The sequence below is a fragment of the Nerophis lumbriciformis genome, linkage group LG29 (assembly GCF_033978685.3).
Source record: "Nerophis lumbriciformis linkage group LG29, RoL_Nlum_v2.1, whole genome shotgun sequence".
NCBI classification, from domain to species: Eukaryota; Metazoa; Chordata; class Actinopteri; order Syngnathiformes; family Syngnathidae; genus Nerophis; species Nerophis lumbriciformis.
The window spans coordinates 26,442,115-26,514,203 of record NC_084576.2 but is presented as its reverse complement, the minus strand read 5'-3'; the positions used below and the strand labels follow the sequence as shown (position 1 = coordinate 26,514,203).

The 72,089-nt window shown below is 37.4% G+C and overlaps 3 protein-coding genes and 1 non-coding gene across 7 annotated transcripts in view; 2 read left to right on the top strand and 2 right to left on the bottom strand.

The window, feature by feature from the left end:
• Nucleotides 1–16,195, bottom strand: part of LOC133571810 (uncharacterized protein C3orf20-like) — a 67,249-nt gene extending 51,054 nt beyond the window's left edge. Inside the window, exons 1-3 of one of the 2 annotated variants that reach the window (XM_061924298.1) lie at nt 15,863–16,195; nt 1,341–1,368; nt 1,132–1,243 (exon numbers count right to left, since the gene is read on the bottom strand). In XM_061924298.1, coding sequence (XP_061780282.1) covers nt 1,132–1,243; nt 1,341–1,366 — 138 coding nt within the window. In that variant the 5' untranslated portion in view covers nt 1,367–1,368; nt 15,863–16,195. Of the gene's footprint in view, nt 1–1,131; nt 1,244–1,340; nt 1,446–15,862 lie in introns of those variants that run through there. The other variant, XM_061924299.1, reaches the window with a different exon arrangement.
• LOC133572374 (methionine aminopeptidase 2-like) lies at nt 3,031–20,007 on the top strand. Its single transcript, XM_072911873.1, has 8 exons — nt 3,031–3,176; nt 7,565–7,726; nt 7,808–7,989; nt 11,074–11,168; nt 15,718–15,814; nt 15,878–15,981; nt 19,399–19,514; nt 19,588–20,007. The coding sequence occupies exons 1-8, from the start codon at nt 3,031–3,033 to the stop codon at nt 19,838–19,840; spliced, it is 1,155 nt and encodes a 384-aa protein (XP_072767974.1). The 3' UTR covers nt 19,841–20,007.
• A 14,143-nt stretch (nt 20,008–34,150) lies between these two features.
• Nucleotides 34,151–34,238, top strand: trnay-gua (transfer RNA tyrosine (anticodon GUA)). The gene is given in 2 exon segments: nt 34,151–34,187; nt 34,203–34,238. It is a non-coding gene; the product is annotated as a tRNA-Tyr (tRNA).
• Nucleotides 34,239–36,223: 1,985 nt separating this feature from the next.
• On the bottom strand, nt 36,224–68,176 carry hal (histidine ammonia-lyase). 3 transcript variants are annotated; one of them, XM_061924613.2, is made up of 20 exons: nt 67,635–68,176; nt 67,507–67,567; nt 61,136–61,163; nt 59,244–59,318; nt 59,107–59,179; nt 58,979–59,045; nt 58,873–58,910; nt 57,092–57,217; nt 56,889–57,028; nt 56,744–56,791; nt 52,706–52,853; nt 52,537–52,632; nt 47,952–48,010; nt 44,004–44,084; nt 43,831–43,896; nt 41,783–41,948; nt 41,579–41,713; nt 37,031–37,139; nt 36,871–36,940; nt 36,224–36,783 (listed from the first exon to the last, which is right to left on the bottom strand). In XM_061924613.2, the coding sequence occupies exons 1-20, from the start codon at nt 67,879–67,881 to the stop codon at nt 36,652–36,654; spliced, it is 1,965 nt and encodes a 654-aa protein (XP_061780597.1). In that variant the 5' UTR covers nt 67,882–68,176; the 3' UTR covers nt 36,224–36,651. The 3 variants fall into 3 exon arrangements, with proteins under 3 accessions (XP_061780597.1, XP_061780596.1, XP_061780595.1); XM_061924612.2 differs by lacking the exon at nt 61,136–61,163 and adding an exon at nt 59,396–59,423; XM_061924611.2 differs by lacking the exon at nt 61,136–61,163 and adding an exon at nt 60,246–60,273 and having other exon boundaries at nt 67,635–68,175.
• Between the last annotated feature and the right edge of the window lie 3,913 nt (nt 68,177–72,089).

The following is a 72,089-nucleotide window of genomic DNA, read 5'->3' as shown; positions in this document are numbered from 1 at the left end:
TTGAACAGTTGAAGTGGTTTGAAAAATGTGGTAGGAGTAGTCGCCAGAACAAAGGGTGGAAATAGGGCTTTAGAAAACCAGGATTCTGGAAAATCCTGGAATTTTTTGGGACTTGGAAAAATGATAGCTTGAATTTCCAGAATGGTGGAATGTGTTGAAGGTGGAATGGTTTGAATCGGTTGAAAAATGTGGGAGTTGTGGAACTTTGAAGAATGTCCAATAAATTTCAGAAAAAATTGGGAATTTTGGGAAAAGCGGGAATTTTTGGTAAAATGCTAAAAAAAAATAAAAAAATTGAATGTTCTGAATGAGTTGGTGTTGGAATGTTTCTAATCGGTCGAGAAATGTTGAAGTAGTAACCGGGAATTTTTCCAAACAACTCAGTTTTTTGTCCTAATTAAGAGGAATGTTTTGACGGTGGAACGGTTGAAATGCGTTGAAAAATGTGGAAGGAGTAGTCGCCAGAAAAAAGGGTTAAAATAGGGCTTTGGAAAACCAGGAATTCTGGAAAATCCTGGAATTTTTTTGGAACTTGGAAAAATGATCATTTGAATTTCCAGGATGCTGGAATGTATTGAAGGTAGAATGGTTTGAATAAGTTTAAACATGTTGAAATGGTGCAAGTTTGAAAAATGGCCAATTCATTTTGAATGGGGAAAAAATGTCCCGGAAAACCTGGAATCCTGGGAAATCTGGGAATTTTTTTGGGAATTTGTCAAGGGAAAGTCCCGCGATTCCCGAATAGGCTGAACAGTTTGAAGTTGGAACGGTTTGAATCGGGTGAAAAATGTGGAAAATAGAGCGCGTTAAAATCTGCAGAAGAAGTTGAATAATAAATGGGTGAATTTTAGTGTAGGAAAGCATATGTGAGAATGTGTTGGAGCATTCACACAATGAAGTAGTTGGCCAGCTGTGTGTGATACTGCTGCAGGACACTCTACACTACACTGTACGTACAGTATGCCCTTGAGGATATTGAGCTCCAGATATTATTTATGCACAACACCTGCCAAGTTCAAGTGGACGCAGGTTCTCCAAAGCACAAACTGCATGTGTGTGTGTGTGTGTGTGTGTGTGTGTGTGTGTGTGTGTGTGTGTGTACATGTGTGTGTGTGTTTGAGTTTTGTTTACCTGTGACATGCACGTGGCGGCGTGACTTGACATTGCAGCAGCGGGGTCACAGGAGGCCGAGGGGGAGGTTGGAGAAGTCGGTGAAGTGACAGAACAGCTGGAGAGGCAAACACTGGAGGACAAAGAGAGGGAGGAGGAGGAGGAGGATGATGAGGATGGCGAAGAAGGTAAAAAAAAAAAAAAGATGTCATGGTCTTTGGTGTGCTTACGAGAAAGATGTCCTGAAGCCAGCCATGCCTTCCAGGGGAAGGCGATGAGGGCGAGAGTTCAGCAGCCAGGAGGAGGAAGAAGAAGAAAAAGAAGAAAGGATGTGAGTCCGTTTGTACAACTTTCTGATATTTATCACACGTTTATCTCTTTGCTTCTACAAAACCCCAAAACCAGTGAAGTTGTCACGTTGTGTAAATGGTAAATAAAAACAATGATGACAACTTATATTCAATTGAATAGACTGCAAAGACAAGATATGTAATGTTCACACTGAGAAACATACTTTTTTTTTTGCAAATAATCATTAACTCATTGCAAAAAAGTTGTCAGAGGGGCATTTTTTACCACTGTGTTACATGGCCTTTCCTTTTAACAACACTCAGTAAACGTTTGGGAACTGAGGAGACACATTTTTGAAGCTTCTCAGGTGGAATTCTTTCCCATTCTTGCTTGATGTACAGCTTAAGTTGTTCAACAGTCCGAGGGTCTCCATTAGGCTTCATAATGCGCCACACATTTTCAATGGGAGACAGGTCTGGACTACAGGCAGGCCAGTCTAGTACCCGCACTCTTTTACTATGAAGCCATGCTGTCGTAACACGTGGCTTGGCATCGTCTTGCTGAAATAAGCAGGGGCGTCCATGATGGCAACATATGTGGCTCCAAAACCTGTATGTGCCTTTCAGCATTAACGGTGCCTTCACAGATGTGTAAGTTACCCATGCCTTGGGCACTAATACACCCCCATACCATCACACATGCTGGCTTTTGCACTTTGAGCCTAGAACAATCCCGATGGTTCTTTTCCTCTTTAGTCCGGAGGACACGACGTCCACAGTTTCCAAAAACAATTTTAAATGTGGACTCGTCAGACCACAGAACACTTTTCCACTTTGCATCAGTCCATCTTAGATGAGCTCGGGCCCAGCGAAGCCGGTGGCGTTTCTGGGTGTTGTTGATAAATGGCTTTGGCTTTGCTTAGTAGAGTTTTAACTTGCACTTACAAATGTAGCGAAGAACATTAGTTATTGACAGTGGTTTTCTGAAGTGTTCCTGAGCCCATGTGGTGATATCCTTTACACACTGATGTCGCTTTTTGATGCAGCACCGCCTGAGGGACCGAAGGTCCGTATTATCATCGCTTACATGCAGTGATTTCTCCAGATTCTCTGAACATTTTGATGATATTACGGACCGTAGATGGTGAAATCCCTAAATTCCTTGCAATAGCTGGTTGAGAAATGTTGTTCTTAAACAATTTTCTCACGCATTTGTTGACAAAGTGGTGACCCTCGCCCCGTCCTTGTTTGTGAACGACTGAGCATTTCACGGAAGCTGCTTTTATACCCAATCATGGCACCCACCTGTTCCCAATTAGCCTGTTCACCTGTGGGATGTTCCAAATAAGTGTTTGATGAGCATTCCTCAAGTTTCTCAGTCTTTTTTGCCACTTGTGCCAGCTTTTTTTGCATCAAATTCCAAATGAGCTAATATTTGCAAAAAAAATAACAAAGTTTTCCAGTGTGAACATGAAATATCTTGTCTTTGCAGTCTATTCAATTGAATATAAGTTGAAAAGGATTTGCAAATCATTGTATTCTGTTTTTATTTACGAATTTATTCCTCAGCTAAACGTGTCACATGACTAATATGTCACATGACTAATGTGTCACATGACTAATGTGTCACATGACTAATGTGTCTTGTCCTCTCCTGTCTATGTGGGCCACAGTGAGGGGACAGACTGACCCGCCTTCAGTCCCCATTTGCCAGCTTTATCCCAGCGGAGACTTCCCCAGAGGAGAGGAGTGTGACTACCCGCCCTCCAAAGACGGGTGGGTGACCTCTATACGCCCTCCCTTTTTTCCTGCTAGCCAGGTTTGAATCAAGACAAATGTGGTGTTTTGTGTTATGTTGTGTGTATGGCTAGACATGGTGTACATCTAATGATGGGCAGTAACAAGCTACGTAGCTTAGCTACTTTTTTAACGAGTAGCTTTTTTGTAGCTTAGCTACTATTTCTTAACAAGTAGCTTTTTTGTAGCTTAGATACTATTTCTTAACAAGTAGCTTTTCTTGTCGCTTAGCTTATTTTTTAGCAAGTAGATTTTCTTGTAGTTTAGCTACTTTTTTAAGAAGTAGATTTTCTTGTAGTTTAGCTACTTTTTTTACGAGTAGATTTTCTTGCAGCTAAGCTGCTATTTTAACAAGTAGCTTTTCTTCTAGCTTAGCTACTTTTTCAGCAACTAGCTTTTCTTGTAGCTTAGCTACTTTTTTAACAAGTAGCTTTTCTTGTAGTTTAGCTACTTTTTTTACGAGTAGCTTTTCTTGCAGCTAAGCTGCTATTTTAACAACTAGCTTTTCTTGTAGCTTAGCTACTTTTTTAACGAGTAGCTTTTCTTGTCGCTTAGCTACTTTTTTAACGAGTAGCTTTTCTTCTAGCTTAGCTACTATTTTAACAAGTAGCTTTTGTTGTAGCTTAGCTACTTTTTTAGCAAGTAGCTTTTCTTGTAGCTTAGCTAGTTTTTTAACGAGTAGCTTTTCTTGTAGCTAAGCTACTATTTAACGAGTCGCTTTTCTTGTAGGTTAATTACTTTTTTAACGAGTAGCTTTTCTTGTAGCTTAGCTACTTTCTTAACGAGTACCCTTTCTTGTAGATTAGCTACTTTTTTAACAAGTAGCTTTTTTGTCGCTTAGCTACTATTTTGTAACAAGTAGCTTTTCTTGTCGCTTAGCTACTTTTTTAACGAGTAGCTTTCCTTGTAGCTTAGCTACCTTTTTAACAAGTAACTTTTCTTGTATCTTAGTTACTTTTTGTACGAGTAGCTTTTCTTGTAGCTAAGCTACTATTTAACAAGTAGCTTTTCTTGTAGCTTAGTTACTTTTTTAACGAGTAGCTTTTCTTGTAACTTAGCTACTTTTTTAACGAGTAGCTTTTCTTGTAGCTTAGCTCCGTTTTTAACGAGTAGCTCTTCTTGTAGCTTAGCTACTTTTTTAATGAGTAGCTTTTCTTATAGCTTAGTTACTTTTTTAACGAGTAGCTTTTCTTGTAGCTTAGCTACTTTCTTAACGTGTACCTTTTCTTGTAGATTAGCTACCTTTTTAACAAGTAGCTTTTTTGTAGCTTAGCTACTATTTTTTAACAAGTAGCTTTTCTTGTCGCTTAGCTACTTTTTTAACGAGTAGCTTTCCTTGTAGCTTAGCTACTTTTTTAACAAGTAACTTTTCTTGTAGCTTAGTTACTTTTTTTACGAGTAGCTTTTCTTGTAGCTAAGCTACTATTTAACAAGTAGCTTTTCTTGAAGCTTAGTTACTTTTTTAACGAGTAGCTTTTCTTGTAGCTTAGCTACTTTTTTAACGAGTAGCTTTCCTTGTAGCTTAGCTACTTTTTTAACAAGTAACTTTTCTTGTAGCTTAGTTACTTTTTTTACGAGTAGCTTTTCTTGTAGCTAAGCTACTATTTAACAAGTAGCTTTTCTTGTAGCGTAGTTATTTTTTAACGAGTAGCTTTTCTTGTAGCTTTGCTACTTTTTTAACGAGTAGCTTTTCTTGTAGCTTAGCTACTTTTTTAACAAGAAGCTTTTCGTGTAGCTTAGTTACTTTTTAACAAGTAGCTTTTCTTGTAGCTTAGTTACTTTTTTTAAGAGTAGCTTTTCTTGTAGCTAAGCTACTATTTAACAAGTAGCTTTTCTTGTAGCTTAGCTACTTTCTTAACAAGTAGCTTTTCTTGTAGCTTAGCTACTTTTTTAACAAGTAGCTTTTCTTGTCGCTTAGCTACTTTTTTAACGAGTAGCTTTCCTTGTAGCTTAGCTACTTTTTTAACAAGTAGCTTTTCTTGTAGCTTAGCTACTTTTTTAACAAGTAGCTTTTCTTGTAGCTTAGCTACTTTTTTAACAAGAAGCTTTTCTTGTAGTTTAGCTACTTTTTTAACAAGTAGCTTTTCTTGTAGCTTAGCTACTTTTTTAACAAGTAGCTTTTCTTGTAGCTTAGCTACTTTTTTGACAAGAAGCTTTTCTTGTAGTTTAGTTACTTTTTTAACAAGTAGCTTTTCTTGTAGCTTAGTTACTTTCTTAACAAGTAGCTTTTTTTGTCGCTTAGGAACTTTTTTAACAAGTAGCTTTTCTTGTAGTTTAAAGTCATTTTGATAGTAGGCTAATATAGACACTTGCATCATGTGTTGCCTTCATTACAACACTTATATCAGACTTTTAAAGTAATTTTGATAGTAGGCTTATATAGCTAATATAGACACTTACATCATGTGTTGCCTTCATTATAACACTTATATAAGACTTTTAAAGTCATTTTGATAGTAGGCCAATATAGCTAATATAGACACTTACATCATGCGTTGCCTTCATTATAACACTTATATAAGACTTTAAAAGTCATTTTGATAGTAGGCTAATATAGACACTTACATCATGTGTTGCCTTCATTATAACACTTATATAAGACTTTTAAAGTAATTCTGATAGTAGGCTAATATAGCTAATATAGAGACTTACATCATGTGTTGTCTTCATTACAACACTTATACAAGACTTTTAAAGTCATTTTGCTAGTAGGCTAATATAGCTAATATAGACACTTACATCATGTGTTGTCTTCATTATCACACTTATATAAGACTTTTAAAGTCATTTTGATAGTAGGCTAATATAGACACTTACATCATGCGTTGTCTTCATTATAACACTTATATAAGACTTTTAAAGTCATTTTGCTAGTAGGCTTATATAGCTAATATAGACACTTACATCATGTGTTGCCTTCATTATAACACTTATATAAGACGTTTAAAGTCATTTTGATAGTAGGCTAATATAGCTAATATAGACACTTACATCATGTGTTGCCTTCATTACAACACTTATATAAGACTTTTAAAGTCATTTTGATAGTAGGCCAACATAGCTAATATAGACACTTACATCATGCGTTGCCTTCATTATAACACTTATATAAGACTTTAAAAGTCATTTTGATAGTAGGCTAATATAACTAATATAGACCCTTACATCATGTGTTGTCTTCATTATAACACTTATATCAGACTTTTAAAGTAATTTTGATAGTAGGCTTATATAGCTAATATAGACACTTACATCATGTGTTGCCTTCATTATAACACTTATATAAGACTTTAAAAGTCATTTTGATAGTAGGCTAATATAGACACTTACATCATGTGTTGCCTTCATTATAACACTTATATAAGACTTTTAAAGTAATTCTGATAGTAGGCTAATATAGCTAATATAGAGACTTACATCATGTGTTGTCTTCATTACAACACTTATACAAGACTTTTAAAGTCATTTTGCTAGTAGGCTAATATAGCTAATATAGACACTTACATCATGTGTTGTCTTCATTATCACACTTATATAAGACTTTTAAAGTCATTTTGATAGTAGGCTAATATAGACACTTACATCATGCGTTGTCTTCATTATAACACTTATATAAGACTTTTAAAGTCATTTTGCTAGTAGGCTTATATAGCTAATATAGACACTTACATCATGTGTTGCCTTCATTATAACACTTATATAAGACGTTTAAAGTCATTTTGATAGTAGGCTAATATAGCTAATATAGACACTTACATCATGTGTTGCCTTCATTACAACACTTATATAAGACTTTTAAAGTCATTTTGATAGTAGGCCAACATAGCTAATATAGACACTTACATCATGCGTTGCCTTCATTATAACACTTATATAAGACTTTAAAAGTCATTTTGATAGTAGGCTAATATAACTAATATAGACCCTTACATCATGTGTTGTCTTCATTATAACACTTATATAAGACTTTTAAAGTAATTTTGATAGTAGGCTAATACATCTAATATAGACACTTACATCATGTGTTGCCTTCATTATAACACTTATATAAGACTTTTAAAGTCATTTTGATAGTAGGCTAATATAACTAATATAGACACTTACATCATGTGTTGTCTTCATTATAACACTTATATAAGACTTTTAATTTTTTTGCAGACAGATTAGTTTTTGGTATTTTGCTCCAATATGGCTCTTCCAACGTTTTGGGTTGCCGACCCCTGACTCAGGTTTATTAATTTGCATTTTATCAACAAATGATGAATCCCAGCAACATAATATGAATGGAATTATTTTGTTTCTAATGGAAAGAATGGATGTATTGTTGTTGTGTAATATCTTTCTGTGGCCACCATGTCCTCCACCAGGCGCAGTGCAGCCTGGAGGACGTCCAGCGAGGAGAAGCGAGCTCTGGACTCGGCCAATGAGGAGATGTGGAGCGACTTCAGGCAGGCGGCGGAGGCCCACCGCCAGGTGCGCTCCTACGTGAGGAGCTGGATCCAACCGGGCATGACTATGATTGACATCTGGTGAGCGTCTGCCCAATGTACTAACCGCTTTCAGGACCGTTGACATGTGTGTGTGTGTGTGTCGCTCGCCGCTCCCGCCAGTGAGAAACTTGAGGCCTGCTCCAGGAGGCTCATTCAGGACAACGGACTGAAGGCGGGCTTGGCCTTCCCCACCGGCTGCTCCATCAACCACTGCGCCGCCCACTACACCCCCAACGCCGGGGACCCCACGGTGCTACGCTACGACGACGTCTGCAAAATAGACTTTGGAACGCACGTGAACGGTGAGGAGTTTTTGTGTGGGATTGATGGGTTTACGAATAGAGTGCAGTACTGGGTTGCAACCAGCAGGGGTGCTGTTGATTCAGTCTTAACTAGTTTGCAGCCTGAAGAAGAAGAATACGTTATTCTCTTGAATATGACACTAACATTACAAATGTTAAAATAAAATAAAAATAATAATTGTTATGTTCGCCATTGTACATTCATAACAATTTGTCAAATGTTCATGCCTGTAATTTATTAGGATGAAAACTTATCATCCTTATAGTGCTGTGTTTTCAAAAATTTGCGGGACAGTGAATTCTGCCTAGCAACAAGTGGCCCTCCAAAAAGAATGCCAGGAACTCTGTTAAATTGCAGCACCTGCTACAATAGATTTTTTTATTTTTTTTATTAATGTTTGTACATTTTAGAGTACCGGTACAAGTTAGATGACAAATGTGTTACCCTGTAGCAGTGATTCTCAAACTGTGGTACGCGGACTCTATCTAGAGCCATTTTGGACCAACAATACAAAAAACAAATCTGTCTGGAGCCACAAAAAATGAAAAGTCTTATATAAGTGCTGTAATGAAGACAACACATGATGTAAGTGTCTATATTAGTTATGTTAGCCTATTATCAAAATTACTTTAAAAGTCTTATAATGAAGGCAACACATGATGTAGGTGTCTATATTAGCTATATTAGCCTACTATGAAAATTACTTTAAAAGCCTTATATAAGTGTTACAATGAAGGCAACACATGAAGTAAGTATCTATATTAACTATATTAGCCTACTATCAAAATGACTTTAAAAGTCTTATATAAGTGTTATAATGAAGGCCACACATGATGTAAGTGTCTATAATAGCCTACTATCAACATGACTTTAAAAGTCTTATATAAGTGTTATAATGAAGACAACACATGAAGTAAGTGTCTATATTAGATGTATTAGCCTACTATCAAAATGACTTTAAAAGTCTTATATAAGTGTTATAATGAAGGCCACACATGATGTAAGTGTCTATAATAGCCTACTATCAAAATGACTTTAAAAGTCTTATATAAGTGTTATAATGAAGACAACACATGAAGTAAGTGTCTATATTAGATATATTAGCCTACTATCAAAATGACTTTAAAAGTCTTATATAAGTGTTATAATGAAGGCCACACATGATGTAAGTGTCTATATTAGCCTACTGTCAAAATTACTTTAAAAGTCTTATATAAGTGTTATAATGAAGGCAACACATGAAGTAAGTGTCTATATTAGCTATATTAGCCTACTATCAAAATTACTTTAAAAGCCTTATATAAGTGTTACAATGAAGGCAACACATGAAGTAAGTGTCTATATCAGCTATATTAGCCTACTATCAAAATGAGTTTAAAAGTCTTATATAAGTGTTATAATGAAGGCAACACATGATGTAAATGTCTATAATAGCCTACTATCAACATGACTTTAAAAGTCTTATATAAGTGTTATAATGAAGGCAACACATGAAGTAAGTGTCTATATTAGCTATATTAGCCTACTATCAAAATTACTTTAAAAGTCTTATATAAGTGTTATAATGAAGGCAACACATGATGTAAGTGTCTATATTAGTTATATTAGCCTACTATCAAAATTACTTTAAAAGTCTTATATAAGTGTTATAATGAAGGCAACACATGATGTAAGTGTCTATATTAGCCTACTGTCAAAATTACTTTAAAAGTCTTATATAAGTGTTATAATGAAGACAACACATGATGTAGGTGTCTATATTAGCTATATTGGCCTACTATCAAAATGACTTTAAAAGCCTTATATAAGTGTTATAATGAAGGCAACACATGATGTAAGTGTCTATATTAGCCTACTATCAAAATGACTTTAAAAGTCTTACATAAGTGTTACAATGAAGACAACACATGATGTAAGTGTCTATATTAGTTGTATTAGCCTACTATCAAAATTACTTTAAAAGTCTTACATAAGTGTTATAATGAAGCCAACACATGATGTAAGTGTCTATATTAGTTATATTAGACTACTATCAAAATGACTTTAAAAGCCTTATATAAGTGTTATAATGAAGGCAACACATGATGTAAGTGTCTATATTAGTTGTATTAGCCTACTATCAAAATTACTTTAAAAGTCTTACATAAGTGTTATAATGAAGACAACACATGATGTAAGTGTCTATATGAGCTATATTAGCCTACTATCAAAATGACTTTAAAAGTCTTATATAAGTGTGATAATGAAGACAACACATGATGTAAGTGTCTATATTAGCCTACTGTCAAAATTACTTTAAAAGTCTTACATAAGTGTTATAATGAAGGCAACACATGAAGTAAGTGTCTATATTAGCTATATTAGCCTACTATCAAAATTACTTTAAAAGCCTTATATAAGTGTTATAAGGAAGGCAACACATGATGTAAGTGTCTATATTAGTTATATTAGCCTACTATCAAAATTACTTTAAAAGTATTCTATAAGTGTTGTAATGAAGGCAACACATGATGTAAGTGTCTATATTAGAGTTCAAGGACCACCAAAATTAGTAGGACAAAACGATGCTCAACAAATAGTGTCATCAGTGAAGCATAAACACTTACATATTAAACAGTAATGGTAGTTCTAACAATTATCAAAGTTTGTGTCATGTTTGTCATCAAACAGAAACCATACTAAAACAAAAATATATTTTTTCCCATCTTTTTTCATTTTCATAATTTTTTGGGAAAAGTTCCAAGGAGCCACTAGGACGGCGCTAAAGAGCCCGCGGGTTGCCGACCACCGATCTAGCGGTATGCCCAAAAAAAATCACTTAAAGAAAAAAAAAAAATTCCCATACTCAAACCCAGTGTGACTGTTCAAACTGTGTAATGTTATATATCAAATATACTTTTTAAACACAATAGGCCAACTACAGTACGCTACTGTATTTTAACCTCAGTCATTATGTAAGTTTTTTCTGAGGTGGTACTTAGTGAAGAAAGTTTGAGATCCACTGCTCTATTATAGGTTTTTCCTTCTCCAATACAAACTGAGAAAACATGATTGTATACCAACATGTTGTTTGCTTCACCCAGGTCGAATAATAGATTGTGCCTTCACCGTCACATTCAACCCCAAATATGACAGACTGCTGGAGGCTGTCAGGGATGCAACGGACTCTGGGATTAAGGTCATTCCTATTCTCTCTGGAAAAATATTTTAACAAGTACATTTTCTTTTGTAGCTTAGCTACTTTTTTAGCAAGTAGATTTTCTTGTAGCTTAGCTACGTTTTAACAAGAAGTTTTTCTTGTCGCTTAGCTAGTTTTTTATCGAGTAGCTTTTCTTGTAGCTTAGCTACTATTTGAACAAGTAGCTTTTCTTGTAGCTTAGCTACTTTTTTACGAGTAGCTTTTCTTGTAGCTTAGCTACTTTTTAACAAGAAGCTTTTCTTGTCGCTTAGCTATTTTTTTAACGAGTAGCTTTTCTTGTAGCTTAGCTACTTTTTTAACAAGTAGCTTTTCTTGTAGCTTAGCTACTTCTTTAACAAGTAGCTTTTCTTGTAGCTTAGCTACTTTTTTAACAAGTAGTATTTCTTGTCGCTTAGCTCATTTTTAACAAGAAGCTTTTCTTGTCGCTTAGCTAGTTTTTTAACGAGTATCTTTTCTTGTAGCTTAGCTACTTTTTTTAAGAGTAGCTTTTCTTGTAGCTTAGCTAGTTTTTTAACGAGTAGCTTTTCTTGTACCTTAGCTACTTTTTTAACAAGTAGCTTTTCTTGTAGTAGCTACTATTTTAACAAGTAGCTTTTCTTGTAGCTTAGCTACTTTTTTTACGAGTAGCTTTCTTGTAGCTTAGATACTTTTTTAACGAGTAGCTTTTCTTGTAGCTTAGCTACTTTTTTTACGAGTAGCTTTCTTGTAGCTTAGATACTTTTTTAACAAGTAGCTTTTCTTGTCGCTTAGCTAATTTTTAACAAGAAGCTTTTCTTGTAGCTTAGCTACTTTTTTTTACGAGTAGCCTTCTTGTAGCTTAGATACTTTTTTAACAAGTAGATTTTCTTGTCGCTTAGCTAATTTTTAACAAGAAGCTTATCTTGTTGCTTAGCTTGTTTTTTAACGAGTAGCTTTTCTTGTAGCTTAGCTACTTTTTTTACGAGTAGCTTTTCTTGTCGCTTAGCTACTTTTTTATGAGTAGCTTTTCTTGTATCTTAGCTACTTTTTTAACAGGTAGCTTTTCTTGTAGGTTAGCTACTTTTTTAACGAGTAGCTTTTCTTGTAGCTTAGCTATTTTTTTACGAGTAGCTTTTCTTGTAGCTTAGCTACTTTTTTAACAAGTAGCTTTTCTTGTAGCTTAGCTACTTTTTTAACAAGTAGCTTTTCTTGTAGTTTAGCTAATTTTTAAAAAGAAGCTTTTCTTGTCGCTTAGCTAGTTTTTTAACGAGTAGCTTTTCTTGTAGCTTAGCTGCTTTTTTAACAACTAGCTTTTCTTGTAGCTTAGGAACTTTTTTAACAAGTAGCTTTTCTTGTAGCTTAGCTATTTTTTTTACGAGTAGCTTTTCTTGTAGCTAAGCTACTTTTTAACAAGAAGCTTTTCTTGTCCCCTAGCTACTTTTTTTACGAGTAGCTTTTCTTGTAGCTTAGCTACTTTTTTTACGAGTAGCTTTTCTTGTAGCTAAGCTACTTTTTAACAAGAAGCTTTTCTTGTCCCTTAGCTAGTTTTTTAACGAGTAGCTTTTCTTGTAGCTTAGCTACTTATTTTACGAGTAGCTTTTCTTGTAGCTTAGCTACTTTTTTTACAAGTAGCTTTTCTTGTAGCTTAGCTACTTTTTTTACGAGTAGATTTTCTTGTAGCTTAGCTGCTTTTTTAACAACTAGCTTTTCTTGTAGCTTAGGAACTTTTTTAACAAGTAGATTTTCTTGTAGCTTAACTACTTTATTAACAACTAGCTTTTCTTGTAGCTTAGCTATTTTTTTTACGAGTAGCTTTTCTTGTAGCTAAGCTACTTTTTTAACAAGAAGCTTTTCTTGTCCCCTAGCTACTTTTTTTATGAGTAGTTTTTCTTGTAGCTTAGCTACTTTTTTTACGAGTAGCTTTTCTTGTAGCTAAGCTACTTTTTAACAAGAAGCTTTTCTTGTCCCTTAGCTACTTTTTTTACGAGTAGCTTTTCTTGTAGCTTAGCTACTTTTTTTACGAGTAGCTTTTCTTGTAGCTAAGCTACTTTTTAACAAGAAGCTTTTCTTGTCCCTTAGCTAGTTTTTTAACGAGTAGCTTTTCTTGTAGCTTAGCTACTTATTTTATGAGTAGCTTTTCTTGTAGCTTAGCTACTTTTTTTACAAGTAGCTTTTCTTGTAGCTTAGCTACTTTTTTTACGAGTAGATTTTCTTGTAGCTTAGCTGCTTTTTTAACAACTAGCTTTTCTTGTAGCTTAGGAACTTTTTTAACAAGTAGCTTTTCTTGTAGCTTAACTACTTTTTTAACAACTAGCTTTTCTTGTAGCTTAGCTATTTTTTTTAACGAGTGGCTTTTCTTGTAGCTTAGCTACTTTTTTAACATCTAGCTTTTCTTGTAGCTTAGCTACTTTTTTAACAAGTAGCTTTTCTTGTCGCTTAGCTCATTTTTAACAAGAAGCTTTTCTTGTCGCTTAGCTAGTTTTTTAACGAGTAGCTTTTCTTGTAGCTTAGCTACTTTTTTTAAGAGTAGCTTTTCTTGTAGCTTAGCTAGTTTTTTAACGAGTAGCTTTTCTTGTAGCTTAGCTACTTTTTTTACGAGTAGATTTTCTTGTAGCTTAGCTACTTTTTTAACAACTGGCTTTTCTTGTAGCTTAGCTGCTTTTTTAACATCTAGCTTTTCTTGTAGCTTAGCTACTTTTTTAACATCTAGCTTTTCTTGTTGCTTAGCTACTTTTTTAACAAATAGGTTTTCGTGTAGCTTAGCTACTTTTTTAACAACTAGCTTTTCTTGTAGCTTAGGAACTTTTTTAACCGGTAGCTTTTCATGTAGCTTAGCTATGTTTTTAACAACTAGCTTTTCTTGTAGCTTAGCTACTTTTTAACATCTAGCTTATCTTGTAGCTTAGCTACTTTTTGAACTTCTAGCTTTTCTTGTAGCTTAGCTACTTTTTTAACAAAGAGTTTTTCGTGTAGCTTAGCTACTTTTTTAAAAGTAGCTTTTCTTGTAGCTTAGCTACTTTTTTTACGAGTAGATTTTCTTGTAGCTTAGCTACTTTTTTAACAACTGGCTTTTCTTGTAGCTTAGCTACTTTTTTAACAAATAGTTTTTCGTGTAGCTTAGCTACTTTTTTAACAAATAGTTTTTCGTGTAGCTTAGCTACTTTTTTAACTTCTAGCTTTTCTTGTAGCTTAGCTACTTTTTTAACAAATAGTTTTTCGTGTAGCATAGCTACTTTTTTTAAAAGTAGCTTTTCTTGTAGCTTAGCTACTTTTTTAACAACTAGCTTTTCTTGTAGCTTAGGAACTTTTTTTAACCGGTAGCTTTTCATGTAGCTTAGCTACTTATTTAACTTCTAGCTTTTCTTGTCGCTTAGCTACTTTTTTAACAAATAGTTTTTCGTGTAGCTTAGCTACTTTTTTAACAAATATTTTTTCGTGTAGCTTAGCTACTTTTTTAACTTCTAGCTTTTCTTGTCGCTTAGCTACTTTTTTAACAAATAGTTTTTCGTGTAGCTTAGCTACTTTTTTAACAAATAGTTTTTCGTGTAGCTTAGCTACTTTTTTAACTTCTAGCTTTTCTTGTAGCTTAGCTACTTTTTTAACAAATAGTTTTTCGTGTAGCTTAGCTACTTTTTTACAAGTAGCTTTTCTTGTAGCTTAGCTACTTTTTTCACGAGTAGATTTTCTTGTAGCTTAGCTACTTTTTTAACAACTAGCTTTTCTTGTAGCTTAGGAACTTTTTTAACCGGTAGCTTTTCTTGTAGCTTAGCTACGTTTTTAACATCTAGCTTTTCTTGTAGCTTAGCTACTTTTTTAACATCTAGCTTTTCTTGTAGCTTAGCTACTTTTTTTACGAGTAGCTTTTCTTGTAGCTTAGCTACTTTTTTTACGAGTAGCTTTTCTTGTAGCTTAGCTACTTTTTTAACAACTAGCTTTTCTTGTAGTTTAGGATGTTTTTTAACCAGTAGCTTTTCTTGTAGCTTAACTACTTTTTTACAAGTAGCTTTTCTTGTAGCTTAGCTACTTTTTTAACATCTAGCTTTTCTTGTAGCTTAGATACTTTTTTAACAAATAGTTTTTCGTGTAGCTTAGCTACTTTTTTAACAAATTTGGACACACCTTCTCATTCAATGCATTTTCTTTATTTTCATGACTATTTACATAGTAGATTGTCACTGAAGGCTGGAAAAAAAAAAAAATTCCTTTCTGTTTTTTTCTGAGGTGGTCTGTCATAACGTTTTTAGAACGGACATTTTGACTTTTGGTATCAGTGTTCCTGGAAAAAAAGGGACCCAAACACACATACACCTTGGCCCCGCAGACACATATTTTTCCTCTCAATGTGGCCCAGCTCTGGTCTACAGTCCCTTAGCCAATCAGAACACAATGTGTATTCATATGCTGTAAAAAAAAAAAAAAAGAAGCATGCGACACAAAAAAATCTGTGTAAAATAAGTGAACCGTGTTGTAGCGAGGGAACACTGTATTACATTTTTTCCTCCAAATATGTAACAAAACGGAGACGATTGATGTCGTTTTATTTACAACGCATGCATCATGTGTGCTCCAGTTTGCAGGCATCGACGTGCGCCTGTGTGACGTTGGCGAGACCATCCAAGAGGTCATGGAGTCTTACGAGGTGGAGATAAATGGCAAGACGTATCAAGGTAATCCGTGCACGTACGTGACGGTGTGCGGTATTTGGGCTTACCCACTTTGTTTTGTTGCAGTGAAGCCAATCAGGAACCTCAATGGCCACTCTATTGGACAATACAGGATACACTCAGGGAAGACGGTGCCTATCGTGAAAGGAGGAGAGGCTACACGGATGGAGGTTTGCTGCTTAATGCTCCCCTAAAAGAAAAGGGCACGACCTCATGTCTTAATTTATCCTTAATGCAATTACAAAATCCAAAACCAATGAAGTTGGCACGTTGTGTAAATGGTAAATAAAAACAGAATACAATGATTTGCAAATCCTTTTCAACTTATATTCAATTGAATAGACTGCAAAGACAAGATATGTAATGTTCCAACTGACTGTAGCACATGGCTTGGCATTGTCTCGCTGAAATAAGCAGGGGCGTCCATGATAACGTTGCTTAGATGGCAACATATGTGGCTCCAAAACCTGTATGTGCCTTTCAGCATTAATGGTGCCTTCACAGATGTGTAAGTTACCCATGCCTTTGGCACTAATACACCCCCATACCATCACAGATGCTGGCTTTTCAACTTAGCGCCTAGAACAATCCGGAAGGTTCTTTTCCTCTTAGGTCCGGGGGACGCAACGTCCACAGCTTCTAAAAACAATTTGATACGTGGACTCGTCAGACCACAGAACACTTTTACACTTTGCATCAGTCCATCTTAGATGAGCTCGGGCCCAGCGAAGCATTCTGGGTGTTGTTGATAAATGGCTTTGGCTTTGTATAGTAGAGTTTTAACTTGCACTTACAGATGTAGCGACCAACTGTAGTTACTGACAGTGGGTTTCTGAAGTGTTCCTGAGCCCATGTGGTGATATCCTTTACACACTGATGTCGCTTTTTGATGCAGTACCGCCTGAGGGATCCAAGGTCCTTAATATCATCGCTTGCGTGTAGTGATTTCTCCAGATTCTCTGAACCTTTTGATGATATTACGGACCGTAGATGGGGAAATCCCTAAATTCCTTGCAATAGCTGGTTGAGAAATGTCGTTCTCAAACTGTTGGACAATTTGCTCACACATTTGTTCACAAAGTGGTGATCCTTGTTTGCAAATGACTGAGCATTTCATAGAAGCTGCTTTTACACCCAATCATGGCACCCACCTGTTCCCAATTAGCCTGTTCACCTGTGGGATGTTCCAAATAAGTGTTTGATGAGCATTTCCTCAACTTTCTCAGTCTTTTTTGCCACTTGTGCCAGCTTTTTTGAAACATGTTGCAGGCATCAAATTCCAAATGAGCTAATATTTGCAAAAAATAACAAAGTTTTCCAGTTCGAACGTTAAGTATCTTGTCTTTGCAGTCTATTGAATATAATTTGATAAGGATTTGCAAATCATTGTATTCTGTTTTTATTTACCATTTACACAACGTGACAACTTCACTAGTTTTGGGGTTTGTAGAAGAAAATGCGTCTCGTAAGGGTTACAGAAGGGTGCAGGGAAGCGTTCCATTTCACTGCACTTCAATGACATCTTTAACGACATCAGCAACTGCGTGGGGGAGCAACACGGGTTCGAACCCTTCGGTTGCTGCGTTCACTGACAAGGAGGGCCGACGTCCTTGCTGCAGACTGTAGGTCACTCTATCTGGACACAAATGAGCATTTTAATTGGCAAGCTGCAGCGTCAAGCTTTTCACCTAAAGTGCGTCCACCAGGGATGCTGATGTGGCAGCTCTGCATCTTGGCCTATTTAGTTGAGTGTGTCTTTGTGAGCGGTTGACTTTGGCGGATGGGCGTGCCACGGGGCCGCGAGCACTTTGATTATCAGTTGTCGCCGCGTTATCAGCGCACGCCAACACGAGCCACACTCTGATAGAGGCCAACCGCTTGACACCACGCTGTCTATGCTGCTGCTTTGAGGGTTTTTCATTCACTCGGGAGGGTTAATCTGAGCGACTAGCCTCCCATGTTGTTGTTGTTGTTAAATTAAGTTACATTTATACAAACTAATTAAATTTTTTATTAAATACAATTTAATTTAAATAAAATAAAAATAAAAATAAAAATAAAAATAAAAATAAAAATAAAAATAAAAATAAAAATAAAAATAAAAATAAAAATGAAAAAATTTATTTTTATTTTTATTTATTTAAAGTTAAAGTTCAAAGTTTATTATTAAAGTTAAAGTTAAAATTGAAATTGAAATTTAATTAAATTAAATTTAAATAAACTAACTATTTTTTTATTAAATACAATTTGATTTAAATAAAATTAAAATTAAAATTAAAATTAAAATTAAAGTTCAAGTTAAAATTGAAATTGAAATTAAACCTAAATAAACTAATTAATGTGTTTATTAAATACAATTTAATTTAAATAAAATTAAAGTTAAAGTTAAAGTTAAAGTTAAAGTTAAAGTTGAAATTAAAATTGAAATTAAAATTGAAATTGAAATTAAATTAAATTTCAATAAACACATTTTTTTATTAAATACAATGTAATTTAGATAAAATACAAATAAAAAATAAAATTAAAGTTAAAGTTAGAATTAAAGTTAAAGTTAAAGTTGAAATTGAAATTGAAATTAAATTAAATCTAAATAAACTGATTAATGTTTTTATTAAATACAATTTAATTTAAATAAAATTAAAATTAAAGTTAAAATTGAAATTGAAATTGAAATTAAAATTGAAATTAAATTAAATTAAAGTTAAAGTTAAAGTTAAAGTTGAAATTGAAATTGAAATTAAAATTGAAATTAAATTAAATTTCAATAAACACATTTTTTTATTAAATACAATTTAATTTAGATAAAATACAAATAAAAAATAAAATTAAAGTTAAAGTTAAAATTAAAGTTATAGTTGAAATTGAAATTGAAATTAAATTAAATCTAAATAAACTAATTAATGTTTTTATTAAATACAATTTAATTTAAATAAAATTTAAATTTAAGTTAAAGTTAAAATTGAAATTGAAATTTAAATTAAAATTTAAATTAAAATTAAATTAAATTTAAATAGACTCATTATTCTTTTTATTAAATACAATTAATTTAATTAAAATTAAAGTTAAAGTTAAAGTTAAAGTTGAAATTGAAATTAAAATTAAATTAAATTAACTAAAAAATGTTTGTATTAAATACAATTTAATTTAAATTAAATTAATTTAAATGAAATGAAATGAAATGAAATTATGTTTAAGAGTTCTTTCTTTACTCATAGTCATGTTTAAATCAGCTAGTGTTTTTCCATTTGTACTCTTTCTATTTTTCCATTTTATGTCCGCAAGTAAACCTTGAAGGCTTGCAATGTAGGAGTTGGAGTACTCCCTTATATCTTATCTGTAGTAGAACAATGAGCCTGTATTCATTTCTGGGGCGGGTGGGGGCTGTTTGCGTATTCAAGAAGTTGTCTCTTCCTGTTTGAATGTTAGACCATATGACTGTATTGATGTGGGCTGGTCTCCTAAGGCTTTAGTAAAACTTGATAATATTCCTATTCTGTCTTGATGGTCCTTCTTACTCAGCATATATGTCATCTGAAAGAACTTGGGATTGACCAGTGACTTTAAGTCTGTTTTGTGCCGTTTCTCAGGAAGGCGAAACCTACGCCATCGAGACTTTCGGCAGCACAGGACGCGGCGCCGTCCACGACGACATGGAGTGCTCGCACTACATGAAAAACTTCAACGTCGGACACGTGCCAATAAGGTCCTGACCCGGCATTAAAGCCCATTTTAACTGTTGGCTCACGTTTCACGTTGCCGTATTCTAAACCCTGCAGACTTCCGAGGGCCAAGCACCTTCTGAACGTGATCAACGAGAACTTCGGCACCTTGGCGTTCTGCCGCCGCTGGCTGGACCGGCTGGGCGAGAGCAAGTACCTGTTGGCGCTGAAGAACCTGTGCGACCTGGGTATCGTGGACCCCTACCCGCCGCTGTGTGACATCAAGGGCAGCTACACGGCCCAGTACGAACACACCATCCTCCTCAGGCCCACCTGCAAGGAGGTGGTCAGTCGGGGAGACGACTATTAGCTCACACGTGTCCACGGGGCTTAAAGACTACAGTCTAACAGGACTTCTTGGAATACAGTGTGCAAAATGTCAGGAATTCCTACAGAGGGACCTAAATGTTCCTAAAAATGTTAATATGTTGCAGAACACATATAGAGCATGTATTTCATCTATCAAATTTAACTTAACACATATAGGTGTTACCCGCAGAGGTTTGTTTATTCCAGAAATTATATTCACTAGGTTAAACTAATACAAAACCAAAAACCAGTGAAGTTGTCACGTTGTGTAAATGGTAAATAAAAACAGAATACAATGTTTTGCAAATCCTTTTCAACTTATATTCAATTGAATAGACTGCAAAGACAAGATATTTAACGTTCGAACTGGAAAACGTTGTTATTTTTTCCAAATATTAGCTCATTTGGAATTTGATGCCTACAACATGTTTCGAAAAAGCTGGCACAAGTGGCAAAAAAAACTGAGAAAGTTGAGGAATGCTTATCAAATACCTATTTGGAACATCCCACAGGTGGACAGGCTAATTGGGAACAGGTGGGTGCCATGATTGGGTATAAAAAGCAGCTTTCGTGAAATGCTCAGTCATTCACAAACAAGGACGGGGCGAGGGTCACCACTTTGTGAACAAACGCGTGAGCAAATTGTCCAACAGTTTAAGAACAAGCTATTGCAAGGAATTTAGGGATTTCACCATCTGCGGTCCGTAATATCATCAAAAGGTTCAGAGAATCTGGAGAAATCACTGCACGTAAGCGGCTAAGCACGTGACGTTCTATCCCTCGGGCGGTACTGCATCAAAAAGCGACATCAGTGTGTAAAGGATATCACCACATGGGCTCGGGAACACTTCAGAAAACCACTGTCAGTAACTACAGTTGGTCGCTACATCTGTAAGTGCAAGTTAAAATTCTACTATGCAAAGCCAAAGCCATTTATCAACAACACCCAGAAACGCCGCCGGCTTCGCTGGGCCCGAGCTCATCTAAGATGGACTGATGCAAAGTGGAAAGGTGTTCTGTGGTCTGACGAGTCCACATTTCAAATTGTTTTTGGAAACTGTGGACGTCGTGTCCTCCGGATCAAAGAGGAAAAGAACCATCCGGATTGTTCTAGGCGCAAAGTTAAAAAGCCAGCATGTGTGATGGTATGGGGGTGTTTTAGTGCCCAAGGCATGGGTAACTTACACATATGTGAAGGCACCATTAATGCTGAAAGGTACATACAGGTTTTGGAGCAACATATGTTGCCATCCAGGCAACGTTATCATGGACGCCCCTGCTTATTTCTGCAAGACAATGCCAAGCCACGTGTTACAACAGCGTGGCTTCATAGTAAAAGAGTGCGGGTACTAGACTGGCCTGCCTGTAGTCCAGACCTGTCTCCCGTTGAAAATTTGTGGCACATTATGAAGCCTAAAATACCACAACGGAGACCCCCGGACTGTTGAACAACTTAAGCTGTACATCAAGCAAGAATGGGAAAGAATTCCACCTGAAAAGCTTCAAAAATGTGTCTCCTCAGTTCCCAAACGTTTACTGAGTGTTGTTAAAAGGAAAGGCCATGTAACACAGTGGTAAAAATGCCCCTGTGACAACTTTTTTGCAATGTGTTGTTAAATTAATAATTATTTGCAAAAAAAAAAAAAGAAGTTTCTCAGTATGAACATGAAATATCTTATCTTTGCAGTCTATTCAATTGAATATAAGTTGAAAAGGATTTGCAAATCATTGTTTTTATTTACCATTTACACAACGTGCAAAACTTCGCTGGTTTTGGGTTTTGTACATGACATATGCTCATAACATGCAACCCAAGATATTTCAAGCCTTCTTATCATATATATATTTTTGATGATCATGCTAATGAAGAACTCCAATTGAAGTTTTCAAAAACTGGAAGTCTTGATGATCAAAATGATGAGAAATAAAAGGCCTGCATGAAATGAGTTCATATCACATATTAGCATACTTGCCAACCCTCCCGAATTTTCCGGGAGACTCCCGAAATACAGCGCCTCACACGAAAACCTCCCGGGACAAATATTCTCCCGAAAATCTCCCGATTTTCAGCCGGAGCTGGAGGCCACGCCCCCTCCAGCTCCATGCGGACCTGAGTGAGGACAGCCTTTTTTCAGACGGGAGGACAACAGGGTGACAAGAACTAAATCATCCAGACTAGAGATAAATTGTGTTATTATGTTTATCTTACCTAAAAACAAATATATTTATTAATTAAAAAAAAAAAAAAATCAATCAATTTTTACTATATTTTGCTAAAAACATCAACATTTATTGTATTTTTATTTTTATTTTTTCTGACTCCTTATTACATCCAGCCATAGAATTATACCGGTACATTAAAATAAACATATTTTAAATAATGCATTTTAAATGATCATAATAATTCATTTAAAATGACCATATTTAATTATCAAAATAATTGCTTGTTTATCAACAACTTTAGCATTTTATTCATTACATTTTGAAACTCTCAGAAGCCAAGTTATGTTATATTCATGTTATATTTATGCAAGTTTGAAGTATCAATGATCTAAACACAGTTTTGTTTGCATATTTTCAGGATATATATATATATATATATATATATATATATATATATATATGCGATGAGGTGGCGACTTGTCCAGGGTGTACCCCGCCTTCCGCCCGATTGTAGCTGAGATAGGCTCCAGCGCCCCCCGCGACCCCAAAGGGAATAAGCGGTAGAAAATGGATGGATGGATATATATATATATATATATATATCTGTGTTGGCCCTGTGATGAGGTGGCGACTTGTCCAGGGTGTACACCGCCTTCCGCCCGATTGTAGCTGAGATAGGCTCCAGTGCCCCCTGCGACCCCGAAGGGAATAAGCGGTAGAAATGGATGGATGGATGGATATATATATACATATGTATATATATATATATATGTATATATATATATATATATGTGTGTAAGTATTTCATACATATGTATGACTTGGTGAATTCTAGCTGTAAATATACTCCTCCCCTCTTAACCACGCCCCCAACCACGCCCCGCCCCACCCCCCCCACTTCCCGAAATCGGAGGTCTCAAGGTTGGCAAGTATGCATATTAGTTTCACATCCGAAGCGGAATTGCTCAAAACAACAGACTTTTTCGGGAAAATTCAGCTTTTACATATAATAGTCTGCACGTTATTATGTTGATGTATAACACTGTTTCATTCCCACATAGTGGCCAAGGACTCCGTTCATAAATACTCATGGAGAATTCCCATCATTTCAGAATGAACTTTGCTTGTGTAGGCCACTGTTTCGCCTCCATAGTGTTCTAAACCAAACTATAAGGTCGTATGAAGCATTTTTTGGTACATTTTGTTGATGCACTGCCTTTAGAAAATATGCAAAAACCAATATATGCAAAAAAAAAAGAGGTAAGCGCCTTGCTAAAAATGTTCTGATGTCACTACCTTGTCAAAAAAGGGCTGTGAAATACACCCTATGGGACAAAAAAAAACTATTCCAGTATAATCAATGAATAAATCAAGAGTTAGAACACATGGCTTAGTTCCTTCCATCCAAATATGAATTATTCCATTTTCGCACGACATTATGGACACTTGTATGCATTCAAATTGGCACTTTCTGCTGTGAGACCATGCGGATGTTTGCATTTTTCTCCTGGCTGGGTGTCCCAATACTTTTGTTTATAAATATATTTGACCTATTAGACTTTAGTTTCCTGACGTTTTGTAATCATACCCAAATCTTGACTTGCTTTTTGGGAAGTTTGGTCATCATTTACAATTCTGATGTAAGACAAGTACATGTTTTTTGTTTTTTTTATGCATTCTTACTCGTAAATAAACTAAGGCGCTCTATTCTGCCTATACAGCGCTCTAAAAAAATCTCCATCAACGTTTTTAACATGTAATATTTACGTATTTTGATCATTTTAGGCATACGGCGGCATGATAATTTCACAAACGCATCACGATGTTCGCTTTTTACTTCAACAACAAAACTACTCAACGACTGCTTTGGGACAAACAATGATCCAGAAACTTACATTTTTGAGCCTGAGTATACAGAGGATGAGCCACAAGTTTTTAGAAGCTGTGTGCTAAACAGATGCCTGATAGGATGTTTACATCTTCCAGTTTAGATGAAGAATGAATCATAATCCTCCTAATTGCAGCACTTTTTCAACCCGTTGTGAGGATAATGATTCATTCTTCATCTAAACTGGAAGATATAAACATCCTATCAGTCTTTATCCCAGCGAGAGCAGACATTGTCCAGTAAGTAATTGTTTTATTATGTTCATAGTTTGTATATCTTGTTCAGCACATAGCAACACTGCTACATGATGCTTAGTGTTTCACTAAAGCTGCATCTGTTTAGCACACAGCTTCTAAAACTTGTGGCTCATCCTCTGTATACTCAGGCTCAAAAATGTCAGTTCTGGATCATTGTTTGTTTCCAAAGTAGTCGTTGTTGGCTCTCCTGATGTCTGCCATGATGCGGAGTCGTTGTTGAAGGAAAAAGCAAAAATTGTGACGCGTTTGTGAAATTATTATGCTGTATATTACAAGTTTGAATGCATAAAAGAAAGAAAAAGAAGTACATGTTTTTTGTTTTGTTATGCATTCTTACTCGTAAATAAACAATGGAGCTAATGAAAGTCGCTCTATTCTGCCTATACAGCGCTCTAAAAAAATCTCCATCAACGTTTTTAACATGTAATATTTACGTATTTTGATCATTTTAGGCATACGGCGGCATGATAATTTCACAAACCCATCACGATGTTCGCTTTTTACTTCAACAACAAAACTACTCAACGACTACTTTGGGACAAACAATGATCCAGAAACTTAAATTTTTGAGCCTGAGTATACAGAGGATGAGCCACAAGTTTTAGAAGCTGTGTGCTAAACAGATGCCGCTTTAGTGAAACACTAAGCATCATCAACCCGGTCTCCCATTGTACTGTAGTGGATGAAAAGAGTGAAAAGTTGACTAAAGGGTCTTATTTCATGTCGAGAAGGCTTTGTAATGTTAAATCATGTATTTAGAATGCATTCAACAGTTTTTTTATGCTCTCGCTAGGAAAATATTTTATTTATAATTAATGATTCATACTTTACCAGACATTCATTTATCGAAACCAATCAACAACCTTTAACAATATTTAAAGGAGAACTGCACTTAATTTGTAATTTTGCCTGTCATTAACAAAACAAGAACGCACCTTTTTAAAATGTATTTTAATGCATTCAAACTTGTAATATACAACATAATAATTTCACAAACGCATCACGATGTTCGCTTTTTCCTTCAACAACAACTCCTCATCATGGCCAACTTCAGGAGAGCCAACAACGACTACTTTGGGACAAACAATGATCCAAAAACGTACATTTTTGAGCCTGAGTATACAGAGGATGAGCCACAAGTTTTAGAAGCTGTGTGCTAAACAGATGCCGCTTTAGTGAAACACTAAGCATCATGGAGGGGTATTGCTAAGTGCTAAACAAGATACACAAACATATTAAAACAATCACTTACTGAACTATGTCTGCTCTCACTGGGATAAAGACTGATAGGATGTTTATATCTTCCCGTTTAGATGAAGAATGAATCATAATCCTCACAACGTTTTGAAAAAGTGCCGCAAACAAGCGTCTTTTTGTGTCTTTCTTGCCATCTCTGGACATAAATTGGATGTCAAAGTTGAAAAAACTTCTCGGTTTTTGGCCACAACCTTCCAATATCCAGGTGGGAGGCATAATTTATCAGCTAGAATTAACTTTCACCAGCTCAGAGGCGATGCAGCAGCTCACCGGCTTACTATGAACATAAAACAATCACTTACTGAACAATGTCTGCACTCACTGGGATAAAGACTGATAGGATGTTTATATCTTCCAGTTTAGATGAAGAATGAATCACAATCCTCCTAATTTCAGCACTTTTTCAACCCGTTGTGAGGATAATGATTCATTCTTCATCTAAACTGGAAGATATAAACATCCTATCAGTCTTTATCCCAGCGAGAGCAGACATTGTCCAGTAAGTAATTGTTTTATTATGTTCATAGTTTGTATATCTTGTTCAGCACATAGCAACACTGCTACATGATGCTTAGTGTTTCACTAAAGCTGCATCTGTTTAGCACACAGCTTCTAAAACTTGTGGCTCATCCTCTGTATACTCAGGCTCAAAAATGTAAGTTCTGGATCATTGTTTGTCCCAAAGTAGTCGTTGTTGGCTCTCCTGATGTCTGCCATGATGCGGAGTCGTTGAAGGAAAAAGCAAAAATTGTGACGCGTTTGTGAAATTATTATGCTGTATATTACAAGTTTGAATGCATAAAAGAAAGAAAAAGAAGTACATGTTTTTTGTTTTTTTATGCATTCTTACTCGTAAATAAACAATGGAGCTAATGAAAGTCGCTCTATTCTGCCTACACAGCATTCTAAAAAACCTCCATCAACGTTTTTAACATGTAATATTGACGCATTTTGATCATTTTAGGCATACGGCGGCATGATCATTTCATAAACGCATCACGATGTTCGCTTTTTACTTCAACAACAAAACTACTCAACGACTGCTTTGGGACAAACAATGATCCAGAAACTTACATTTTTGAGCCTGAGTATACAGAGGATGAGCCACAAGTTTTAGAAGCTGTGTGCTAAACAGATGCAGCTTTAGTGAAACACTAAGCATCATCATTGTACTATAGTGGATGAAAAGAGTGCAGAGTTGACTAAAGGGTTTTATTTCATGTCTAGAAGGCTTTGTAATGTTAAATCATGTATTTAGAATGCATTCAACCGTTTTTTATGCTCTCGCTAGGAAAATATTTGATTTATAATTAATGATTCATACTTTACCGGACATTCATTTATCGAAACCAATCAACAACCTTTAACAATATTTAAAGAACTGCACTTTATTTGTAATTTTGCCTGTCATTAACAAAACAAGAAGGCACCTTTTTAAAATGTATTTTAATGCATTCAAACTTGTAATATACAACATAATAATTTCACAAACGCATCACGATGTTCGCTTTTTCCTTCAACAACAACTCCTCATCATGGCCGACTTCAGGAGAGCCAACAACGACTACTTTGGGACAAACAATGATCCAGAAACGTACATTTTTGAGCCTGAGTATACAGAGGATGAGCCACAAGTTTTAGAAGCTGTGTGCTAAACAGATGCAGCTTTAGTGAAACACTAAGCATCATCAGCCCGGTCTCCCATTGTACTATAGTGGATGAAAAGAGTGCAGAGTTGACTAGAATGTTTTATTTAATGTGTAAAAGGCTTTATAATGTTAAATCATGTATTTAGAATGCATACAACAATTTTTTATGCTCTCGCTAGGAAAATATTTGATTTATAATTAATGATTCATACTTTACCGGACATTCATTTATCGAAACCAATCAACAACCTTTAACAATATTCAAAGAGGAACTGCACTTTATTTGTAATTTTGCCTGTCATTAACAAAACGATTGGCAACACTAAATTGGCCCTAGTGTGTGGATGTGAGTGTGAATGTTGTCTGTCTATCTGTGTTGGCCCTGCGATGAGGTGGCGACTTGTCCAGGGTGTACCCCGCCTTCCGCCCGATTGTAGCTGAGATAGGCTCCAGCGCCCCCCGCGACCCCAAAGGGAATAAGCGGTAGAAAATGGATGGATGGATTAACAAAACAAGAACGCACTTTTTTAAAAGTTATTTTTATACATTCAAACTTGTAATATACAACATAATAATTTCACAAACGCATCACGAAGTTCGCTTTTTCCTTCAACAACAACTCCTCATCATGGCCGACTTCAGGAGAGCCAACAACGACTACTTTGGGACAAACAATGATCCAGAAATGTACATTTTTGAGCCTGAGTATACAGAGGATGAGCCACAAGTTTTAGAAGCTTTGTGCTAAACAGATGCCACTTTAGTGAAACACTAAGCATCATGGAGGGGTATTGCTAAGTACTAAACAAGATACACAAACATATTAAAACAATCACTTACTGAACTATGTCTGGTCTCACTGGGATAAAGACTGATAGGATGTTTATATCTTCCCGTTTAGATGAAGAATGAATCATAATCCTCACAACGGATTGAAAAAGTGCCGCAAACAAGCGTCTTTTTGTGTCTTTCTTGCCATCTCTGGACATAAATTGGATGTCAAAGTTGAAAAAACTTCTCGGTTTTTGGCCACAACCTTCCAATATCCAGGTGGGAGGCATAATTTATCAGCTAGAATTAACTTTCACCAGCTCAGAGGCGATGCAGCAGCTCACCGGCTTACTATGAACATAAAACAATCACTTACTGAACAATGTCTGCACTCACTGGGATAAAGACTGATAGGATGTTTATATCTTCCAGTTTAGATGAAGAATGAATCATAATCCTCCTAATTTCAGCACTTTTTCAACCCGTTGTGAGGATAATGATTCATTCTTCATCTAAACTGGAAGATATAAACATCCTATCAGTCTTTATCCCAGCGAGAGCAGACATTGTCCAGTAAGTGATTGTTTTATTATGTTCATAGTTTGTATGTCTTGTTCAGCACATAGCAACACTGCTACATGATGCTTGGTGTTTCACTAAAGCTGCATCTGTTTAGCACACAGCTTCTAAAACTTGTGGCTCATCCTCTGTATACTCAGGCTCAAAAATGTCGGTTCTGGATCATTGTTTGGCCCAAAGTAGTCGTCGTTGGCTCTCCTGAAGTCTGCCATGATGCGGAGTTGTTGGGACAAACAATGATCCAGAAACGTACATTTTTGAGCCTGAGTTTACAGAGGATGAGCCACAAGTTTTTAGAAGCTGTGTGCTAAACAGATGTAGCTTTAGTGAAACACTAAGCATCATGTAGGAGTATTGCTAAGTGCTAAACAAGATACACAAACATATTAAAACAATCACTTACTGAACTATGTCTGCTCTCACTGGGATAAAGACTGATAGGATGTTTATATCTTCCCGTTTAGATGAAGAATGAATCATAATCCTCACAACGGATTGAAAAAGTGTCGCAAACAAGCGTATTTTTGTGTCTTTCTTGCCATCTCTGGATATAAATTGGACGTCAAAGTTGAAAAAACTTCTCGGTTTATGGCCACAACCTTCCAATATCCAGGTGACAGGCATAATTTATCATCTAGAATTAACTTTCACCAGCTCAGAGGCGATGCAGCAGCTCACCGGCTCACTATGAACATAACTTGTGGCTCATCCTCTGTATACTCAGGCTCAAAAATGTCAGTTCTGGATCATTGTTTGTCCCAAAGTAGTCGTCGTTGGCTCTCCTGAAGTCTGCCATGATGCGGAGTTGTTGTTGAAGAAAAAAGCAAACATCGTGACGCGTTTGTGAAATTATTATGCTGTATATTACAAGTTTGAATGCATAAAAGAAAGAAAAAGAAAAAAAAATGAATAAAAAAAGTGTGTTCTTGTTTTGTTAATGACAGGCAAAATTACAAAAAGAAAGTGCAGTTCCCCTTTAAATATTGTTAAAGGTTGTTGATTGGTTTCGGTAAAGTACGAATCATTAATAATAAATCAAATATTTTCCTAGCGAGAGCACAAAAACCTGTTGAATGCATTCTAAATACATGATTTAACATTATAAAGCCTTCTAGACATGAAATAAAACCCTTTAGTCAACTCTGCACTCTTTTTCATCCACTATAGTACAATGGGAGACCGGGCTTTCTGCTCCGCCGCTCCCAGTCTGTGGAAAGCTCTCCCTGACCACCTGAGGGCACCACAGACTGTGGATGCTTTTTTTAAAAAGGCTTAAAAACCCTTCTTTTTTTTTTTTTTTAGATATATGCATACTAGTTCTAGGTATTAGTCAGTTCTAGTTTTTATTTTTTATTTTATTTTATTTTATTTTATTTTATTTATTTATTTATTTATTTATTTATTTAAATACACTGTAGCACTTTGAGGTTGTTTGCTCAATGTAAAGTACTTTTTACAAATAAAATCAATTATTATTATTATTATTATTATTATTATTATTATTACTGCTGTCTGGGGATGAGCCAATCAGCGGCCACGATACTGAACAGCGCGCCCTGGTCTCCTCTAGTGGCCAATAGTACGGTATTATTGATATTTGTCGTTCATGTCGCCATTTTTATGCTTGAAAATGCTTCATTTAGGACCAAAAAACTATGTAGGATGTGCTTTTATAGAATAAAAATATATTGTTATTACTGACTGTGTTTTAAATGTCGAAACTTCATGCGGTGAGAATATGCAGAACTGTCATTGGTGTCCCAACAGTGACCTCTTGTGGCACATTTATGTACTTCAGATGTTTTTGTGTAGCGTGATAATAATTAGTACACTAAAATAAACACAGTGCAGTCTTTTGCTAAAATCACCAGTGCAGGAGAAACATTTAATGTCAACATGGTCTCACAGCCATCTGACTTTGCCAAAATGAGTATTTTTGTCCGCTTATCAAGACGACGTTTTGTAAGGTTGTTGTAAACACATTCATTGTAAATTTACTGTGAAATAACAGTTCATTGCTGTGAAATCCTCTTCTTTATGGGTATACTATTCGGATTTCTGAAGCTTGCTGAGTGCAAAATATTCCACAGTGCTTGTATTATGTACAAACCCCAAAACCAGTGAAGTTGTCACGTTGTGTAAATGGTAAATAAAAACAATGATTTGCAAATCCTTTTCAACTTATATTCAATTGAATAGACTGCAAAGACAAAAATACTTAACGTACCTTATTGTTTTTTTGCAAATATTAGCTCATTTGGAATTTGATGCCTGCAACGTGTTTTAAAAAAAAAGCTGGCACAAGTGGCAAAAAAGACTGAGAAAGTTGAGGAATGCTCATCAAACACTTATTTGGTACATCCACAAGGTGAACAGGCTAATTGGGAACAGGTGGGTGCCATGATTTGGTATAAAAGCAGCTTCCATGAAATGCTCAGTCGTTCACAAACAAGGACGGGGCGAGGGTCACCACTTTGTGAACAAATGCGTGAGCAAATTGTTTAAGAACAACATTTCTCAACCAGCTATTGCAAGGAATTTAGGGATTTCACCATCTACGCTCCGTAATATCATCAAAAGGTTCAGAGAATCTGGAGAAATCGTTGCACATAAGTGATGATTTTCTCAGGCGGAACTGCATCAAAAAGCGACATCGGTGTGTAAAGGATATCACCACATGAGCTCAGGAACACTTCAGAAAACCACTGTCAGTAACTACAATTTGTCGCAACATCTGTAAGTGCAAGTTAAAACTCTACTATGCAAAGCAAAAGCCATTTATCAACAACACCCAGAAACGCTGCCGGCTTCGCTGGGCCCGAGCTCATCTAAGATGGACTGATGCAAAGTGGAAAAATGTTCAGTGGTCCGACGAGTCCACATTTCAAATTGTTTTTGGAAACTGTGGACGTCGTGTCCTCTGGACCAAAGAGGAAAAGAACCATCCGGATTGTTCTAGGCGCAAAGTTGAAAAGCCAACATCTGTGATGGTATGGGGGTGTATTAGTGCCCAAGGCATGGGTAACTTACACATCTGTGAAGGCACCATTAATGCTGAAAGGTACATACAGGTTTTGGAGCAACATATGTTGCCATCCAAGCAACGTCATCATGGACGCCCCTGCTTATTTCAGCAAGACGATGCCAAGCCACGTGTTACGACAGCGTGGCTTAACAGTAAAAGAGTGCGGGTACTAGACCTGTCTCCCGTTGAAAATGTGTGGCGCATTATGAAACCTAAAATACCACAACGGAGACCCCCGGACTGTTGAACAACTTAATCTGTACATCAAGCAAGAATGGGAAAGAATTCCACCTGAAAAGCTTCAAAAATGTGTCTCCTCAGTTCCCAAACGTTTACTGAGTGTTTTTAAAAGGAAAGGCCATGTAACACCAGTGGCAAAAATGCCCCTCTGACAACTTTTTTGCGATGTGTTGCTGCCATTAAATTCTAAGTTAATGATTATTTGCCAGAAAAAAAAAAGAAGTTACTCAGTGTGAACATGAAATATATTGTCTTTGCAGTCTATTCAATTGAATATAAGTTGAAAAGGATTTGCAAATCATTGTTTTTATTTACCATTTACACAACGTGACAACTTCACTTGTTTTGGATTTTGTAAACAAATAAAAAATATATCAATGAATAAGAGGGTATGCTACTTTTTGGATTTATGTGGTTAAACAACACGATGAAGATGTGTCTGTCAACAGCAAAAAAAATATCCTCTGTTCCGGAACACGGCCCACTCACTACTCAGTAGAACTTGTGCGTGAATAAGAAGGGACAACTACTGACCTGGTTTTAATATGTCCAGGACTGGATTCCTCTCTGGATCTTCATCTGAGGTCAAGTGGTACAAAACCACTTTAAAAGGACACCATCAGCTGATGAAGGCAAAAGTAGGCTTCTTCAAAAGGAGTTGTTTTGAAAAAAAATTAAAAAAAAGTGTCTCCTCTAAAACTTTTGTGATGTGTTCAAGGACGCTGTTGACAAATGTGTGATGGATGCAAATAGCAGCTACCATAAAGCTTTAGGTTGTTAAAAAAAAAAGGGAGATTTTTAGCATTTTTGGATGCAGAAGCTAATGAAATAATATCAAATACTGGAAGTCTTCCTTTACTTAAGGTAATAATGATAATTATGATAATAATAATAAACGCTGCAATGCCGCCACCTAGTGTCGGAATGCTTTGTGAAAAAGCAGAGTTGATAAATTAGGTCATGATTTGCGACGGAGAGCAAGGTTACAGTTTGCGTGTATTTGAAGTTATTAGTTATATTATTACATTTTCTGACTGTAATTTGACTAAATGTCATTAATCTTGAGTTACGACACAGAAGCGCAACAACACGGCGACGAAGCCGGAAGTGGATTTTGAGCCGCGGTGATTAAAAGGACTTGTTTTTTGTAGCAGGTTTGAAGTATTTAAGTAATAAACTTGCAGTTTGTTGTCGTGTTGTTGTTGATAAAACCAACGCGGTCGTTTTAGCCTCGACGTGTTTGATAAAAAGCTACTATTAGCAAGCTGAGTTTAGCTAAGCTAAGCGTCCACTTCCGGTTTTTTTAATAAGTAGTCCAGACGTGTGTGATAAAAGCCAATTTATTTATTTTTTAATTTTAATTTTTACACATTTTTTTTATTATTGAACAACAAACTTACATTTATAAATTACACAACAGTCAAGGGACTTTCAACAATAAGGAAAGAGTATTACAACTTAATAAATAATAATTTAAAAAAAACAAATAAAAAAAGACAAAATGGCTACCTAAATCACTTTAAATGTTGTTAACAAAGATATTAGTTTAAGGGCTTTTGGACTCTTAATAAATCTCCAAGATTTGATTGATCGTTGTAAAACATTAAGCCAATTAGAAAATGTACGCCATACTTTCATAAATCGACATTTATGTAGAAAAAATGTTGCCTGGAGCATAATAATGTTGACAAACATTTTTATGTTATAATCGTTTATAAAAAAAAATACCACTTCCGGCTTTTTTAATCCCCAGTCCAGTCGTGTGTGCTGAAAGCTTCTTTGTTAAAAAAAAAAAAACATTTTAAAGTGATTTAGGTAGTCCTTTCTGTCTTTTTCTTTCTTTTTTCCCATATTTTTTTATTATTATTTATTAATATTTACTACTTTATCAGTATTTGCTTTTGTTTTCTTTCCTTTGACATGTTTTGCTGATGTCGTCATTTGCTCAACCGGATGTTGGTTATGTTGAAAGTGGCTTGACTTTTGTGTGCGTTATAAATGTATATTTGCTGTTCAATAAAAATGTTTAAAAAAAATTAACAAAATTTAAATTGCTACTTCCGCTTCCGGTGTGAGAATATAAAAAGACATTTGTATTGGTCTGTCTTTCACTTTTTTGTTGATATGTGCGAGGTCCTGGTTGTGTCGTATCTTAAAATAATTACTGTTTGGGCTCAAAATAAATTTTTAACCAGAGCCACAGGCACACTCGTGCCGTAGTAATTATCCCAACCTTTACATTGAAAATCAAACTTCCGGTATCTGCAAATGAAAAAAAAAAAGTCTTTTTTGCTGACAGCTACTGTTAGCAAGCTAAGTGTCCACTTCCGGCTTTCTTAATAAGCAGTCCAGACGTGTGTGCTTAAAGCCACAGTTAGAAAGCTGAGTTTAGCTAAGATAAGTGTCCACATTCGGCGTTATTAAGCGAAGATTTAGGAACTTTTTAGAATATGTTCGAATTAGAGTAGCCAAATCATCTACACCTTCGATAGCTCAGTTGGTAGAGCGGAGGACTGTAGTGGAAATTCGCAGAGATCCTTAGGTCGCTGGTTCAAATCCGGCTCGAAGGACTTTTGTAGATTTTGTTAAAAACAATACTCAGGAATTTTATATGTCCTTGTTTTGATTAGAGCATCAAATCATTAAATGAAAATAAAGCTGTTTTATGCAATATGTTTCAAGCTAAACAATCCATTTGCACAAAACAATTCAGCACATCAAAACACATTTTAATCTTCACATGCAAGTGCTAAAATTGCAATACAAATATTTTAAAATGTAAAAAAATTGTTGTGTTAGCCTAAAAAGAAAGCATTGATAACAGGCAAGTTATTTTCCAAGTTATATCGATCAAGTCAACATAATTATTGCCAAAAAAAAAACAATTAAAAGACAAAAGCTGAGGTAGTTGTGAGGGGACACAAATTAAGTCATTCATGTTTTAAATACAGTATGCAGGATACATACAAGTTATTATATAAATTACAGTCGTGGTCAAAAGTTGACATACACTTGTAAAGAACATAATGTCATGGAGGTCTTGAGTTTCCAATCATTTCTACAACTTTTATTTTTTTTGTGATAGAGTGATTGGAGCACATACTTGTTAGTCACAAAAAAAAAATTCATGAAGTTTGGTTCTTTTATTAATTTATTATGGATCTACTGATGTGACCAATCAGGCTAGAATTTTGATTGATTGATTGAAACTTTTATTAGTAGATTGCACAGTACAGTACTAAATGGTAACACCCGAATAAGTTTTTCCACGTTAATCAATTCATGGTTTATAATAATGTCCTGGGCATGATGTTAAAGTGCATCCGGCAGTGGAGGCTCCTCTAAGGGGTCTTGGGGCACTAGGAGGTTAACCCCTTTACTACTGTTACCCCTTGGCAAAGGCCTAGTACCTGACTGCCCCCTAGCCAGGGATACGGTGAAGACCTCAACGACGGTAGATGTAAGAACTACCGCAACGGCTGCGATGGCGGAAGAAGGCACCCCCACATCCATGTGGGCCCAGTTATGGGGAAATAACAACCCAAGACCTCAACGGTGGAACATGCGGGAGGATGATTGCTAACCCTATGGAGCGTCACAATGGCGGAAGAAGGCTGCAGCAGAAAAGGGTCCCCAGTCGTCTTGGACTCCACGCCACTGGACCCTGACCCGGATTTACCGAGGATTGTGTGGTGACTGTCTGTGCACCAGTCTCCCCACGTTAGACAAAGTCACGCACAGGAATCCTCCATAAAGGGATACCCCCCCTACCAGGAGGATCGTCATACTCGCTTCGAGTGACCGCCAATGATGATATAATATAATGAAGGTTTTAGAATGGCTTTCCCCAAAGTCCTGACTAAAACATGTGGACAATGCTGGTTTACGAACGTCTTTTTGAACTATTTTACGACCTCTCCTTTTGAACTGTTCGGTAACCAAAGGCAACGCTGTTTACGACCCACTTCCCTCTGGAAGCTGCGGTGGTCAGGTGGTCGGAGATAAGTCAAATAAAGAAGGAGTACAATCTTCCATGTCAGAAAACCAACACATTTAGCTGAATTACTCCAATTTTGTCAAAAGGAGTGGTCAAAAATTCAACCGGAAGCTTGCCAGAAGCTTGTGGATGGCTACCAAAAGCGCCTTATTGCAGTGAAACTTGCCAAGGGACATGTAAGCAAATATTAACATTGCTGTATGTATACTTTTGACCCAGCACATTTGCTCACATTTTCAGTAGATTCATAATAAATTCATAAAAGAACCAAACTTCATGAATGTCAGGTTCATCTATTAAACAAGACAAGAGGCAAAGAATTAAACTGAGACAGAATTCAATTTGGACTCAATTTTGAGGAGAGTCACCTGTACACTGTACCCTTGTACAGTTAACTCAGCACGCTCTGGCGAAGGATTGTACTCCTCCTTCTTTATTTGACTTTCTCCGACCACCTGACCACAGCTGCTTCCAGAGGGAAGTGGGTCGTAAACAGCGTTGCCTTTGGTTACCGAACAGTTCCAAAGGAGAGGTTCGTAAAATGGTTCAAAAAGACATTTGTAAAACAGTTCAAAAAGAGGTCGTCTGGAAATTGGGCAGATCCTGTCTTCTCTGCGCTTTGAAGTCCTTGGGTTAGAACAATATCTTTCTGTTGATTACCATACATGAAAGAACACAGTGGAGTTTTACGAGCCTTCTTCTTGGTAGGATTCAAAGACAGCTTTAGTCTTCTCACCGGGCACTCAAATGTAAGTTTTTGTGATAATTTAGCAACAATTATTCTAACAATGAATGTTTTTTGTGACCAACAAGTATGTGCTCCGATCACAAAAAAACAAGAGTTGTAGAAATGATTGGAAACTCAAGCCAGCCATGACATGATGTTCTTTACAAGTGTATGTCCACTTTTGACCAAGACTGTGTGTGTTGATGTGGTGTTATACTTTTTTGTAGGTTTTAAAAGTCATTTAGCTTTTGTTATCGTTTCATTCATGACGACAGCGCTTCCTCGGGGAGGGCGGGGACTCCAGGGAGAAGGCGGTCGGGGAGACGGGACGGGATTCTGGGATGTACTGGGTCTGATATTTGTCGATGTAAGGCTTGGCCACAGTCCACACCTGAGAGTTCAAATGTGTGGGGAAAAAAACATCCCCGAATTAGCAGACGTGCTTTTCCATACATGCGGACCGAAGTCGGGCACTTGCCTTCTGGTCTAGCAGGAGACGGTGGACCGCCTCGATGTCCGGAGACATGAATCTGTCCTTCATCCACGGCCTGGCCGCGGCACGAGGACGGGAGCAGCGGATCAAACATTAACCATTCGCCGCAGTTTTTTGTACCTTGGTCGCGTGGTGTTTGACTTACTTGACCACGCTGCGCACGAGGTCGTAGACCTTCTCCAGCGGCGTGGTGGTGCGGAGTGGACGGAGGAACTCGATGCCCTGACAGGCCGCCAACAGCTCGATGGCCAGGACTGAGCATGCGAGAAAAACAAACAGGACATTCAATGTTTAGCTTGGGGCGCTTTTTGCTAAGGAGATCGTTTTTTATGAAGCCACGCTGTTGGGACATGTGCAGAATGTGGCATGGCATTGTTTTGCTGAAATAAGCAGGGGCGTCCTATGAAAAAGACGTTGCTTGGAAGGCAACATATTAGTTAAAGTACCAATGATTGTCACACACACACTAGGTGTGGTGAAATTTGTCCTCTGCATTTGACCCATCCCCTTGTTCACCCCCTGGGAGGTGAGGGGAGCAGTGGGCAGCAGCAGTGCCACGCCCGGGAATCATTTTTGGAGATTTAACCCCCAAATCCAACCCTTGATGCTGAGTGTCAAACAGGGAGGTAATGGGTCCCATTTTTATAGTCTTTGGTATGACTCGGCCGGGATTTGAACTCACAACCTACCGATCTCAGGGCGGACACTCTAACCACTAGGCCACTGAGTAGGTTTATATATTATACTGCTTATAAACCTGTATGTACCTTTCAGCATTAATGGTGCCTTCACAGATGTGTAAGTTACCCATGTCTTGGGCACTAATACACCCCCATACCATCACAGATGCTGGCTTTTCAACTTTGCTCCGGATGGTTCTTTTCCTCTTTGGTCCTGAAGACACGACATCTACAGTTTCCAAAAACAATTTGAAATGTGGACTCGTCAGACCACATAACACTTTTCCACTTTTGCATCGGTCCATCTTAGATGAGCTCGGGCCCAGCGAAGCCGGCGGCGTTTCCGGGTGTTGTTGATAAATGGCTGTGGCTTTGCATAGTAGAGTTTTAACTTGCACTTACAGATGTAGCGACCAACTGTAGTTACTGACAGTGGTTTTCTGAAGTGGGCAGCACGGTGCAACAGGGGTTAGTGCATGTGCCTCACAATACGAAGGTCCTGAGTAGTCCTGGGTTCAATCCCAGCCTCAGGATCTTTCTGTGTGGAGTTTGCATGTTCTCCCCGTGGCTGCGTGGGTTCCCTCCGGGTACTCCGGCTTCCTCCCACCTCCAAAAACATGCACCTGGGGATAGGTTGATTGGCAACACTAAATTGGTGTGAGTGTGAATGTTGTCTGTCTATCTGTGTTGGCCCTGTGATGAGGTGGCGACTTGTCCAGGGTGTACCCCGTCTTCCGCCCGATTGTAGCTGAGATAGGCTCCAGCGCCCCCCGCGGCCCCGAAGGGAATAAGCGGTAGGAAATGGATGGATGGTTTTCTGAAGTGTTCCTGAGCCCATGTGGTGATATCCTTTACACACTGATGTCGCTTTTTGTTGCAGTACCGCCTGAGGGAATCGAAGGTCATGGACCTTGCCGCTTATGTGCAGTGATTTCTCCAGATTCTCTGAACCTTTTGATGATATTAAGGCATACTTGCCAACCTTGGGACCTCCGATTTCGGGAGGTGGGGGCGTGGTCGGGCGTGGTTAAGAGGGGAGGGGTATATTGACAGCTAGAATTCACCAGGTCAAGTATTTCATACATATATATATATATATATATATATATATATATATATATATATATATATACACACACACACACACACACACACACACACACAGGTAAAAGCCAGTAAATTAGAATATTTTGAAAAACTTGATTTATTACAGTAATTGCATTCAAAAGGTGTAACTTGTACATTATATTTATTCATTGCACACAGACTGATGCATTCAAATGTTTATTTCATTTGATTTTGATGATTTGAAGTGGCAACAAATGAAAATCCAAAATTCCGTGTGTCACAAAATTAGAATATTACTTAAGGCTAATACAAAAAAGGGATTTTTAGAAATGTTGGCCAACTGAAAAGTATGAAAATGAAAAATATGAGCATGTACAATACTCAATACTTGGTTGGAGCTCCTTTTGCCTCAATTACTGCGTTAATGCGGCGTGGCATGGAGTCGATGAGTTTCTGGCACTGCTCAGGTGTTATGAGAGCCCAGGTTGCTCTGATAGTGGCCTTCAACTCTTCTGCGTTTTTGGGTCTGGCATTCTGCATCTTCCTTTTCACAATACCCCACAGATTTTCTATGGGGCTAAGGTCAGGGGAGTTGGCAGGCCAATTTAGAACAGAAATACCATGGTCCGTAAACCAGGCACGGGTAGATTTTGCGCTGTGTGCAGGCGCCAAGTCCTGTTGGAACTTGAAATCTCCATCTCCATAGAGCAGGTCAGCAGCAGGAAGCATGAAGTGCTCTAAAACTTGCTGGTAGACGGCTGCGTTGACCCTGGATCTCAGGAAACAGAGTGGACCGACACCAGCAGATGACATGGCACCCCAAACCATCACTGATGGTGGAAACTTTACACTAGACTTCAGGCAACGTGGATCCTGTGCCTCTCCTGTCTTCCTCCAGACTCTGGGACCTCGATTTCCAAAGGAAATGCAAACCAAACCAACCCAAAACCATCAGTGATGGTTTGGGGTGCCATGTCATCTGCTGGTGTCGGTCCACTCTGTTTCCTGAGATCCAGGGTCAACGCAGCCGTCTACCAGCAAGTTTTAGAGCACTTCATGCTTCCTGCTGCTGACCTGCTCTATGGAGATGGAGATTTCAAGTTCCAACAGGACTTGGCGCCTGCACACAGCGCAAAATCTACCCGTGCCTGGTTTACGGACCATGGTATTTCTGTTCTAAATTGGCCCGCCAACTCCCCTGACCTTAGCCCCATAGAAAATCTGTGGGGTATTGTGAAAAGGAAGATGCAGAATGCCAGACCCAAAAACGCAGAAGAGTTGAAGGCCACTATCAGAGCAACCTGGGCTCTCATAACACCTGAGCAGTGCCAGAAACTCATCGACTCCATGCCACGCCGCATTAACGCAGTAATTGAGGCAAAAGGAGCTCCAACCAAGTATTGAGTATTGTACATGCTCATATTTTTCATTTTCATACTTTTCAGTTGGCCAACATTTCTAAAAATCCCTTTTTTGTATTAGCCTTAAGTAATATTCTAATTTTGTGACACACGGAATTTTGGATTTTCATTTGTTGCCACTTCAAATCATCAAAATTAAATGAAATAAACATTTGAATGCATCAGTCTGTGTGCAATGAATAAATATAATGTACAAGTTACACCTTTTGAATGCAATTACTGAAATAAATCAAGTTTTTCAAAATATTCTAATTTACTGGCTTTTACCTGTATATATATATATATATATACATCCTGAAAATCTGCAAATAAAACTGTGTTTAGATAATTGAAACTTCAAACTTGCATAAATATAACATGAATATAACATAACTTGGCTTCTGAGAGCTTCAAAATGTAATGAATAAAATGCTAAAGTTGTTGATAAACATGCAATTATTTTAATAATTAAATATGGTCATTTTAAATGAATTATTATGATCATTTAAAATTAATTATTTCAAATATGTTTATTTTAATGTACCGGTATAATTCTATGGCTGGAATTAGGAGTTAGAAAAAATACAAATAAAAATACAATTAATTTTGATGTTTTTAGCAAAATATAGTAAATATTTATTTAGTTGTTTTTTTTTTCAAATTAATAAATATATTTATTTTTAGGTAAGATAAACATAATAATACAATTTATCTCTAGTCTGGATGATTTAGTTCTTGTCACCCTGTTGTCCTCCCGTCGTGAAAAAAAGGCTGTCCTCACTCAGGTCCGCATGGAGCTGGAGGGGGCGTGGCCTCCAGCTCCGGCTGAAAATTGGGAGATTTTCGGGAGAATATTTGTCCCGGGAGGTTTTCGGGCGAGGCGCTGAATTTCGGGAGTCTCCCGGAAAATTCGGGAGGGTTGGCAAGTATGTATTAAGGACTGTAATTGGCGAAACCCTAAATTCCTTGCAATAGCTGGTTGAGAAATGTTGTTCTTAAACAATTTTCTTACGCATTTGTTCACAAGGCGGTGACCCTCGCCCCGTCCTTGTTGGTGAACGACTTCAGCATTTCATGGAAGCTGCTTTTTATACCCAATCATGGCACCCGCCTGTTCCCAACTAGCCTGTTCACCTGTGGGATGTTCCAAATAAGTGTTTTGATGAGCATTCCTCAACTTTCTCCGTCTTTTTTGCCACTTGTGCCAGCTTTTTTGAAACATGTTGCAGGCATCAGCTAATATTTGCAAAAAAAAAAAAACAAAGTTTAGAGAGCCAGTCTATTCAATTGAATATAATTTGAAAAGGATTTGCAAATCATTGTATTCTGTTTTTATTTACCATTTACACAACGTGACAACTTCACTGGTTTTGGGGTTTGTAAATTGTAATAGGTGATAAAATTCTGCCAGAGACAAACAAATGCTCACTAAAAGAACTTTTAAAACAGTCTACAATCAGTTGACTCACACAAACACGACATTCTCTTCACTATCTGAAGAACTGCGCCGTTTTCTAGCATTGTACCAAAAAAAAGTGGCCTCACCTTGCTCCACGTGCTCCACCACCCTCAGGGCCTTCCTGGCAGCCCAGCCCCCCATGGACACGTGGTCTTCTGTGGCGGCACTGGTGGACAGCGAGTCCACGGAGGACGGGTGGCACAGACCTTTGTTCTCTGAGACTGAACAGGCGGAGTTTAGCCTGGTGTGTCGAGCGGTGAGTGGGACGGGAGCGGACGTGGGAGACTTACCTAAGCCGGCAGCGGTGCAGTGAGCGATCATGAAGCCCGAGTTGAGGCCGCCCTCGTTGACCAGGAAGGCCGGCAGCTCGCTCAGGGAGGGGTTGCACAGCCTCTCGATCCTCCTCTCGCTGATGGAGGCCAGTTCATGGACGGCGATGGCTAAAAAGTCGAGAGCCTAGTACAGGGGTCGGCAACCCAAAATGTTGAAAGAGCCATATTGGACCAAAAATACAAAAACAAATCTGTCTGGAGCCGCAAACAAATTAAAAGCCATATTACATACAGATAGTGTGTCATGAGATATAAATTGAATTAAGAGGACTTAAAGGAAACTAAATGAGCTCAAATATAGCTACAAATGAGGCATAATGATGCAATATGTACATATAGCTAGCCTAAATAGCATGTTAGCATCGATTAGCTTGCAGTGACCAAATATGTCCGATTAGCACTCCACACAAGTCAATAACATCAACAAAACTCACCTTTGTGCATTCCTGCACAACCTTAAAAGTTTGGTGGACAAAATGAGACAGAAAAAGAAGTGGCATAAAACACGTCCTAGAAAGTCGGAGAAAGTTATACATGTAAACAAACTACGGTGAGTTCAAGGACCGCCAAAATTAGTAGGACAAAACGGCGCTCGGCAAATACTCGAATCAGTGAAGCATGTTTAATATAAACAGTGTGCTTCATAACAATTAGGGAGGTTTGTGTCATGTTTGTCCTCCTACAGAAACCATATTAAAACAAAAAATATATTTTTTTCCCCTCACCTTTTTCCATTTTTCATACATTTTTGAAAAAGCTCCAGAGAGTCACTAGGGCGGCGCTATGCGGCTCTAGAGCCGCGGGTTGCCGACCCCTGGCCTAGTAGGACAAAACCACAGTCATTGCTGAGAAGGGACGAGTGATGTCCCCATACCAATATTTTGGTACTGGTACCAAAATGTATTTCGATACTTTTCGGTACTTTTCGATACTTTTCTAAATACAGGGTGTCATGATCTGTGGTCTGGATCATGTTTTTGTTATTTTCTGTTAGTTTTGGACTCTTTTAGTTCCTGTTTGTGACACTTCTGAGTTTGCTTTGGTTGCCGTGGCAACTTATTGTTTTCACCTGCCTCTGGTGTTCGGGACGCTCACCTGTGCCTAATCAGAGGCACTATTTAAAGGCCTACTGAAATGCGATTTTCTTATTTAAAACGGGGATAGCAGGTCCATTCTATGTGTCATACTTGATCATTTCGCGATATTGCCATATTTTTGCTGAAAGGATTTAGTAGAGAACATCGACGATAAAGTTCGCAACTTTTGGTCGCTGATAAAAAAGCCTTTGCCTGTACCGGAAGTAGCAGATGAGTAGCGTGACGTCACAGTTTGTGGAGCTCCTCACATGTGCACATTGTTTACAATCATGGCCACCAGCAGCGAGAGCGATTCGGACCGAGAAAGCGACGATTTCCCCATTAATTTGAGCGAGGATGAAAGATTTGTGGATGAGGAAAGTTCCTGTACTTGGTATCATTACAGTGGATGTTCGGTGTTTGTTTACATTTTGACGCCGGTGAGCTACGGTGTGTAGTGAAGCATGTTTAGCTATTCCAAGTCCTGCACTGATAATGACTGTGGAGGGGGGTGTGGCCTGCGGGTCTGCCGCGGAAACGGGGTGTGCAAGGATCGGCCTCGAAGACAGCGACAGGTGAGTAGAAGGCCCAGGTGGGCCTTGTTATCTAATCACCTGTCGCCTTTATTAGCAGCAGCCGGAACGAGACACGTGGTGGGAGTTGGAGCCCGAAAAAGACACACAAACTGAAACACGCTGGACTGAAAAGGTCGAAAATATATTGCTGGAAAAGCAATCACTGCATGAAAATAAAAGACTGTTACCTCAGACGAGAAGAATCTTTGTGTCAGGAGAACTCACAGGGGAGCCGGTACTTTTTAGAGGCGGTATAGTACAGAATGATTCATTAGTATCGCAGTACTATACCAATACCGGTATACCGTACAACCCTAGAAGGGACTAAAAGCCAAGGATTCAGTCTTGTACGTACCTTCGCTGGGTATTCTCCGTGGAAATTCCCACCGGAAATAGTCTCGCCTCTTTCGGCAAACACCATCTTGTCCACCCAATAGGAACAACCAACTAGAAAACCGTTGGAGTTCCCACAGTTCTTAATCTGACACAATGAATGCGTTTCCCACAAGTCGCCATGGCGAAGGATACGGGGTTGTCGGTGGCGCTGTTGATTTCTGTGTTGATGATGTTCAAGACAAACTGGATGGTGTCGTTGGCAATGCCGTGAACCTACCACGTAAAAAGAACAAAAACACTGAGTTAGGTACAAAGACTTGAAATAATGCAGTAATACAGCGTTGTCGAATGAAAGGACAGCCCATGCAAACAGACTAAAGCCCGGATAATGTAGTGTGAGTACGGGCGAGCTGTGGATTACTGCCACGCTGCACGATAGAAAGACTCAAAATGATCTACAAAGTCAGGAGAGTTGCGGTAATACAGCGTTGTTAAATGAAGTGATAGCCCATGTAAACATAATAAAGCCCGGAGAATGTAGAGCAGTGTGAGTGCGGGCGAGATTAGTGATTACTGCCACGCTGCACAATAAAAATACTCAAAATAATTCGCCAAGTCAGGAAAATTGCAGTAATACAGCAATTTGAAATTAAGTGACAGCCCATGTAAACATAATAAAGCCTGGATAATGTAGAGCGGTGTGAGCGCGGGCCAGCTTAGTTGTTATTGATTACTGCCACACAGCACAATGAAAATACTCAAAATAACCCACAAAGTTATGAAAGTTGCAGTAATACAGTGTTGTTAAATGAAGTGATAGCCGAAGTTCACGTATAAAGACAAAAGCACGGATAATGTAGAGCAGTGTGAGTGCGGGCCAGCTTAGTTATTGATTACTGCCACACTGCACAATAAAATACTCAAAATAATCCACAAAGTCATGAAAGTTGCAGTAATACAGCGTTGTTAAATTAAGTGATAGCCCATGTAAACATGATAAAACCTGGATAATTAGAAGCAGTGTGAGTGCGGGCCAGCTAAATTGTTATTGATTACTGCCACGCTGCACAATGAAAAGACTCAAAATAACCCACAAAGTCATGAAAGTTGTAGTAATACAGTGTTGTTAAATTAAGTGATAGCCCATGTAAACATAAAAAAATCTGGATAATGTAGAGTAGTGTGAGTGCGGGCCAACCAGGTTGTTATTGATTACTGCCACACTGCACAATAAAATGACTCAAAATAATCCACAAAGTCATGAAAGTCGCAGTAATACAGCGTTGTTAAATTAGGTGATAGCCCATGTAAACATAATAAAGCCCAGATAATGTAGAGCAGCGTGAGTGCGGGCCAACCAGGTTATTATTGATTACTGCCACACTGCACAATGAAAAGACTCAAAATAATTAGCCAAGACAGGAAAATTGCAGTAATACAGCAATTTGAAATTAAGTGACAGCCCATGTAAACATAATAACGCCCAGATAATGTAGAGCAGTGTGAGTGCGGGCCAGCTAAGTTGTTATTGATTACTGCCACACTGCACAATAAAAATAAACAAAAAAATCCACAAAGTCATGAAAGTTGCAGTAATACAGTGTTGTTAAATGAAGTGATAGCCGAAGTCCACGTAAACAGACAAAAGCCCGGATAATGTAGAGCAGTGTGAGTACGGGCCAACTAAGTTGTTATTGATTACTGCCACGCTGCACAATGAAAATACTCAACATATTCCACAAACTCATGAAAGTTGCAGTAATACAGTGTTGTTAAATTAAGTGATAGCCCATGTAAATATAATAAAGTCTGGATCATGTAGAGCAGTGTGAATGTTGGCCAGCTTAGTTGTTATTGATTACTGCCACACTGCACAATAAAAATATTCAAAATAATCCACAAAGTCATGAAAGTTACAGTAATACAGTGTTGTTAAATGAAGTGATAGCTGAAGTCTATGTAAACAGACAAAAGCCCGGATAATGTAGAGCAGTGTGAGTGCGGGCCAACTGAGTTGTTATTGATTACTGCCACACTGCACAATGAGAAGACTCAAAATAACCCACAAAGTCATGAAAGTTGCAGTAATACAGCGTTGTTAAATGAAGTGAAAGCCAATGTAAACATGATAAAACCTGGATAATTAGAAGCAGTGTGAGTGCGGGCCAGCCAAGTTGTTATTGATTACTGCCACGCTGCACAATGAAAAGACTCAAAATAATCCACCTTGTCATGAAAATTGCAGTAATACAGCAATTTGAAATTAAGTGACAGCCCATGTAAACATAATAAAGCCCGGATAATGTGGAGCAGTGTGAGTGCGGGCCAGCTTAGTTGTTATTGATTACTGCCACGCTGCACAATGAAAAGACTCAAAATAACCCACAAAGTCATGAAAGTTGCAGTAATACAGCATTGTTAAATGAAGTGAAAGCCCATGTAAACATGATAAAACCTGGATAATTAGAAGCAGTATGAGTGCGGGCAAGCCAAGTTGTTATTGATTACTGCCACGCTGCACAATGAAAAGACTCAAAATAATCCACAATATGATGAAAGTTGCAGTGATACAGCGTTGTTAAATGAAGTGATAGCCCATGTAAACATAGTAAAATCTCGATAATGTAGAGCAGTGTGAGTGCGGGCCAGCTTAGTTGTTATTGATTACTGCCACACTGCACAATAAAAATACTCAAAATAATCCACAAAGTCATGAAAGTCGCAGTAATACAGTGTTGTTAAATGAAGTGATAGCTGAAGTCTATGTAAACAGACAAAAGCCCGGATAATGTAGAGCAGTGTGAGTGCGGGCCAACTAAGTTGTTATTGATTACTGCCACACTGCACAATGAGAAGACTCAAAATAACCCACAAAGTCATGAAAGTTGCAGTAATACAGCGTTGTTAAATGAAGTGAAAGCCAATGTAAACATGATAAAACCTGGATAATTAGAAGCAGTGTGAGTGCGGGCCAGCCAAGTTGTTATTGATTACTGCCACGCTGCACAATGAAAAGACTCAAAATAATCCACCTTGTCATGAAAATTGCAGTAATACAGCAATTTGAAATTAAGTGACAGCCCATGTAAACATAATAAAGCCCGGATAATATGGAGCAGTGTGAGTGCGGGCCAGCTTAGTTGTTATTGATTACTGCCACACTGCACAATGAAAAGACTCAAAATAACCCACAAAGTCATGAAAGTTGCAGTAATACAGCATTGTTAAATGAAGTGAAAGCCCATGTAAACATGATAAAACCTGGATAATTAGAAGCAGTATGAGTGCGGGCCAGCCAAGTTGTTATTGATTACTGCCACGCTGCACAATGAAAAGACTCAAAATAATCCACAATATGATGAAAGTTGCAGTGATACAGCGTTGTTAAATGAAGTGATAGCCCATGTAAACATAGTAAAATCTCGATAATGTAGAGCAGTGTGAGTGCCGGCCAGCTAAGTTGTTATTGATTACTGCCACACTGCACAATGAAAAGACTCAACATACTCCACAAAGTCAGGAAAGTAGCAGTAATACAGTGCTGTTAAATTAAGTGATAGCCCATGTAAACATAATAAAGCCCGGATAATGTAGAGCAGTATGAGTGAGCGCTAGCGGGGGACACACAAGCTCAGTTATTAATTATTGCTATGATGCACAATAACAAGACCCAAAAAAATCCACCAAAAGTCAGGAAAGTTGCAGTAATACAGCATTGTAAAATGACGTCATTGCCCACGTAAACAGATTAAAGCCTGGATAATTAGTGGCAGTGTGAGTGCGGGCCAACTAAGTTGTTATTGATTACTGCCACACTGCACAATAGAAAGACTCAAATGAATCCACAAAATCTAGAATTTGCAGTAACATAGTCATAGCCCATGTAAACATGATGTTTATGACCTTCTAAATACATTTTTTAACCTTATAAGAACCATGTAGATATGAAACAAAACCCATTTGAATCCAATATAGTAGACAGATAGATAATAAATGGTGTCATCAAGTGGTCATTAAAACTGTAATATTGATATTTTTAGTTCTTTTAGCCATTTTTATGCTCGAAAATGCTGACTGTAGGCCATAAATATGTAGAATATGCTTAAAAAACGAAAAGAAACTGAATTGACTTGAGGTTACCTGAGGACAGCAGCGCATGGTGTAAGCATCCTGGACTCTGTCACAGAAGCGATGGCTCTCTGGTGACAAACAACAATGAACACATCACTGCATATCATAGCAATCATCACATCAAAACAATCAGATTGGACGCTGAGGGAACATATGACATCATTCCTTTATTTTTTTTTTAAATATCCCAAATTACCCATAATTCCGAGTCATTTTTGTCCATTGAAAATGAATGGGCCATTTTTTGACCTTGTACAATTCCCACATTTCTCAACCGAATTGACACCACACACTTGGACAATCAAACTACCAAATTCAAAAACATTTCCAGGAATTTCCGGTTTTCCAAAGCCCTATTTTCACCTCTTCCTGGAAAATGTTTACAGTCCACATTTTTCAACCGTTTTTGTCTATTCCACCTTCAAAAACGTTCTTCTTAATTGGGACAACAAAACTACCATTTTTCTTTTCATACAAATTCTTGGATTTTCCGAAATTCCAGGAATTCCGAAATACCGATTAAAATTCAAACTGTTACTTCATCAACATTTTTCAACCGTTTCGAAAAATTCCAACACCAACCAATTCATATCATCTCAGACAATCGTGGTGTTATCTATATATTTTTTAATTCCAGTTTTTCCAGAAATTTCTCCCAAAATTCCAGGAATTCCGAAATACCGATTAAAATTCAAACGGTTACTGTCAACATTTTTCAACTGTTTCGAAAAATTCCAACACCAACCAATTCATATCATCTCGGACAATCGTGGTGTTATCTATATATTTTTTAATTCCAGTTTTTCCAGAAATTTCTCCCAAAATTCCAGGAATTCCGAAATACCGATTAAAATTCAAACGGTTACTACGTCAACATTTTTCAACCGTTTCGAAAAATTCCAACACCAACCAATTCATATCATCTCGGACAATCGTGGTGTTATCTATAATTTTTTTTATTCCAGTTTTTCCTGAATTTTCTCCCAAAATTCCAGGAATTCCGAAATACCAATTCAAATCAAATTCAAACGGTTACTACGTCAACATTTTTCAACTGTTTCGAAAAATTCCAACACCAACCAATTCATATCATCTCGGACAATCGTGGTGTTATCTATATATTTTTTAATTCCAGTTTTTCCAGAAATTTCTCCCAAAATTCCAGGAATTCCGAAATACCGATTAAAATTCAAACGGTTACTACTACAACATTTGTCAACCGTTTCGAAAAATTCCAACACCAACCAATTCATATCATCTTGGACAATCGTGGTGTTATCTATAATTTTTTTTATTACAGTTTTTCCTGAATTTTCTCCCAAAATTCCAGGAATTCCGAAATACCAATTCAAATCAAATTCAAACGGTTACTACGTCAACATTTTTCAACTGTTTCGAAAAATTCCAACACCAACCAATTCATATCATCTCGGACAATCGTGGTGTTATCAATAAATTTTTTTATTCCAGTTTTTCCTGAATTTTCTCTCAAAATTCCAGGAATTCCGAAATACCAATTCAAATCAAATTCAAACGGTTACTACGTCAACATTTTTCAACTGTTTCGAAAAATTCCAACACCAACCAATTCATATCATCTCGGACAATCGTGGTGTTATCTATATATTTTTTAATTCCAGTTTTTCCAGAAATTTCTCCCAAAATTCCAGGAATTCCGAAATACCGATTAAAATTCAAACGGTTACTACTACAACATTTGTCAACCGTTTTGAAAAAATTCCAACACCAACCAATTCATATCATCTTGGACAATCGTGGTGTTATCTATAATTTTTTTTATTACAGTTTTTCCTGAATTTTCTCCCAAAATTCCAGGAATTCCGAAATACCAATTCAAATCAAATTCAAACGGTTACTACGTCAACATTTTTCAACTGTTTCGAAAAATTCCAACACCAACCAATTCATATCATCTCGGACAATCGTGGTGTTATCTATAATTTTTTTTATTCCAGTTTTTCCTGAATTTTCTCCCAAAATTCCAGGAATTACAAAATACCAATTCAAATTCAAACGGTTACTACGTCAACATTTTTCAACTGTTTCGAAAAATTCCAACACCAACCAATTCATATCATCTCGGACAATCGTGGTGTTATCTATATATTTTTTAATTCCAGTTTTTCCAGAAATTTCTCCCAAAATTCCAGGAATTCCGAAATACCAAATATAATTCAAACGGTTACTCCGTCAACATTTTTCAACCGTTTCGAAAAATTCCAACACCAACCAATTCATATCATCTCGGACAATCGTGGTGTTATCTATAATTTTTTTTATTCCAGTTTTTCCTGAATTTTCTCCCAAAATTCCAGGAATTACGAAATACCGATTAAAATTCAAACGGTTACTACGTCAACATTTTTCAACCGTTTCGAAAAATTCCAACACCAACCAATTCATATCATCTCGGAAAATCGTGGTGTTATCTATAATTTTTTTTATTCCACTTTTTCCTGAATTTTCTCCCAAAATTCCAGGAATTCCGAAATACCAATTCAAATTCAAACGGTTACTACGTCAACATTTTTCAACTGTTTCGAAAAATTCCAACACCAACCAATTAATATCATCTCGGACAATCGTGGTGTTATCTATAATTTTTTTTATTCCAGTTTTTCCAGAAATTTCTCCCAAAATTCCAGGAATTCCGAAATACCAATTCAAATTCAAACGGTTACTACGTCAACATTTTTCAACCGTTTCGAACAATTCCAACACCAACCAATTCATATCATCTCGGACAATCATGGTGTTATCTATAATTTTTTTTATTCCAGTTTTTCCTGAATTTTCTCCCAAAATTCCAGGAATTCCGAAATACCAATTCAAATTCAAACGGTTACTACGTCAACATTTTTCGACTGTTTCGAAAAATTCCAACACCAACCAATTCATATCATCTCGGAAAATTGTGGTATTATCTATATATTTTTTTAAATCCAGTTTTTCCAGAAATTTCCATTCAAATGAACAGGCGTATTCATACAATGCCCAAAATTCTCAAAATGTTGCGTAATATCTTACCCAATTCCGACCTTTCAATCATCAGCCCACAATGCTCTTCAGATCGAACTCAAACCATGTTGTCCCTTTCCCCAAATTCCCGGTTTTCCCGGAATCTTCGGTAATTTTCTCCCCATTGACAATGAATAGGAAATATCAAATCGACTGCATATCCCACATTTCTCATCCGATTTGAAGCGTTCTACCATCCACACACTCATCTCACCTAGGACAATCAAACTACCATTTTCCAAGTTCCAAAAAATTCCAGGAATTCCCAGTTTTCCAAAGCCCTATTTTGACCTCTTCCTGGAAAGTTTTCACAGTCCACATTTTTCAACCGTTATTGTCCATTCCATCTTCAAAACATTCTTCTTATTTGGGACAACATTTTTCAAGTCTTCCGAAATTCCAGGAATTACGAAATACCAATTGAAATTCAAACTGTTGTTACGTTAACATTTTTCAACCGTTTCGAAAAAATGTAATACCAACCAATTCATATAATCTAGCACAATTGTAATAATGTCTATATTGTTTTAAATTCCAGTTTTTCTCGAAATTCTCAAATTTCTTGGAAATTCCCAATCCGATTCCGACCTTTCAACCATCAGCCCACACTGCTCTTCACATATGTCAAACGCAAAAACATGTTGTCCCTTTCCCAAAATTCCCGGTTTTCCCAAAATCTCCGGTAATTTTCTCCTCATTGACAATTAATGAGAACCCTTCCAACATCCACACACTCATCTCACCTTGGACAATCAAACTACCATTTTCCAAGTTCAAAAAAATTCCAGGAATTCACGGTTTTCCAAAGCCATTTTTTCACCTCTTCCTGGAAGATTTTCACAGTCCACATGTTTCAACCGTTTTTGTCCATTCCATCTTCAAACCATTCTTCTTAATTGGGACAACCCAGGATATTCTTTTTTCATTAAAAAAATTCCGGTTTTCCCAAAATTCCAGAAATACTGAAATACCAACTAAAATTCAACCTGTTTCTACCTCAACATTTTCCAACCGTTTCGAAAAATTCCAACACCAACCAATTCATATAATCTAGGACAATTGTGGTATTATCTATATTTGAAAAAAATCCAGTTTTTCCAGAAATTTGCACATTTCTAGGAAATTCCCAGTCAAATGAACAGACGTATTCATACAATGCCCAAAATTCTCAAAATGTTGCGCCATTTTTTTACCCGATTCCGACCTTTCAAGCATCAACTCACAAAACTCTTCACATCTGTCAAATGCAAAACATGTTGTCCCTTTCCCAAAATTCCCAGTTTTCCAGTAATTTTCTCCCCATTGACAATGAATGGGAAATATCCAATTGACTGCATATCCCACATTTCTCATCCGATTTGAACCGTTCTACCATCCACACACTCGTCTCACTCTGGACATTCAAGCATTTCAATTCCAAAATGCGTATTGGGGGTTCTGCCGGAATTGCAAATTCTAGTTATACATGATCTACTCTTTGTAGGACAAATAGTTCATTGTCCATGTTCATGACAACAAGTTGGACACCCGAAGTCTGGTTCTGACATTCCCGCACCTGCTATCTCGGATGGATGGTGATCAGAGTCCAGCAGTGAGCGGAAGCGTTGGGCCACCTCTATTTGTCCCGGGTGGGGTCTGAGCGTGTGGATGTCTGCATGTTAAAAAAAAGAAGAAGAAAGAATTGCGATAAATGGCCGGGCGTCTGGGAAAACCTTGTTGCTCACCGCTGTCGAAGGCCTTGGTGGTTCCCTTCAGCACTTCCAGGGTGAGCGCTGCGATGATATCCGCCTGGCGAGCGATGGCCTGGGCTCGCTCCACGGCCTCCGCCCCCAGCGAGGTGATCATCTGGGTGCCATTGATCAGTGCCAGGCCCTGCCAGGAGAACATACAGGATTTTATCTTCCACAACATAACGAAATATTTCTTGAAAAAGGCTCGAAAAATGTATACGTTCATTTTAAAACAAATATGTTATTATTAATTAGTATTACCATATATAGATATATTTTTTATCGTTTTGCCATATTTTCATTTGTTGCTGCTTTTGTACTTTATGGAGATTTTTTCAAGTGTCTACAGACTTTTAATTACTTTTTTTTTAATTAAAAAACAACTAGCAACAAATCTAGCATCTTTTTCTGGTGTTATAAAATGTAGTCGTGTTTCGAGGCTCTTAACTTCTGTCCCTACGTGTCCCCTGACTAAAAAAGCTGCAGTGAGCATCTCTTCTTAATATTTGCACATCTTGTCGATGATATATAAAAAAAATCACGTCCACATCACAGACATGCTGACAATGCTCAAGAGAATGGCGTGTGTGTTGTTTACATCCGGTTTCAGTGGCGCGGTTTTCAGTGATCAAAGTCAAAACTATGAATGAACACGTGTGGAGTTATGTACTTAACAAAAAAAGAGGTGAAATAACTGAAAATATGTTTTATATTCTAGTTTCTACTCTGCTTGCTCTGATTGCTGTTTTGCACACTCTTGGCATTCTCTCAATGAGCTTCAAGAGGTAGTCACCGGAAATGGTTTTCACTTTACAGGTGTCGTACAAATCCCGTTTCCATATGAGTTGGGAAATTGTGTAAGATGTAAACATAAACGGAATACAATGATTTGCAAATCCTTTTCAACCCATATTCAGTTGAATGCACTACAAAGACAAGATATTTGATGTTCAAACTCATAAACTTTATTTTTTTTTTGCAAATAATAATTAACTTAGAATTTCATGGCTGCAACACGTGCCTAAGTAGTTAGGAAAGGGCATGTTCACCACTGTGTTACATCACCTTTTCTTTTAACAACACTCAATAAACGATTGGGAACTGAGGAAACTAATTGTTGAAGCTTTGAAAGTGGAATTATTTCCCATTCTTGTTTTATGTAGAGCTTCAGTCGTTCAACAGTCCGGGGTCTCCGCTGTCGTATTTTACGCTTCATAATGCGCCACACATTTTCGATGAGAGACAGGTCTGGACTGCAGGCGGGCCAGGAAAGTACCCGCACTCATTTTTTATGAAGCCACGCTGTTGTAACAGGTGCTGAATGTGGCTTGGTATTGTCTTGCTGGAATAAGCAGGGGCGTCCATGAAAAAGATGGCAGCATATGTTGTTCCAAAACCTGTATGTACCTTTCAGCATTAATGGTGCCTTCACAGATGTGTAAGTTACCCATGCCTTGGCCACTAATGCACCCCCATACCATCACAGATGCTGGCTTTTCAACTTTGCGTCGATAACAGTCTGGATGGTTCGCTTCCTCTTTGGTCCGGATGACACGATGTCGAATATTTCCAAAAACTATTTGAAATGTGGACTCGTCAGACCACAGAACACTTTTCCACTTTGCATGAGTCCATCTTAGATGATCTCGGGCCCAGAGAACCGGCGGCGTTTCTGGGTGTTGTTGATAAATGGCTTTCGCTTTGCATAGTAGAGCTTTCACTTGCACTTACAGATGTAGCGACGAACTGTATTTAGCGACAGTGGTTTTCTGAAGTGTTCCTGAGCCCATATGGTAATATCCTTTAGAGATTGATGTCGGTTTTTGATACAGTGCCGTCTGAGGGATCGAAGGTCACGGTCATTCAATGTTGGTTTCCGGCCATGCCGCTTACGTAGAGTGATTTCTCCAGATTCTCTGAACCTTTTGATGATATTATGGACCGTAGATGTTGAAATCCCTAAATTTCTTGCAATTGCACTTTGAGAAACGTTGTTCTTAAACTGTTTGACTATTTGCTCACGCAGTTGTGGACAAAGGGGTGTACCTCGCCCCATCCTTTCTTGTGAAAGACTGAGCATTTTTTGGGAAGCTGTTTTTATACCCAATCATGGCACCCACCTGTTCCCAATTAGCCTGCACACCTGTGGGATGTTCCAAATAAGTGTTTGATGAGCATTCCTCAACTTTATCAGTATTTATTGCCACCTTTCCCAACTTCTTTGTCACGTGTTGCTGGCATCAAATTGTAAAGTTAATGATTATTTGCAAAAAAAAAAGGTTTATCAGTTAGAACATCAAATATGTTGTCTTTGTAGCATATTCAACTGAATATGGGTTGAAAAGGATTTGCAAATCATTGTATTCCGTTTATATTTACATCTAACACAATTTTCCAACTCATATGGAAATGGGGTTTGTATATATACATAAATACATACATACATACATACATACATATATATATATATATACACACACACACACACACATACATACATACATACATACATACATACATACATATATATATATATATATATATATATATATATATATATATATATATATATATATATATATCTGTATATATATGTCTTAATAAGATTATCCAAAAAAAAATAGTGCTCGATACCGTGGTAGAGCGCAATATATGTATGTGTGGGAAAAAATCACAAGACTATTTCATCTCTACAGGCCTGTTTCATGAGGGGTTCCCTCAATCATCAGGAGATTTTAATAGAAGCATTCACATACCATGGTTTATATAGGGCACAGAGTGGGTGGGTACAGGCTGGCCTAGGGGCGTGGTGATTGGCTCATGTGTTACCGAGGAGGTGTTTCCGTCTGTGACGGCATGCTGATACAATTTCGCTGCGCTTGTTGAGGGATGACAGGTCTGGACGGTATATAATAAACAGTTTCTCTTTCAAGCATAGGTTGCATCTTTTATTACCACTATTGTAAGGTGTGCTGGATGCAAGAATTTGCCATGTTATTGAATATTCAACATTATTGTCTTTGAGGTCCCAAATGTGTTTGCTGAGTTCTGTGGTATTCCGCAGGTTTTGGTTCCTGAAAGAAGCCTTGTGATTGTTCCATCTGGTTTTAAACTCTCCCTCGGTTAATCCTACATATGTGTCGGATGTGTTAATGTCCTTGCGTGTTACCTTTGATTGGTAAACGACTGATGTTTGTAAGCACCCCCCGTTGAGAGGGCAATCAGGTTTCTTGCGGCAGTTGCAGCCTTTGTTGGTTTTGGAGTCGCTCTGTCCGGGGGCAGACGGACAGAGCGACTCCAAAACCAACAAAGGCTGCAACTGCCGCAAGTGAGCCGTCTTGCATCCAGCACACCTTGCAATAGTGGTAATAAAAGATGCAACCTATGCTTGAAAGAGAAACTGTTTATTATATACCGTCCAGACCTGTCATCCCTCAACAAGCGCAGCGAAATTGTATCAGCATGCCGTCACAGACGGAAACACCTCCTCGGTAACACATGAGCCAATCACCACGCCCCTACGCCAGCCTGTACCTACCCACTCTGTGCCCTATATAAACCATGGTATGTGAATGCTTCTATTAAAATCTCCTGATGATTGAGGGAACCCCTCATGAAACAGGCCTGTAGAGATGAAATAGTCTTGTGATTTTTTCCCACACATACATACATACATACATACATACATACATACATATATATATATATATATATATATATATATATATATATATATATATATATATATATATATATATATATATATATATATATGAAGATGAGGTAGATCACCTCGACTTGGTCATTTGAAAAGTAGCTCCCCTGCTGAAAAGGTGTGGGCACCCCTGATTTACACAAATGTCGCAATTGAGAAGCGACTGTGTATAGAAAACAAAACACCTTGTACTATTTGCACCGTGTACACTGGCGGGGATGGATGATGCAACGCTATCCCATTGAACTCTGGCTGCTTTTCTTGAGCGCAAACAAATGAAATACGATAGAAAGCGAGCTGTTGTTTTGAAACAGTACCTCTTTGGGCTTGAGCGATATTGGCTTTAACCCGTGGGCCTCCAGGACCTGGTGACCACAGAAAAACATGTCAACGGTTGAGGGTCATCACACTCAAACATGTTTTCCTGTTGGACCTCCGGCACGGCCGGAGGGGAAATCTTACATATTTGGCGTCGGCCCAGCCGCTCTTCGGGGACCACATTTTGCCCTCGCCCATCAGCCCCAGGGCCAGGTGGGAGAGTGGCGCCAGGTCCCCGCTGGCACCCACCGTGCCTTTCTCGGGGACGTACGAGAGGCAGGAAGCTGCGAGTGTCAGGGTAATGTTAGCAAACACCCTCCAAGGAGTGCGGCAGCGTCGTAGCTCACCGTTGAAGGCCTGGATCATGGCGTGAAGCGTCTCCAGAGAGATGCCGCTGTACCCTTTGGCCAGAACGTTGATCCTTAGCGCCAGCAGCATGCGGGTCCTCTCCGGGCTCAACGGGTTCCCCACACCTACACCACGCCCAGATTGTTGCAATTCATTACAACAGTGGCATTAAAGAAAGATGCTGACAAAATGTAGAATGAATGTACGAATAGTTTGAATGTTGAAATGGTTTCAATGTTGAAGAGTTTGAATTGCCAGGAAAAACAGAATTAGGTTTGGAATTTGGGAAAGTGTTAGTTTGATGAGTGGAATGTGTTGATGTTAAAATGGTTTGAATAGGTTGAAAAATGTGCGAATTGTGGAAGTTTAAAAGATGGATAATTTATTTTGGAATTGGGAAAATGTCCCTGAAAACTGGAAATTCTTGGAAATACGGGAATTTTTTTAAATTGTTGAAGGATAGCAGACAGGCCCTGCGATGAGGTGGCGACTTGTCCAGGGTGTAGAAAACCATATGTGTTAATGCTTTGGAGCATTCACACAATAATAATAATAATAATAAATAGATAAATTTGGTGTAGAAAACCATGTGTGAATGCTTTGGAGCATTCACACAGTAATAATAATAAATAGATGAATGTGGTGTAGAAATCCATATGTGTGAATGCTTTGGAGCATTCATACAGTAATAATAATAAATAGATGAATTTGGTGTAGAAAACCATATGTGTTAATGCTTTGGAGCATTCACACAATAATAATAATAAATAGATGAATTTGGTGTAGAAAACCATATGTGTTAATGCTTTGGAGCATTCACACAATAATAATAATAATAAATAGATTAATTTGGTGTAGAAAACCATATTATTTATTATTATTACTGTGTGAATGCTCCAAAGCATTCACACAGTAATAATAATAAATAGATGAATTTGGTGTAGAAATCCATATGTGTGAATACTTTGGCGCATTCACACAATAATAATAATAATAAATTGATGAATTTGGTGTAGAAAACCATGTGTGAATGCATTGGAGCATTCACACAATAATAATAATAATAATAAATAGATGAATTTGGTGTCGAAAACCATATTATTTATTATTATTACTGTGTGAATGCTCCAAAGCATTCACACAGTAATAATAATAAATAGATTAATTTGGTGTAGAAATCCATATGTGTGAATGCTTTGGAGCATTCACACAATAATAATAATAATACATACATGAATTTGGTGTAGAAAACCATATGTGTTAATGCTTTGGAGCATTCACACAATAATAATAATAATACATAGATGAATTTGGTTTAGAAAACCATATAATTTATTATTATTACTGTGTGAATGCTCCAAAGCATTCACACAGTCATAATAATAAATAGATGAATTTGGTGTAGAAAACCATATGTGTGAATGCTTTGGCACATTCAAACAATAATAATAATAATAAATTGATGAATTTGGTGTAGAAAACCATATGCGTTAATGCTTTGGAGCATTCACACAATAATAATAATAAATAAATGAATTTGGTGTAGAAAACCATATGTGTGAATGCTTTGGAGCATTCACACAATGATTATAAATAAATAGATGAATTTGGTGTAGAAAACCATATGCTCCAAAGCATTCACACAATAATAATAATAAATAGGTGAATTTGGTGCAGAAAACCATATGTTTGAATGCTTTGGAACAGTCACACAATTAAACGTAGCTGTCAAAAATCATGCATCAAAATGGTGAACACTGCGGTTGAAGTTAGTTTATACCTGCCGAGTGTGAGCGCACCAGGTTCTCCTGAAGCTCTCTGTGCGGCACAGAGAACATGTTTCACTCAAAGAACAAGACGCTGTAGATCATTAAATATGATTTTACTTCAGTTTGCTGACGGGGATGACAGTCCGAGCAAATTTGCCAAAACCGGTGGTGATCCCGTACACAACTGCCAAACACAAAGACAAATTGAGTTCAGGCACAAACTAATTTGTTGACAAAACACCAACCTCTGTTTTCCTTCACGATGGTGTCCAGAAGCTCCCGGGCTTGCACAACCTTCCTCTCGGCCTCCGCCGTCAGCTGATAGGTGAGGCGGCAAACAAAGATTAGTTATCGGCGAGTCATCAATGGTGCGGCGCGTTACCTTGATCCTGTAGAGGCCTCTGCCGAGGTCGACCAGCTCTGTGGATGTCAGGCTGTTGCCGTCCAAATAAATGTCCTGCACAAAACAATTCGGGAGGATGAGAGTGCGTTAGAAAGAAAATAAAAAAATTATGTGTAAATGTTTCGACTCACATCTCCAGGCTCTCTGTAGGCTGCCGTGCTATGTTTGCGTAATGCGTTCAAGGACAACAGTCTCGTGGGTGTTGACAAATGGAAAATGGTGTTAAAGCAATGGTTATAAGTTATCTTTTATTTGCGTATTTAGTTGTTTTTTTTCATATTTTTATGTATTGTTTTACTATTTTGGTAAAATTATACCCAAAAACTATTTAAGTTGTATTGCTTTTTGGTTTGAATCGGTTGAAAAATGTTCGAATTGTGGAAGTTTAAAAAATGGACGATTCATTTTGTATGGGGAAAATGTCCCAGAAAACTGGGAATTCTTGGAAATCTGGGAATTTTTTTTAATTGTTGAAAGAGAGCACAGAATTTTGAACAGGCTGAATATTTTGGAGTTGGAACGGTTTGAATCGGATGAAAAATGTGCAACTTTGAAAAATGTCCCATTCGTTTCAATGGGAATTTCATGGAAATTTAGGGAAAAGCGGGAATTTTTTGAAAAATATTAAAAGACTTGAATGTTCTGAATGAGTTGAAATGGTTGGTGTTGGAATTTTTCAAATGGGTCAAGAAATGTTGAAGTAGTAACAATTTTAGTTGAGAAATGGTTTTAAGGAATTCCAGGAATTTTGGGAAACTTCGTTTTTTTTGTCCTGACTAAGAGGAATGTTTGGACGGTGGAACGGTTGAAGTGGGTTGAAAAATGTGGAAGGAGTAGTCGCCAGAAAAAAGGGTCAAAAAAGGGTTTGAAAAAAAGAGAATTCCTGGAATTTTTTTGAACTTGGAAAAATTATTGTTTGAATGTCCAGGATGAGAGTGCGTTAAAAAGGGAAAAAAACGATGTGTGAATGTTTTGACTCACATCTCCAGGCTCTCTGTAGGCTGCCGTGCTATGTTTGCGTGATGCGTTCAAGGACAACAGTCTTGAGGTGTTGACAAATGGAAAATGGTGTTAAAGCAATGGTTACAAGTTATCTTTTATTTGTTTATTGCGTATTTATTTAGTTTTTTTTTCATATTTTTATGTATTGTTTTACTATTTTGGTAAAATTATACCCAAAAACTATTTAAGTTGTATTGCTTTTTGGTTTGAATCGGTTGAAAAATGTGCGAATTGTGGAAATTTAAAAAATGGACAATTCATTTTGTATGGGGAAAATGTCACAGAAAACTGGGAATTCTTGGAAATCCGGGAATTTTTTTTAATTGTTGAAGGAGAGCACAGAATTTTGAACAGGCTGAATATTTTGCAGTTGGAACGGTTTGAATCGGATGAAAAATGTGCAACTTTGAAAAATGTCCCATTCATTTCAATGGGAGTTTCATGGAAATTTACGGTAGGAAAAGCGGGAATTTTTTGAAAAATGTTAAAAGACTTGAATGTTCTGAATGAGTTGAAATGGTTGGTGTTGGAATTTTTCAAATGGGTCAAGAAATGTTGAAGTAGTAACAATTTTAGTTGAGAAATGGTTTTAAGGAATTCCAGGAATTTCGGGAAAACCGGGAATTTTTCCAGTCCAAAAAACAACTTTGGTTTTTTTGTCCTGACTAAGAGGAATGTTTGGACGGTGGAACGGTTGAAGTGGGTTGAAAAATGTGGAAGGAGTAGTCGCCAGAAAAAAGGGTCAAAAAAGGGTTTGAAAAAAAGAGAATTCCTGGAATTTTTTTGAACTTGGAAAAATTATAGTTTGAATGTCCAGGATGAGAGTGCGTTAGAAAGGGAAAAAACGATGTGTAAATGTTTTGACTCACATCTCCAGGCTCTCTGTAGGCTGCCGTGCTATGTTTGCGTGATGTGTTCAAGGACAACAGTCTCGTGGTGTTGACAAATGGAAAATGGTGTTAAAGCAATGGTTATAAGTTATCTTTTATTTGTTTATTGCGTATTTATTTAGTTTTTTTTTTCATATTTTTATGTATTGTTTTACTATTTTGGTAAAATTATACCCAAAAACTATTTATGTTGTATTGCTTTTTGGTTTGAATCGATTGAAAAATGTGCGAATTGTGGAAGTTTAAAAAATGGACAATTCATTTTGTATGGGGAAAATGTCCCAGAAAACTGGGAATTCTCGGAAATCAGGGATTTTTTTTTAATTGTTGAAGGAGAGCACAGAATTTTGAACAGGCTGAATATTTTGGAGTTGGAACGGTTTGAATCGGATGAAAAATGTGCAACTTTGAAAAATGTCCCAATGGGAATTTCATGGAAATTTAGGAATTTCTGGCAAAAGCGGGAATTTTTTGGAAAATGTTAAAAGACTTGAATGTTCTGAATGAATTGAAATGGTTGGTGTTGGAATTTTTCAAATGGGTGGAGACATGTTGAAGTAGTAACATTTTTAATTGAGAAATGGTATTAAGGAATTCCAGGAATTTCGGGAAAACCATACATTTTTGAAAATTGGGAATTCTTGGAAATCCGGGAATTTTTTTAAATTGTTGAAGGAGAAAGTTGAGTTATGCTGACTCAATGTTGGTTGATTCATAACCCAACTATTGGGTTGAATTTATTTAACACAAAAGCTGAGTTACGCTCACTACAATGTTGGGTTATTCCCAACCCAACTATTGGGTTGCGCAATTTAGCACTCCTTGACCCAATGGTTGGTTAAAAATTATACATTTTCCTGCTGGTTTGTCCTACTCCTTCCCAACTACTGATCAACATTATTTTTATTCCATTAAAATATACTCAAAGGCAAGATATGAGTGACATTTTTTTTTTTACAAGAATTGCCACATAAGGTCATAGTAGTCCTACACAGCATGCTCAAATATGTTCACGTACATAAGATGTGTGATTGTAAATAATGTTCGTGAGATTAATCTCTGGTAAAATTCCCTTCAAGAAAAAAGTTATTTTTTAATTTAAAAAAAAAAAGCTTTTTACCCAAAAATGCGTTACTCATTGAAAAACAACCCAAAAATGGGTCATAATTTTGAAAATCCAGAAATTGAGTTGAAATAATACCCCTATAACCCAAAAAATGGATTGCGCCTAATAAAAATAACTCGAAAATGTAATCCAAAACTCGCAACTCATAAATTGGGTTATCCAAATAACCCAGCATTTTTTAGTGTGTGCATTTTTTGTCCCAAAATCTGTTCATAATTTTTTTTTTTTTTTTTTTTTTTTAGACATATGTGCACGAGAAATTATCTCGAGAAATTTTTTATAAAATTATAAAAAAAATATATTAAAAAATTGAATAATTAAAAAAAAAAAAATTCTAATTTTTTTTTTATAACTTTATAAAGTTTCTCGTGCGCACGAGATACATGTCTAAAAAAAAAAAATTTTTTTAAATACAATTATTTAAAATTCCCCCATGTCCCTTTAGTATGTGCATTACTGTAAATGGGAAAATGCTACCACTATTATTCTTACGATGAAATTATGGTGCCAGTTTTTTACCATAAATTCTCCAGTTGTTGATTTTAAAGTACATTACTGTAAATTACAAATATTATCCCACTTTCGTTTTTTACGGTTAAATTCTGACGATTCCTGTAGATTGAAACCACTATTATTTTTAGAGTAAAATTACGACGACGTAGCTGCTAGTTTTTTTTTTACTGTAAATTCTACGGCCGTTGTTTGTACAGTGCATTACTGTAAATTTAAAAGACTATACCACCGTTATTTTTACAGTTATTTTTACCGTTAAAATCTACAATTGTTTTTACAGTACGTTACTGTAATTTGAAAAACTATACCAATTGTATTTCTTCCGTAAAATTTCGACGTCTGTGCTGCCAGTTTTTTATCATAAAATCTACAGTTGTTGATTTTAAAGTGCATTACTGTAAATTACAAATATTATCCCACTTTTATTTTTTACGGTTAAATTCTGATGATTCCTGTAAATTGAAACCACTTTTATTTTTAGGGTAAAATTATGGTGATGTAGCTGCTAGTTTTTTTTACTGTAAATTCTTGTTTTTACAGTGAATTGCTGTAAATTTAAAAGACTATACCACCATTATTTGTACAGTACTGTCAAAAAAAATATTTTACCGTTAAAATCTACAGTATTTTTTGACATTTGAAAAACTATATCAATTGTATTTCTTCCGTAAAATTTCGACGTCTGTGCTGCCAGTTTTTTACCGTAAAATCTACAGTTGTTGATTTTAAAGTGCATTACTGTAAATTACAAATATTATCCCACTTTTATTTTTTACGGTTAAATTCTGATGATTCCTGTAAATTGAAACCACTTTTATTTTTAGGGTAAAATTATGGTGATGTAGCTGCTAGTTTTTTTTACTGTAAATTCTTGTTTTTACAGTGAATTGCTGTAAATTTAAAAGACTATACCACCATTATTTGTACAGTACTGTCAAAAAAAATATTTTACCGTTAAAATCTACAGTATTTTTTGAAATTTGAAAAACTATATCAATTGTATTTCTTCCGTAAAATGTCGACGTCTGTGCTGCCAGTTTTTTACCGTAAAATCTACAGTTGTTGATTTTAAAGTGCATTACTGTAAATTACAAATATTATCCCACTTTTATTTTTTACAATTAAATTCTGACAATTCCTGTCAATTAAACCCACTTTTATTTTTAGGTTAATTTAGGTTAAACTTAGGTGAAATTTTTTTCTTTCGTAAAATTTCGACGACTGTGCTGCCAGTTTTTTTACCGTAAAAAATTTTTTACATTGTATCAAACAAGCTAACAAACTCCGATAACATTTACGACAGACTTTTTTAAACTTTTCTTTTACTATTTAACCAGGTACATGACGATTCTTGTAAATTAAATCCACTTTTATTTTTAGGGTAAAATTATGGTGTATACATTTTTTTTTTACTGTAAATTCTACGGCCGTTGTTTGTACAGTGCATTACTGTAAATTTGAAAGACTATACCACCGTTATTTTTACAGTTATTTTTACCGTTAAAATCTACAGTTGTTTTTTTGAAATTTCCAAAACTATACCAAATGTTTTTCTTTCTGTCAAATTTCGACGACTGTGCTGCCAGTTTTTTACCATAAAACTACTTCTTTTTTTTTAATTTTTACATTGTATCAAACAAGATAACAAACTCCGATAACATTTACGACAGACTTTTTAAAAACTTTTCTTCTACTATTAAACCAGGTACATGATGATTTCTGTAAATTAAACCCACTTTTATTTTTAGGGTAAAATTATGGCGACGTAGCTGCCAGTTTGTTTTTTACTGTAAATTCAACGGCCCTTGTTTGTACAGTGCATTACTGTAAATTGGAAAGACTATACCACCGTTATTTTTACAGTACAACGCTGGCAACTGAGCTTTTTTTTTTTAACCGTTAAAATCTACAGTTGTTTTTTGAAATTTCAAAAACTATACCAATTTTATTTTGACGACTGTGCTGCCAGTTTTTTGTTTTTTTTTACAGTAAAACTACTTTTTAAACAATGTTTACCATATTTTTCGGACTATAAGTCGCAGTTTTTTCATAGTTTCATAGGTGCGATAGACGTATAAGATTTAATGGGATTTAGCGATTAGGAGTGACAGATTGTTTGGTAAACGTATAGCATGTTCTATATGTTATAGTTATTTGAATGACTCTTACCATAATATGTTACTTTAACATACCAGGCACGTTCTCAGTTGGTTATTTATGCCTCATATAACGTACACTTATTCAGCCTGTTGTTCACTATTCTTTTATTAGGGACCGAGTCCCTTTGGGACAGAGGACCCTATTGTATTTCTAGCGTTTTATTATTATACCGCCGCCTCTTTGAGCTGTAATTTGACCCCCTTAACATGCTTCAAAACTCACCAAATTGGACACACACATCAGGACTGGCGAAAATTGCGATCTAATCAAAAAAAAAAAAAAACTCAAAATTGCGCTCTAGCGCCCCCTAGGAAGAAAACACAGACAAAACTGCCTGTAACTCCCAGTAGGAATGTCGTAGAGACATGAAACAAAAACCTCTATGTAGGTCTCACTTAGACCTACATTTCATACACTGACAACCCCCAGCAAAAATCAACAGGAAGTTTGCAATTCCCCCTTCAAAACAAAAGTTGTTGATGAAAGAGTTTTAATTACTGCTCCGGTTTGGATTTTATGAGCTCTCAAAGTCGGTCCCGTCCATCGCTGCTTGCAGCTTTAATTTATTTTAAATTGCCTTTCAAATGTCTATTCTTGGTGTTGGGTTTTATCAAATAAATTTCCCCCAAAAATGCGACTTATATATGTTTTTTTCCTTCTTTATTATGCATTTTCGGCCGGTGCGACTTATACTCCGGAGTGACTTATAGTCCAAAAAACTGTTTACATTGTATAAAGCAAGCTAAAAATCTCCAATAACATTTCTGATATACTTTTTAAACTTTTCTTTTACTAAACTACTCAGTGGTCTAGTGGTTCATCATCATTATTCATCATTTCTTTTTATTCGTTTCATGAAAATGCATATACAAGCCATATACAGTTGACACTTTCATTGTTTTTTTGTTTCTTATACATTTCCATGATCAGAAAGGAGCAGATGGAAGAATACTATTCTTATATTTATCTGCCCCCTTTTTTAACACAAATAATTTTAGATGACTTTATCACTGTTCCCTCCACAAACACCAACATACTTTTAATTTTCGTTTAAGCATTTTCAAAATGACACGTCCAATCAAAATCAAAAATCAGTTTGATATAATTCCAGTTGTCTCTTTTTGTAACTCTTTTCAATTTCAAAGATATTCTTGCAACTTTTTAAGTCTTTGTCTAGAGAATTCCATGCTTTCACACCAGCAACAGACAAGCACATTTGCTTCAAATTTGTTCGCACTCTTGGATGTTTAAAATCATACGGCCTTCTGTGGTTCTCATCTTCAGACGTGAACACAAATAACTTTTGTAAGTCCTTCAGAAGAACTTTATTTCTAACTTTGAACATCACTAATATAGTATGCAATTCCACAATGTCTTTTAGTTTTAATAACCCTAACCTAATGAAGAGTGGATTTGTGTGGTCTCTGTATCCTACTGTAAAAATTAGAGATGTCCGATATCGGCATGCCGATATTATCGGCCGATAAATGCGTTAAAATGTAATATCGAAAATTATCGGTATCGTTTTTTTTATTATCGGTATCGTTTTTTTTTGTTTTTTTTTAAATCAACATAAAGAAGAAAACACAGACAAAACTGCCTGTAACTCCCAGTAGGAATGTCGTAGAGACATGAAACAAAAACCTCTGTGTAGGTCTCACTTAGACCTACATTTCATACACTCACAACCCCCAGCAAAAATCAACAGGAAGTTTGCAATTCCCCCTTCAAAACAAAAGTTGTGTAAAAACAGTCACCTTTTTTCAAACATTATCTCCTCTGAGCGCGTTTGTCGTGTCGGCTTCAAATTAGCACAGGAGAGAGATTGAACCCATCCATCCATCCATTTTCTACCGCTTATTCCCTTTGGGGTCGCGGGGGGCGCTGGAGCCTATCTCAGTTACAATCGGGCGGGAAGCGGGGTACACCCTGGACAAGTCGCCACCTCATCGCAGGGCCAACACAGATAGACAGACAACATTCACACTCACATCCACACACTAGGGCCAATTTTTAGTGTTGCCAATCAACCTATCCCCAGGTGCATGTCTTTGGAATTAAAAGTTGATGAAAGAGTTTTAATTACTGCTCCGGTTTGGATTTTATGAGCCCTCAAAGTCCCTCCCGTCCATCGCTGCTTGCAGCTTTAATTTATTTTAAATTGCCTTTCAAATGTCTATTCTTGGTGTTGGGTTTTATCAAATAAATGTCCCCAAAAAATGCGACTTATACTCCAGTGCGAGTTATATATGTTTTTTCCCTTCTTTATTATGCCTTTTTTGGCCGGTGCGACTTATACTCCGGAGCGACTTATAGTCCGAAAAACTGCAAGCTAAAAAACTCCAATAACATTTTCGATATACTTTTTAAACTTTTCTCTTACTATTAAAGCGGGGACATCAACAAATCCTCATTAATGTTGAGTAAAATAATAAAATTGTCGGGTTATTTTTCCTGCGTACCAGGAGCTCGAGCCCACGTCCCACCGATGGCACGATCGTGCCACAGCTTGAGCAACTTACGTAAAAGATTAATATGTTTTTAAGGATACAGGTGGGACACTCCGGGTTGACACGATATGAAGTCCGGGGACATGGTGTCTCCTTCAATGGCTGAGAGAAGAAGAAGAAGAATGTTAATACTTGACTTTATTTTGGGAAGAACGCTGATATTTCTCACCCAGGTCGACAAAGTCGTTATCCTCCAGGACATCATCGATGGTGTCCTCGGCGTCCAGCAGACCGAAGCCCTGGCACCTGCGCGCCACGAAGCGGATGTCCTTCAGCGCTTTTATGCCCCCGTCGTCCGGTTTGTTCTTCATGTAACGTTTGAGGGCTTCGTGGCCCAGCCACCGGATGGTGTTGGCGGGGTCCCGGCACGGCACTGCCAGCCATTCATCTCGGACGTGGACGGTAAATCGAGGCATGGTTGTTGCGACAAGACTCCACTACCAAAAACTGGAGTCCAAGTCGCGGCTTTCCCCCCCAAAAAAGTACCAGCGAGTTGAGGGGGACCAATCAGACGTGGCGGCCGGGTGCCACGCCTCAACGGCGGCGTGACCCTCCGCGGGTCGCTCGGTCACAAACACATTGGGACATAGTGACCGGAATGCACCTTTGTGATAAAAGTGCCAAAAAAAAACAAAAAACGTTGAACGTTATGTTCTATCTCAACTTCCTGCGTGTATTTGGACACAAAATGATAAAACTCGACATCAATCAGGTGCCAATTTGCATTTAGAAACAGTGACATCCGGTTCAAAAAATGTCAAAATAATGACAACATTTTGTAATGCTGCCTTCACTTGCAGCCGGAAATTACAGACCTGCGTCATCATAGTCAAGTGTGTTACCGCAACTTACGGGCTCAATTGGTTCTGTCACAAAGCTGATTGATTGATTGAAACTTGTATTAGTAGATTGCACAGTACAGTACATATTCCGTACAATTGACCACTAAATGGTAACACCCAAATAAGTTTTTCAACTTGTTTAAATCGGGGTCCACGTTAATCAATTCATGGTAAGCTCCATTGATGCATCCATCCATCCATTTCCTACCGCTTGTCCCTTTCGGGGTCGCGGGAAGGGGGTGCTGGAGCCTATCTCAACTGCATTCGGGCGGAAGGCGGGGTACACCCTGGACAAGTTGCCACCTCATCACAGGTATCTTATGTGATAGGATAGTTTATTTTGAAGGTTAGGTTTTTTTGTATATTGCATTGTTTTTGATTGCAATGTTGTTAAGTTAAAGTACTAATGATTGTCACACACAGGGGCGCCGCTAGGGATTTTGGGCCCCATGAAAAGAATCTTTACAGGGCCCCCAACACAGTGTCATTATTTTTTCTGTATTATAATTTCATCATCATTAGGGGCCTCTCTGGGCCCCCCTCCATCATGGGCCCCTAGAATCCGTCTCCTTTACCCCCCCTTTTCGGCGCCCCTGGTCACACACACACTAGGTGTGGTGACATTTGTCCTCTGCATTCGACTCTTCCCCTTGTTCACCCCCTGGGAGGTGAGAGGAGCAGTGAGCAGCAGTGGTGCCGCGCCCGGGAATCATTTTTGGTGATTTAACCCCCAATTCCAACCCTTGATGCTGAGTGCCAAGCAGGAGGGTAATGGGTCCCATTTTTTTATAGTCTTTGGTATGACTCGGCCGGGGTTTGAACTCACAACCTACCCATCTCAGGGCGGACACTCTAACCACTAGGCCACTTATAATAGAAAAAAGAATTAATGGTGGGGATGCTTGTAACTCAAATTTTTTAGCTGAGAGACAGCTCTTATCTTAAAACACTCTTAAGTTGAGGTACCATTGTATTTAGCAAGAAATTCTACTTTATATTACCTATATTATACTACAATAAACACGTCAGAATACAAACATGAAGGCATCGCCAGCAGCATTAGAAATGATGGATGGTGAGTTCAGGGACAAAGGTTTTTTTTTTAGATCTTTGCAGTTTGAAAGACAGGCTCAGCTGTCAAGAGGTCATCTCCTGCATGATGATGAGCTGGGTTTGATGGCGGGGTCAGAGAGATCAGACCAGGTATGCAGAAAATCCTTTGTGGCAAAACTTCTGGCGCTTTTGTGGAGGAGCCCGGATTGTTCCTGAATGCACCAGACTGGAAATGGAACTGGCAGTTTAAATTTAAAATAAAGAGTTTGGTAACTCATGCTAAAATGTGAATGTATATTCTCTGACATAGGTCTACAAATATACACCTAAGGAACATACATGAAAATAATTGTAATCAGTTCAGAAATGGAAATACTTGGATCTACGAATTGTCCTTGAAGGTGCCACACAGACCCAAATGATGTCACTAAAGGCAGTGGTTCTCTAACTGTGGCACATGTACCACTAATGGTACGTGGGTTTCATCTAGTGGCACGCCAAATAATCACTTGATTAAAGTACAGTGTTTTATTTCCCTATAGTTCCTGTGTGTAAAATTTAAATATACTTATTAAATAAAACGTCTGCCTTGTTTTTTTTTGACTACTTTTGCCTACTACGCTACTGTATTTTAATGTTGGTACAAAACCCAAAACCAGTGAAGTTGTCACGTTGTGTAAATGGTAAATAAAAACAGAATACAATGATTTTCAAATCCTTTTCAACTTATATTCAATTGAATAGACTGCAAAGACAAGATATTTAATGTTCGAACTGGAGAACTTTGGTTTTTTTTTTTGTGCAAATATTAGCTCATTTGGAATGTGATGCCTGCAACATGTTTCAAAAAAGCTGACTCAAGTGACAAAAAAGACTGAGAATCTGGAGAAATCACTGCACGTAAGCGTTGATATTACAAGCCTTCGATCGCTCAGTCAGTACTGCATCAAAAAGTGTGTAAAGGATATCACCACATGGGCTCAGGAACACTTCAGAAAACCACTGTCAGTAACTACAGTTTGTCGCCACATCTGTAAGTGCAAGCTAAAACTCTACTATGGAAAGCGAAACCCATTTATCAACAACACGAAGAAACGCCGCCGGCTTCGCTGGGCTCATCTAAGATGGACTGATGCAAAGTGGAAAAGTGTTCTGTGGTCTGACAAGTCCACATTTCAAATTGTTTTTGGAAACTGTGGACGTCGTGTCAAGAGGAAAAGAACCATCCGGATTGTTCTCGGGGCAAAGTGTAAAAGCCAGTATCTGTGATGGTATGGGGGTGTATTAGTGCCCAAGGCATGGGTAACTTACACATCTGTGAAGGCACCATTAATGCTGAAAGGTACATACAGGTTTTGGAGCGACATATGTTGCCATCCAAGCAACATTAAAATGGACGCCCCTGCTTATTTCAGCAAGACAATGCCAAGCCACGTGTTACATCAACGTGGCTTCATAGTAAAAGAGTGCGGGTACTAGACTGGCCTGCCTGGAGTCCAGACCTGTCTCCCATTGAAAATGTGTGGCGCATTATGAAGCCTAAAATACCACAACGGAGACCCCGGACTGTTGAACAACTTAAGCTGCACATCAAGCAAGAATGGGAAAGAATTCCACCTGAAAAGCTTCAAAAATGTGTCTCCTCAGTTCCCAAACGTTTACTGAGTGTTGTTAAAAGGAAAGGCCATGTAACACAGTGGTAAAAATGCCCCTGTGACAACTTTTTTGCAATGTGTTGCTGCCATTCAATTCTAAGTTAATAATTATTTGCAAAAAAAAAAAGTTGTTTCTCAGTTTGAACATTAAATATTTTGTCTTTGCAGTCTATTCAATTGACTATAAGATGAAAAGGATTTGCAAATCATTGTATTCTGTTTTTATTCACCATTTACACAACGTGCCAACTTCACTGCTTTTGGGTTTTGTAATTATAGTGGTACTTGGAGAGCCAACTTTTTTCTGAGATGGTACTTGGTGAAAACGTTTAGAGAACCACTGATTTAAAGATAAACTGTGAATATGAACACAACAAAACACAAGTAAAACGGCAGTAGAAGTTAATTCCGCCACATTTTACATGAATTGAAGACTATTATTAAAATGTTTGTTTAAAAAAGGTATTTTGTGGCGCAAATACAGACAGGCAGGTAAAGTTAACCAGTTTGTGACGGTAATGAGATTGACCAGGCACACTTGAAGGCACCAGCAGTATTGGAGTAACGGTTTCACCTAATCGGGTTGAAAATATTTTTTGCAAACCAGTAATTATAATCCTGAAATGTGCCGTTGTTGAGTGTCGGTGCTGTCTAGAGCTCAGCAGAGTAACCGTGTAATACTCTTCCACATCAGTAGGTGGCAGCAGGTAACGAATTGCTTTGTAGATGTCGGGAACGACGATGATGGTTTGCAGGTAAAAAGGTATCTGTGGAGGGGGGGCGTGGCCTGCGGGCCTGCCGCGGAATGGGGTGTTGCCAGGACCGGCCTCGAAGACAGGGACAGGTGCGTAGATGGCCCAGGTGGGCCTTGTTATCTAATCAGCTGTCGCCTTTATTAGCAGCAGCCGTGATGAGACGAGTAGTTGGAGTTGGAGGTGCTGCTGGGCAGACGCAGAAGGAAAAGACGTCATGCTGAAAAGCAGAAAGACTTGCACTATTTATGAAAATAAAACAGTGTTATACCCGGAATTCCTGGCTCTCCTGGCAGTGTGTGGTGGTCTGAAGAACCCACTG

Bases quoted from the DNA above. Each gene is read 5' to 3' on its own strand.
- hal (XM_061924613.2), bottom strand. From the start codon at position 67,881: ATGCCTCGATTTACCGTCCACGTCCGAGATGAATGGCTGGCAGTGCCG. The intron at 59,046-59,106 runs GTTGGTGTTTTG...TGTGTTTGGCAG, and splicing joins CATCGTGAAGGAAAACAGAG to TTGTGTACGGGATCACCACC. The intron at 36,941-37,030 runs GTAAGTCAAACA...TGCCGCGGCCAG, and splicing joins CTCGTGCGCAGCGTGGTCAA to GCCGTGGATGAAGGACAGAT.
- LOC133572374 (XM_072911873.1), top strand. From the start codon at position 3,031: ATGACTAATGTGTCTTGTCCTCTCCTGTCTATGTGGGCCACAGTGAGG. The intron at 7,990-11,073 runs GTGAGGAGTTTT...TGCTTCACCCAG, and splicing joins CTTTGGAACGCACGTGAACG to GTCGAATAATAGATTGTGCC. The intron at 15,982-19,398 runs GTTTGCTGCTTA...GCCGTTTCTCAG, and splicing joins GAGAGGCTACACGGATGGAG to GAAGGCGAAACCTACGCCAT.